At 32.6% G+C, this 61,594-nt stretch overlaps 4 protein-coding genes across 4 annotated transcripts; 2 read left to right on the forward strand and 2 right to left on the reverse strand.

The window, feature by feature from the left end:
* Positions 1–3,172: 3,172 nt before the first annotated feature.
* On the forward strand, positions 3,173–5,928 carry LOC129895229 (palmitoyl-acyl carrier protein thioesterase, chloroplastic-like). Its single transcript, XM_055970912.1, has 6 exons — positions 3,173–3,837; positions 4,380–4,513; positions 4,622–4,735; positions 4,852–5,029; positions 5,136–5,204; positions 5,500–5,928. The coding sequence occupies exons 1-6, from the start codon at positions 3,448–3,450 to the stop codon at positions 5,725–5,727; spliced, it is 1,113 nt and encodes a 370-aa protein (XP_055826887.1). The 5' UTR covers positions 3,173–3,447; the 3' UTR covers positions 5,728–5,928.
* A 7,794-nt stretch (positions 5,929–13,722) lies between these two features.
* On the reverse strand, positions 13,723–15,753 carry LOC129896194 (heavy metal-associated isoprenylated plant protein 7-like). Its single transcript, XM_055972039.1, has 5 exons — positions 15,554–15,753; positions 15,266–15,461; positions 14,981–15,186; positions 14,719–14,806; positions 13,723–14,423 (listed from the first exon to the last, which is right to left on the reverse strand). Exons 1-5 carry the CDS (start codon positions 15,560–15,562, stop codon positions 13,948–13,950), a joined length of 975 nt encoding a protein of 324 aa, XP_055828014.1. The 5' UTR covers positions 15,563–15,753; the 3' UTR covers positions 13,723–13,947.
* Positions 15,754–32,848: 17,095 nt separating this feature from the next.
* On the forward strand, positions 32,849–40,876 carry LOC129893787 (uncharacterized). Its single transcript, XM_055969169.1, has 7 exons — positions 32,849–34,043; positions 34,619–34,927; positions 35,017–35,300; positions 37,158–38,189; positions 39,147–39,315; positions 40,007–40,164; positions 40,281–40,876. The coding sequence occupies exons 1-7, from the start codon at positions 33,251–33,253 to the stop codon at positions 40,521–40,523; spliced, it is 2,988 nt and encodes a 995-aa protein (XP_055825144.1). The 5' UTR covers positions 32,849–33,250; the 3' UTR covers positions 40,524–40,876.
* A 3,387-nt stretch (positions 40,877–44,263) lies between these two features.
* LOC129896068 (protein BOLA4, chloroplastic/mitochondrial) lies at positions 44,264–49,849 on the reverse strand. The gene is made up of 3 exons (XM_055971885.1): positions 49,545–49,849; positions 44,910–44,977; positions 44,264–44,791 (listed from the first exon to the last, which is right to left on the reverse strand). Exons 1-3 carry the CDS (start codon positions 49,803–49,805, stop codon positions 44,638–44,640), a joined length of 483 nt encoding a protein of 160 aa, XP_055827860.1. The 5' UTR covers positions 49,806–49,849; the 3' UTR covers positions 44,264–44,637.
* Between the last annotated feature and the right edge of the window lie 11,745 nt (positions 49,850–61,594).

Genomic DNA, 61,594 nt, shown 5'->3' on the forward strand with positions numbered 1-61,594 from the left:
AAAATCAATATATCACCTAGTGTACCTTACAAGAACATACAGTCAATAACATACGAATAAAACTTGTTCTGTAAAGAACAGAAGAGCATACCCCAATAAGCCTGTAAATCATACATCACCTTGTGTTAAATACCCAATAAAGGAAATGCTGAAAACCAAGAGCTCCTCTCCTGAGATTCGATAGTTCCACTTCCAGTAATGAAAGTTGTACTTCAAAGATTACCCTCTTATTCTAAAAATCTAACAAAGCAATTCTAATCTAGACAATAGTTCGTATAGAATCTTTAAACTGTAAGAATTGCTCAGTTGTATAATAATTGTGTTTCAGTTAGACATTCTTGGTAACATAATTTTACCTCGTAAAAAAAAAAATACTAGGTAACATGGGAACTAACATACCTCCTTGTAACATAAAAACTTGGAATCAATTTTTTTTTCTTGAACCAGTTGCCAGATTATGAAAAACACAATCTTTTGATTGAACAACCATAATCATTTACACTAGAAATAAGGTTAACCAAAAAAAAATCAGCTACATTACAACAATACACAAATCAGTAACAAGCCAACACGAGGAAAAGAGAATCATAAGAAGTTACACTACACCTTGTGTATAATACCAAACAAAGGAAAAGAGAGAAGCTACACACAAATTTAACAGTGAGAAAAAAAAAAGAAGCTGAAAATCAAGAGCTCTTCCTGAGATTTGACAAATCCACTAAAGATTAACCTGGCTAAGGCACTGAGGAGGCCATTTTCCTTTTTTCAGAAGCAGAAGAGTGGTTTTCTTGGCGAAGCTCCTTAATTACAGCAGCCAATGCCTCGGGGTTAAGACCCAAATCGCAAAGGGAAATCAGAACAGAAAGAGAGTGACGATCGAGGCCAGTGTCCAGAATGTTGGACATATGAAATACCAGCTCTAGTGAATCACGTGCTGTACGAGCAGCCTCCGGATCCATTCGAGAAAGACTGTAAAGACAGATTCTTGATACATAAGAAGTTGAAAATTACCCAGATTTTGGAGTATCAAATCAATATGTAAATAGTGCAGTATGAGAAATTAAAATTGAGTCGAAAATGGAATGAGAAACTGAGAATTTACTTGGGATTCTGCTTCGGTTGCTGTTTCAAGATAGCTGCACTGTGAACCGGCAAAGATTTGGGCGGATTTCTGTTTGACAATACGTATTTGGACTTGGGTACTTGGATATCCCATTAGTTTAGGGTAAAAAGGCATAAATTCGTTATTTACCGAAAAATAAGTTACATATTTAAATTATTATGCGATTTATTACGTACTTAAATTATTTAAAAGTGAAACTATTACTCCTTAGTTCTGATGTGGCAAAAAAAAGCAAAATCACTTTCATTTACTCTCATTTGAAATCTTGATTTTTTTTCTTTCAAAACTCATTAAAGTAAAAAAAATTAAAAAAACAAAATCACTCCACCCCCACATCATTTCTTCTTCACACCCACCTCTATTTACTTCCCATTTTGAATCTTGATTTTTTTTCTTTCAAAATCCTTTAAGAAGAAAAAAAATTCTTCTCCCCATTTTGGTGGAGAAGACGATTGGATTTTGGGGGAAGGGGATCGGTTGGGTGGTTAATAATTAATTAAAAGTTAATAAGTATAAAATATAGTTAATAAAAAAAATTAATTAATAAAAAAAAGAAAAGAAAAAAATATAAAAAACTGGATGGGTAATTAATAATTAATTAGGAGTTAATTAGTATAAAATATAATTAATAAAAGAAGAGTTAATTAATATAGTAAAGAAAAGTAAAGAAATATAAAATATTGAATGTTGTTAAGTAATGTAAATAAAATATGGTTATATTTATTATAAATTAATTAGTTTATTGTATCTATTTAAAATTATCCCAATATATTATGCTCTTCGAATATACGACGGGACTTATTATGTCTTCAACGGAATAAACTATGGATACTGCTCTCCCAGTACATAACATGACTTGTTATGTTTTTTACGATATAATTTGTGTGATATAATGATACAAACATATAAATTTATGTCGAAAAAAATTGTTATTTTGGTGTAAGGGGCAAAACTTGTGAAATATTATGAAACAAAAAGATAAATTTATGTCTGACAAAAATTATTTATTATTTCAATGTGAGATATTTCTAGACACTTATTTGTTACTTTCGAAGGACAGAAATTACAACAACAACAACAACAACAACCCAGTGAAATCCCACAACATGGGGTCTGGGGAGGGTAGAATGTACGCAGACCTTACTCCTACCAAGGTAGGACGGCTGTTTCCTGGAGACCCTCGGCTCAGTAAAAGCATAAATGCATAAAAAAATGTTAGATAAGAATAGAAAATTAAAAGCTTTATGAGAAAAACAACAAACAAATAACGAATAGATGACAAATAAATACAAATAAATAAAGACTAATAACAAATAACGATTAAATAAATTTGAAGAGCAAGAATTAATAAATTTGAAGAGCAAGAATTAATACCACCTCAAAATAGAAATATTTGTGTGAATGACACTAAACAAAATAGTACACTCCTCTTACTAAAGTATTAGTAGATTTTATTTAAAATGAGAAACTGAATATTCGATTAAATCAACTATTATCAGGTTCTTTGTATAACTAAATAACTAATTATCCTAAAAAATTATACTTTCTATTATTTTATCTTGTCTATTTTGAATTTTGCCTATTTCTTAAGAAATAATCATCAATATAAATATTTTATCATAATATTTATATCAATTGATGTACAGTCTTACTTCTTGAAAAAAAAAATTAAAAAGAAATTATGAAAAAAATATTTTTCCTTAATATGTTAACAATATATATTTAATATAGTAGATAAGTAAAAATGACGGAAGGGACATAACAATAACACCACATTCAAACAAACTGTTTTAAGTAAAAATCATCTAAATGCACATTTTATTTTATTCTGAAGTCCAATAATCTATCCGAAATTCATAATTTATTTTTAAAAAATTAATAATTTTTTAAAAAATAAAAAAATAATATAATTACCTCTTAACAAAATTTATGTAAATTGTACTTGTTTTAATGCACAACATTTCGGTCAAAAGTCTGGAAATCCAGTTAATTTGTTTGCATAAAATAAGCAAAAGCAAAACAGAAGAACAAGTAGTTTCTCTAATTTTGCGTGTAAGTTTGTGATGGAGAAAAAAATACAAAGTAATTAAACTCTAATCCATTTTTCTTGTCTACTGATTAACAGGTGGTTGAGCTGCAAAATGCCCTTAATTATTCCCATCCCATCCATTAATTCCTCTACATATCTCTCATTAATCACTTTCCACCAAGTTGTTATACCTAGGTTACCTACTCCAACAAATTTAATCTCACCTCCTTAATTACAAAATTAATCAATACATTACCAATCATCTTGTTAATTAGAACGGGAAAAAAACGTAAAAATGGCATTGATGATTGGAGATTTGTACAGTTTACATTACCCGATTAATTTGTCGAACACACAACCGCTGGTGAAGGAATGCCAGATTCTGAAATTTGATTGTAATGGAAAGAAGAAATTGATGGCGATAAACGCCACCGCAAGCGGAAGGGCAATTAATGGGAAGAAGATTAATGGTATTCATGTTGAAGAGTATCCACATTTAGGGCAAAATGGAAATGTAGTAATTGAATCGGGATCGTCATCGTCGGCGGCGGCGGTGAATCATTCATATATGTTAGGGAATTTTGTGGATGAGCGGTTTGTGTATAGACAGTCCTTTGTGATTAGGTCTTATGAAATTGGACCTGATAAGACTGCTACAATGGAAACTATCATGAATCTCCTTCAGGTTGGTCCATTTCATCTTCTTCCTTCCCTTTTTTTTCCGATTATTTTATTAGGTACCTGTTATCTCCCATCCGTACAAAATTCACCGGAAATGGCATAGTTTTTTTTTGTTTCAATTGGAATTTTAACTCTGGTCTTCGATGATTTACAATCACTTGTTGGTTTTTATTATTACTCTTTGTTTCCTTTGATTATGTACAATTTGTTGTTGCTATTGTTCTCTTTTCCTTTATTTTTAGCGTAGCTTCTTCATTACTGTATTTCCTTTCCATGCTTAGTTTTGATATGCTTTAATTTGAGCCGAGGTTTATGGAAAATAACCTCCCTAGCTTGACAGGGTAGAGGTAATGCTGCGTACACAACGCCCTTTCAGACCACAATTGTGGGATTAAATTGGTTATGTTGTCGTTGTTGGTACTTATCGCGGTTTTTACCCATTTTTATTCATTAGTAGACCACACCTAATTTGAATGTTTCATTGAGTTTTACTAGGCCTAAATACTCATGAAGAAATCATATTTAAAATGTGATAGTATATTGCAGGAGACAGCTTTAAATCATGTGGCAAACTCAGGAGTTGGTAGTAATGGATTTGGGGCAACACGAGAGATGAGCCTTAGGAAACTCATATGGGTAGTTACTCGCATACAAATCCAAGTTGAACAATATAGCTCCTGGTATTCCTCTTTCCCTTGGTATTATCATAATTTATGTGATGTGATGCACTTTCCTTTTTTTTAGTCTGTTAAAAAAGAACGACAAACTAACATTATTTACAATTACAGGGGAGATGTGGTAGAGATAGATACATGGGTAGATGCAGCAGGTAAAAATGGAATGAGAAGGGATTGGATCATTCGCGACTCTAACACTCGCAACATCATCACAAAAGCAACAAGGTGTGTGTGTATTTATATATATATATATATACTTGTAAAACCATGAGTATTTTTTGTTCTTTCTTTTTTAAGATGATTACTGGAAAAATATCACTATATATGTGGTAATTTTGCAGCACATGGGTGATAATGAACAGAGAAACAAGAAGGTTATCCAAAATCCCAGAGCAGGTCAAAGCAGAAGTTCGACCTTTCTATATCAACAAATTCGCAATCCCTACTGCACAAATTGATTCGGAAAAGATTGAGAAACTCAATGATGAAACCGCCCAAATTATCACATCCGGCTTAGCTGTAAGACAAATCATGCATATATACTCCCCAAAGAAAAAGATGTTTCATATATACACATATAGCTAGCTTGCATAACTTTAACTAGTCATGTCTGTTCTTGATACAGCCGCGGTGGAGCGACATGGATGCTAATCAACATGTCAACAATGTCAAATATATTGGATGGATTTTGGAGGTAATTGAAAGCCTTTTTGAGTCATTTGTTACTGCTTTAGCACATACACTATTAATTACTTATATAGTGACAGTGCGAAGAATTTCCTCATTACGAGTGTATCTTAACCTGTTTCTAGTTGGTTACGACTTACGTGCTCTATTTCTGTGTTACTGATCTCACTTATTATGAACTGGTTATCCTTCAACTGACCTGACTATCAATATATAGAAGGAAAACTCATATCCTATAACGTTGAGGTTGCTACTCATTCATGTTTGAAGGAAGTGAAACTATTTTTTGTGTGTGTTTACAGAGTGTGCCCATAAATGTTTTAGAAGACTGCAACTTAATGAGCTTGACATTAGAGTATCGACGTGAATGTCAATTGTCAAATGTGCTGCAGTCCATGACAACTCTTAGAGAAATAGCAACATCAGCAAGTGATAAAAATAGTGGAATGGAATGCACACATCTGATTCGCATGGAGGCTGATCGAGCAGAGGTTGTTCGAGCCAGGTCCATATGGCAGCGTAAACGATGAACAAGTTAATTGTTATCTGCTGCTAATTCTTCACTACATTCATATTCTTTGCAGTGTGTATTTATTTTTGTCAACATAATGTATAATTAGTGAGTAGTTAAGTAATTAGAGAGTACTGTACAAGTTCTGTTCTTTAGTATCAGGGGCGAAACACTATTTTTAGTATTGATTTATGTAATTTAAAAAAGACGCATTACTGCATTTGATTCTATAATTTCGAACTGTGTAAGTAATTGTATGATTCTCGAATAGCAGGTAGGAAAGTAACAACAATTGATGTTGTCCCTTTGATTATAACATCAAATACTATGTAGTTGCAAAAGTTTGCATTGAAGTTTGGCAGCAAAACTATCCAGACATTTTTACCTGAAATTTACCTTGAAAACATCAAGCTTCAGAAAATTCACTTTTTTTCTCTTTTTCCATTCAAACTTCATTCTTTTTATCTCTTATTTTTACACCAAAGTAGGAAAGAAAAAAATGAAATAAGAATAAGAGACTCAAATAATGATAATCAAAGAAGTCAAAAAATAATTCATTTATGAAAAAGATTAAATATACCCTAAACTTTGCTACAAAAAAAATTAGTGTATGGGTATATTTTTTTATTTTAGTTTTTTACTTTCTCGAAAAAAATATACCCGTACGCGAAATTTTTTTAAAATTAAAATAAAATAAAAAAGTATTTTTTTACTTCTTTAAGATAAAAAAGTTATATGTGAGCCACTTTTTATAACAATAGATGTATATATGAGTTATTTGTGTAAAAGTAGAATATGTATGAGTCACTCTCAATAGCTTTCATAATGAAAGATACATCAATTCTAAATAACAAAATTTGAGAGATAAACGGGACCTTTTCGCTTTAAAACATTAATAGAAAAACAGTGTCTGAAGTAACTCGTTACATTCTTGTTTGCTAATTTAGGTACCGTATGTTGTTTCAATATGACTAATATGGAAGGAGTTCATGCTTTATTATATTTTAGAATATTGATTCAACTGTGAATAAAGATGACTTTTGGGACATTTTTACATTATAGTAACAAAAAAGAAAAGAATCGAGAAATAGAGAAAATTTAAGGCAATTCATAAAAGGAAGAAGGGTAAATTCAAATAGCAAAAATGAAAATAAATAAATAATAATAATAATAATAAAGTACAATTAAAAAATATGTGGTGTTTGTATTTTGGGACCATACTTATTTGTCTTGCTCTTTAGCAGAGTCAGGTGAAAAAAGAATAAGAATCTATAAAAATCGTAAAAACGTCAAAGTGATTAGAAATGCAATTATGGCACTCACGTGGCCTATTACAGTAAAAATTCTTGGCCCATAACTTGGGGGGCCACGGCCTATATTCAGTGAAATAAGTGGAGTATGAGAGAGTGGAGTGTACGCAGACTGCATCACTATCTCGAGAAGGTAGAAAAATTATTTTAGAAATAAAACGTGAGCAACTTCAGTTAGAAGTTCCGTTCAAGTGGAATGGTTGTTGGTACTCTCTTTCATATCCTCCTCTTGTTGGTGACTGACCTCTTCCTTTCTATTTAAAAGTGGAACAGAACTAGCAGCAGATAGTCATTCAGTTAGCTTGAAAAGGGACTCGTAGTTAGAAATCTCTTCCTCAACAACTATCTTTAGAATGTCCTATCTCTCTCTTCAACGCTTTAAAACGAACTATACCCTCGGTTCAAGTGCCTCAAATCCAAGTAAAGAAAGAACAAAAAACAATGAAGAAAGCATAACAATTAATAAAAAAGGTTAATGTAAAGTCTACAAGAAAGAAACAATAATAACAACAAAATAGTATGATAATAGAAATACGATACATAACAAAATACGTTAATCCTCCACTAACCTTCACTCCTACTAACCTTTTATCTAATACGGGTCTTTCATTCCTTCCTATCTAGGAGTCATGTCCTCGGTAATATGAAGTTACCCTAACACATGTCCTGTGTAATTACCTTCGGCCTACCTTTACCCCTCTATTTACCTCCTACAATCAGCCTCTTACACTTCCTCACTGGGGCGTCAAGGCATCTTTTTTGCACATGTCCAAATCATTTCAGTATTTTTTCTCTCAAGGGGACCCACAGCCTACTCTAATGATGATATGATATACTCTTGCCATAAATTTTGAAGTTAAAACTTGAAAACTTCCATTTATAAGTTGTCATTTTGAAATTATATTTGAACATGTAATTTACTTGAAAAAATATGAGTAAATTTCATGAATATAGTCTCATTAGACTAAATATTTTTCTTTAAAAAAGATTTTCAAAATCTATGATTAAACAGATATTTAAAGATAAATTTTCAAAATCTGATATAAAATTTATTATCAGTCACTAGCTTAAGTTACCTTGTAACTTGCAACAGCTAATATTTAGACATTATCATTAATCTGGAGGATTCAAAAAAACAATATCAAAACACTTAGTGATTTGAAAAAATTATTAATAAATAATATACTTTTTTAAAAATATTTTTTATTTATTAATCAAACACCAAAAAAAATAAAAAATCAAGAATAAATTCTCTATAAAAAAATCTTTGCAGTGGAAAATGTGGTTGCTCGCAACAATGATTGTATTGAAGTAGGTTTGTAAGGCATTTGTAGTTGGCCTTCATTTCACTAATTTGTAGGATTAGTTTGATATCTTTTTTTATATAAAAAAAAAAAGTAAAAAGTAAAAAATCAGACCAAATGATAGATAGCAGTACTATTTACTATTTCCTCCTAATATTATTATGGCACGAGATGGAATTGTTATTTTTACAGATCACAGTTGCATGTGGAAAAAGAAAAGGCAAGCATTAAAATGACGGCTATGAATATCTGTGGTTGTTTGCTTCATGTCCTTGGCACTCCAATTCAATTTGTGGGGAAGATCATCACCGCTGAAGCACCAGCAATTCGACAAGCACCGGAAAAAGTGTTACAAAATGGCTGATCAAAGGTTCATACACTATCACATACAAAGAATGTTGTATAAATGCTATAAAAATAAATGATAGTGTCGTGGGAGATAGCAACTGTTTGCGAGGATAGATGAAAATTGATGGATTCTTTCGAAGCAGTCAACTTTGTACATATCTCTCGCCTCATGGAATTCACTAGCTCATAATACATGTAAATTCTCTATGTTCCTTTTGTATCAGATATCTTCGGATTCTGATTTTTCAAGTTGGATTGTACAGAATGCGCAAGAATCTTACGGATATGTACAACATATTATGAAGTAATATATATAAGACAACTTTTCTCAATTTTTTTTTCCTATTTCCTATGTTTCATATTTATTGATCATTTTTCATTTACTAATTTCACCTCTTAAAAAGATTCTTAATAAATTTAAAAACAAATGTGAATACTTAAAAAAAAAGTTGCAAGGGTAATATAAAAAAAAATTAATGCTTTCTGTTTTAGTAAAATGAACAACTAATATAAGATAATTATTTTTAGCATAATGATCAACTAATATAGGACGGAAGAAATTCAATATTTTACCTTGATTAATGAAGAAAAAGATTCATGTAAAGTTGTAAACTCAATTCTTTCCAGAACTCTCTATTGTTAAACAAATTGTATTTTCCCTTTAAGACAATATAAGAAAAATTCAACAATGAAGATAACATAGGGAAGACAATGTTCATCATGGAAATAGTTCCATTTAATACCTATTTATGAGTTTTGGTGTGCAAATTAATTGTCGCTTCAGCCCCAACAACTATATTTATGGATTTTGTTGCCAATTTTTTTTTATTTCATTTCAATTTTCTTGTTTCCTTGATGTATTCATATAGTACTTCCTTTGTTTCATATTAGTTGAATTACTAAAATAATGCATACATATTAAGAAAATTATTTAAGGACTAAATTTGAATTATATTTTCCTCTATTATCCTTTTGTTTAATTAGCATCATAAAAATAATTAAATGTGAAATCATAAATATAAATAATCTTTTATTGGAGTATAATTTTGTAAATAGTGTATTTTACTCCTAGGAAATTACAAAACTTCATTAATGGAAAGGGTAAACATAGAAAAAAAATTAAATATTTATGTTAAACTTTGAACAATTCAACTATTTTGTACAATGAAAAAAACTCTAAAAATTCAGTTAATATGGAATAAAGAGAGTATTATTTTTGTGGTGTATGTGTGTTAAAATGAGAAAAGGAAAACTACCTATAAATTATAAGATATTGTTAATATAGTTAGCCTAGCTATAAATTTGAATTGAAAAACAGTATTTCTAAATTTAATTGTATTTGAACTTGAATTTTACTTTTAAAAAGTTAAAATTTTATGAATGAAAACAATTACTCCACTTGAAAAAAAACATACTCTTCAAATCAGTATCTCACCAATATTATCAAATACTCCACCTACCCCACAATAGAAAGTGGCAAAATCACACACTACTAAGAAATTATTATTATATCATTGAAATTTCTCATGTTAGGTTGTTATTTCAACATATCTTGATTGAACCATTTAAAAAAAATAGTAATGTTTTCACAAAAAAATCAGGAAGCTTTTCCATATTTCAAAAGGAATTTATTTTTCACCATATTTTTTCCCAGCAAATTGGTTTATTGAAAAAAAATCATACTTTATAACATAATTATTTTATTAATTTATGGTAGGAAAAACCTTTATTTTTATCTTTAGTAGTAAAGGTACAAAGAACTAATTATAAAAAAAAAAACTACAACAAGACCTAGTAGATTAAATAAGATTATTGGATGCCTAGTAGAGGCCTAGAGAGTGGAGGGAGGCCAATATATTTCAATTTGGTAGTCAAATTGTTCACCCATTGTTTACAACATTATTTAATCTCACCTAGATTAAGAGGACACAAGATTAAGGTACTTTGATTTTTGTGGCTTAAATTAATTAGTATTGGTTTTGTACCCTTCAAGTACAATAAACATTGACGTGGAGTCTTGAAACTCTCCATTATTTTTTTTCCCAAGTACCTTAATAATTGTGAATTTGAAAAGACTAAAATTGACCAACTGACATCCAATATTGGTTTATTGTTAGCAAGAATCTATTACATCAATTGTATTTTCCTTGTAGCTACTCTGCCCTTATGAAATTAAAACTCAATTAATTGCAAGTAACTATTTTTAAATATAAAAGATTTAAGATATATTAAAGAAAAATATCACATCAATTTGGGATGAAGAAGGTTACCTCTTGCCAACAAAAGCAAGGAGTTTGCCTTCTAATCGAGCTCATCATGTCGAACCTGCACTAAATTATTTTTACTGTGTGATTTATGAACTATTACATAAAAAAATATAATTTTACTCTATACGCATCCAAAAAATAACAATCATGAATTTTTCTTATTATAAAAAAACAATAAAAAATCGTTCTTTTATTAAATAAAATTGTAAATGCACGAATTCATGGAAACTTTATAGTACTAATTAGCCAAAAGCAAAATAGGGTCCAAATAGCTGATGCAAGCAATGGTTCGATCAAAAAGAGAAAGAGGATAACGAAGTGATGCCAGCATAGTTCCATCGTTATTCACAAAAAGAGGTGACCGGATTAGCTAAGATTTAAGATATATTAAAGAAAAAATAGAGAGTATGAACGATATTCTAGTGAGGTGAGAAAATTAAAAGAGGGATATTTATTTTGAATTTGTAGTGGTTTAGAGTATTTACTCAGACCTATAAGTATATATATAATTTCTTGATATAGTGATATCAGTTGCTCCTTTCGGTTCGTGATTTTTTTCCTTATTCAGAAGGATTTTCACGTAAAAATCTTGATATCATTATTGCTTTTTTTATTCTTGTGCATTAACCGTATTATTGTGTTTTATTTTTATTACTTTTAGTAAAACTAATGTTATTTTTATTGCGAACTTATTCCCAAAAACTTTTATTAAATATGGACATATATTATGCATTAATTCAAATTTATTCGAGCTTCAAATCAAGTATTGGATATAAAAAATAAAAAAAGTGATGTGTAGAATTTAACATTTTCTTCAATGTGACTCAACAACATTACTATTATCCTTTTATCTTCTGTATATTTCACAGAGGCCTATAGTTCTTCACTTCAGATGCATCTTCTTTTTTTTTATATATAAAAGAGAAAAGCCTTAATGCATTTGGTCTCGAGGCGGCCTCAGAATTTTTGTTTTATGAGTTTTAGATTTTTAAAAAACATAACTTATTAAAATTATTTATTTATATTAAGTAAAGTTTTTGATAAAATTTTGATCAAATCTACTGTTTTTTGTCAAAACTTTGACTCTATCCTTGATCGAAGACTCTAATATTAATCATTTTCAAATTTATTTTTTACTTCCTAAGCGCTTAAAAGAGAGTGCATTCAAATTCTTTGTCACATCAACTTTTAGGAGGATTGAGGCTATTAAATTATCATGTTCAGAAGATAATTAGGCTTAAGTCGAGTGTAACATTAACCAAAAAAAAAGAAAAGGAAATGAGTATATATTTATACAATAAAAAAACAATAGATAATGTGACAAAGGAGAAATAGATCAAAATTTCTTTGAACTGGACAAGTTTTATTTAATGCACATCTAAAAATTATCAAGTTCAGAAGATAATTAGGCTAACATAAAATTTAGATGTGCATTAAATAAAACTTGTCCAGTTCAAAGAAATTTTGATCTATTCCTCCTTTGTCACATTATCTATTGCTTTTTTTATTGTATAAATATATACTCATTTCCTTTTCTTTTTTTTTTTTGGTTAATGTTACACTCGACTTAATTACTTAATTTCACCTATGAATTGAATCGAGTTGTACTTTACAACTTCAACAGAGGGCCTATAATACTTTTTATATATTCAAATTTTAGTTTTAAAAAATAAAATTATTTTAATATAATTTAACTTTAATTAATCAAACTGACTTTAAAAAAAAAAAAAAAAAGCAAAAATGTGGCAAGTACTTAGAAACGGAGGGGCTAAAATGTGATGTGCGTCTTGACAAGCAATTAGTGTGTTTGAAACTGAAAAGAAACAAAAAAAAAACCACGTCTTTATCATTTAATGAAATGCTCAGCTCGTGAATGCACATCAAATCTTATTTTTTTTTTCACTAAACTTTTTGTATTAATCAACAAGTTAGAAGTGAACTAGTCCCTTTCCCCTATTTTTATTTATCCAGTATATTAAAAACAGTTATTTTTATCTATTTTATCTTTATTATTAAATATTATTCATTTCTCAACATTTATATGACTTATGATTTTCAAAAAATATGTGAGGAGAAAGTATTTACAAGATCCTAGACTAAATAGTAAATACAGCCTGTTATGTTAAGGGAAATCCATTCTAATTTCTAACACAAGCTATAAACTTTTGGCACATGAGATCTTTACCAACCTTCAACTCACTGTTAGTTTTTAGTTGAGAATTTACTGGATTAAAAGAATTGACACTTCCTGTTATACCCACTACCATATACAACCAACCAACCAATATAATGGATGTGACACTTTAACAGCAGCCTAATCCAACAAACATTTCTCAATCTTTAAACATAAGACAAGGAAAAAAATAAATCATCATTCTTCCTCTTCCCGTTACTTCTAATTTACCATAGATTAAAAGTTTACTTCAACAAACTCACCCTCTTCACTTACCTTAATCTCAAAAACAGTAAAAGGAGAGAATAGTTTGAGTCGATACGAAATTTAAAATTGTATAAAAAATATGGAATTGACTTCACAATAATTTTAAGATGAGACTTTCTCAACTTACTTCATTGACAATAACTAAAATTGTATTAAAAATATGGACTTGACTTCACAATAATTTTAAGATGAAACTTTCCCAACTTACTTGATTGACAACAACTAAACAAGAAGGATGTTTATCATAAGAAACAACTTGCATGTATCATGTACGACATTCAAAATTCTGCTAAATATAATATAATACTACTCTACTAGACTACTACGACTATTTTTGTACTAATATATATAACAAGAAGACTATATTATAATAAAAGAAAACCAGGAAAAAGGTACAAAGTGCTCACAAAATTCTCTAGTTTTTTCGGCTGCAGATTTATACTAAGGCCCCCAGACAGGGCCACATGTAGAGCACAACCATAAACAACAAGTTGGAGAAATGGCCATGGGCATTTCCCATGTGACCATAACTCATTTCTTTCCACATATACCCTTCATGTTCTTCCTAATTTACATCACAGAACATGCATTGGGGTTCTCATCACTAAACATTTGTGGAGGGTAAGGATTATACATCTCATGTGATGCTGCATATCTTTGAGGGTAAAGTTGGTAATTCTGCTGTGGGTAATAGTAGTAAAACTCATTCTTCTTCATTTCTAGTTTTGGGTCTTCTTGAACAGCAACCTCTTTATTACTTGCTGCAGCTTCTTCGGAAGTTGCAGCAACGGTGGCGGAGGCACCGTCTCCACCGCCACCCTCTTTCTTTTTCTCTCCTTCCTCTGCTTTTTTCGCGTCTTTTTCACCTTCCTCAGTTTTCTTCTCTTCTTTGGGTTTCTCCTCTTCTTTCTTTTCTGGTTCTACTTTCACTATAACTGCCCTTTTCCCTGTTCTCTTGCTTACATAATCCACCAGCTGTGTTGCCTCAAAAACCCCTTTTACTGTCACTTGTGAGCTCTTCAAGTCTGGCTCTGCATTCTCCACACCTTCAAAATAAAAAATCAAAATCAAAACTTAGATGGTGTTTTTGACAGATTCTAAATATTCCTCAATTAACAGAGTGTATTTGAATTTGAAGAGAATCTAAAGGAATGATTATATTATTCTAAATTAAAGACTGCAGGGATTGTAAAAGGGAGCAGAGAGAACATAGAATCCTTAAAATACTAATGTGCTAATTATAGAGATTTGAAAAAGGTAAAAAGAAAAAAGAATGATTTTTGTAAGCAAATAGAGTTGAAAAGTGTCAACAAAAGCATAATCAAAATAACAAAATTATACCTTTCATTTTCTGTATACGCCTTTTGATTTCTTGAGCACAAGCTTCACAATGCATGTGAACTTTCAGAACTACAGTAATCACTTGAGGCTGCAGAAAAAAAAAAGAAATATATCATTTATATATTTCATGAAATTACCTCAAAACAAACAAAACCAAGAAAGGAAAAAGACTAAAAGAGAGAAAAAAGTATCATAAAAAGCAACAAAACTCGCGTGAGAATCCAAAAAAAAGAGAGGGGAAAATAAAATTAATCAAATAAACCTCCTCTTTTTTCTCTTCGGGTTTAACGATTTCTTTCTCCTCCGGTTTCTTAGGCTCTTCCGCCGGCGGTTTTGGGATCGGAGACAGAAGCTCAACTTTACGGTGACTCTTTTTTTGCACTCTTTCAAGAACCTTCAATGGATCTGCTTTTTCCCCTTTCACCACCACTTTATGACTCTTACAATCCGTCATAACATCCTCAACTCCTACATAAACAAATAAATAATTCCCAATTTTTCAAACATCCCAAAACAGTCTGTTAAATCTTTAATTCAATATGTTTACCTTGAAATCCTTTAAGGGATTTACGCACTTTACGAGCACATCCTTCACAATGCATGTAGACTCTCAAGATAATCTCCTGAGGCGGTGGTGGAGGAGCCGGTGCTTGCTCTGTTTTCTTTTCCTCACCTTTTGGATCCTCCTCTTTCTTTTCTTCCTCTGTTTTCTTCACTTCTTCTTCAGCAGGTTTCTTCTCTTCCTAAAAAGAATCAAAAATAACAAACCCAAACCCAAAAATCAGAAATCTGAAGCAAAAAGAAGAAAAAGGAGAAGAAAGGGGAGAAAGCAAACCTCGCCCATTGATGTTTACTGGATGAGCTTAGGCACAGAGAGAGAGAGAGAAAGACTCAAACTCACAACTCAGAATTTTGTTTTGTTTCTCTCTTTTTTGTTTATTGGGAGTGTATAGTAGTGAATGTTATTCTCAAGAAAGGTTCATACAGTGATGAGCATACAGATTATCTACGAGGCACTCACTCACCAGTCACTCAGTTTATCCCACATCGATGCACAACTGGCGTGGCTTTTATATATAAAAGGGTTGGCACGTGCGAAGGACACTAACCTTATCGCTTACAGCGTTTCTATTTTCGTCTTCTTTATGTGCTGGTGGTTTACGTGGTCCTTTTTCTCACTACAACATTTACGTCATAGTATTACAGTAGCCCATAATAATAGTGGATTTTTATTTTTATTTTCTAGCTATATACTTGGTATTTTATTTGGAAAATAAAATAAAATTTTATGAGTGAATTTTAAAAAAATCAAAAATTAATTTGAATTAGTTTTTGAAAGTTTAAAAATATTTGAAGATTAGGTATTCAAAATTTTATGATTAAATAAATATTTAAAAATAAATTTTAAAAACGACTTTTCAAAATCTATGGTAAAATGTTAGTCTAAAGTATTGAATTATTATTTTTATATATTTTTTAGAGAAAGGGTTATATTTGACCTTATTATTTAAAATTGGATAACTCTTGACGATTTTTAACCATGTTATAAAAAAATAACATGAATGTTAAAATATTTTTTTTATGATCAACTCAATGTCGTAAGGTACAGACATAAATACATTTTGTTTAACTGTTCTAGCAAACACTAATTTCATAAAGGTCAATTCAAAAGGATTGAGAGATCGCTCACAAGTGTTTAAGAGTTTTGAGAGGAAATAAATTTTCAACTTAAATATAATTAAGTGATATTTGAGTATTCGACTTGATTCTTGCGGAGCAATATACAAAATTATAAGTTTGGGCTATAGTAAAAAAAAAAGTTGAATTGATAAACTTAAAGTATTTTTAAAAAAAGAATTTTAAACAAGTAAAATCCATTTATTTAGGTTGAGCTTGTGTTAATAATAAAGACAAATACGAAATTATTTACTTATATTGGGGAAAAGTAAATATTTTTAAATAATACTATAAAGATAATTTGCATTGTTTTCCTTATTTTAAAATAAAAATATATATGTGATTCATCAAATGGTACTAATTGGCACGGACATTAACACATTTGATACGTTTAAGATGCGGAAAAACGGAGTCAAATTCAATGGATGCGTCCTATTGATGACTTTAATTAAAATCGGAGAATTTTAATCATTTCATTACAATTTACATGAATTTATATAATTTCAAATAGGATTTCAGTGATTTCATTAAAGTAGTTAATATAATTATTCAATAGACTATAGTTGAGTTGAAGTAGGATTAGAGGTGGACCACTACATAGATTTCTTATATGTTTAGAAATCCTACTGTCTCATTCTATATGATAGTATTAGGCATTATCTTGAGTTAAAAATGTCATTTGACTCACATATTGTATTAATAGAATATTAAGTTCTATTTTCCTATTTCAAAATAATGTGACACTTTTTATTTTTCAAAATCTAAATTATATTAATTTCGATAGAAGTTTTAAAATGTATCATTTCATTGTAATGATATGAGAAAACTTGGATTTTGAAAACTTTTGTATGGTTATTAAATATCTAAATTTAATTTTAAAATATTAAATCAGTCTAATTCAATTTAGTTTTAAAATTAATTTAAAATTAAAATTTATGCAGATTTTTATAAATAAAGACTGATTTTAAATACAAAACATGAAATTCTGATTTCAAATCCCATGCCAAATATCTACTACAAATAGTATTTTTAATGTTTACTTCCCTTTTTTTTTTCCTTCCTTTTGAATTTCGTTCAAATTTTATAAACAAGTATTGATTTTAGATCAAAATTTGAAATTATGATTTCAAACCTCATATGAATTGGTATTTTGTTTCTTTCCCCTTTTGTTATCTACGTATCCTTAGTACTTAAATGTGTATCATACAAGTATGTTTTTGTGTGTATAAATATCGGAGTAGATTAAATGACTTGCCCCTATCAACTTTTCCATTTCGGGTAAAATATAAATGCGAATAACCCTGCAGATTTTATGTTATGTTTGTTTGCAATAAATTTTAAAGTGATGAAAAATAAATTACAATCACAAATAAAATATAAAGAAACAAAAATATTTTATTGATAAACAATGTGGTACAATTTTGTTCGTCCCTTGATTCTTCTCTCTGAATTTCTCCGTGATTCGAGGGTCGTTATTGACATATTACTCGAACTAAGATAATTTGGATTTGATCAACATCGTGATTCGAAGGCAGTTAGTGACATATTTCTCGAACTAGTCAGGATGATTTGAACTTGATCTCCATGAAAGGATTTATAAATCTTCTTGAAGTCTTTGATTATCAAGAAGAATTTGACATATTTTGATCTCTTTATAAATATTTTATGAATTTGTGAAATTTTTTAGATGCCTTTTCAAGTGAATATAATATCATTTATACAGGCATGAATTAGGGTTTAGAATATAATAGCTTTCAAGAAATTCTAACTTAAATATGACTATCTTGTTGAGTCCTACAAAATTTTGATGTCAATGTCACTTATATTTGGTGGTCCATATAGATTTTATTACAGTTAGTGACATTAATTTACACATTGGGAGGTACCTGCAAGCAAATTTATTTTGTAAATTTTAGGGGACCACTTAGACTCCATTAATTATTTGGTCCAAAAGTTTGTCAATTTTCTGAAACATTTATACTCTTCTCTTCTGGGATCCATAGGCATACTCAGATTAAAATTAATGCAACTATGTAATGGTTAATAATATATTGGAATCCATAGATCAAGGTATATGAAATTAACTCTATAGAATTACTATGTACAAAAAGTTAAATTGAATAACGTTACTTAGCAAAAGTTCTAGCTTTATATATCTTTTTTATAAAAAAAAAGTAAAATAAAATTAGGACATAATGATGATTAGAAATTTATGTTAACATAACACGTGTTAACAAGAGTATTATTGGAGACAATGCATGAGAATGATATGTTATTCGTTTTAAGCTTTATTCCTAACACAATGCTTAGACAGAATGAATTACGCAACCAAATGTATGTTAACAATTCACGCAACACAAGCATACTTATCTAGCTATTAATATATAAAGGGTCACTGTTAGGATCAAACGTTTATCGATAATCGTATTAAAAGTTATAACTTATAGTAATAGCGTTATTTTATTTCGTAACTAGCTCACCAAGCAAGTGTTATATGTTCAATAATGACTTCAATACTGGCCACACCAATTCTATATGGGCCTTGCTATAGGCAGGATGTTGACATTATCGAACAATCCCTCCCCACCCCCTTACTAAACACTTGCCTTGTGCAACATGTTTCTATTGATAATCGAACTCATGATACCACTTGTTAGTATCAAACAATTATCATTATGTTAAAAGTAATAGTTGATAACTAAAGCGCAAGTTTATTTTTTCACAAAACAAGTATCGCGTTGGATCATGACTCAAACTCAAACCCCCTGACCCCTTCATGATGAGCTTTGCCATAAGAAGAATACTGGCGTTACTAAACAGTAAGTAATTATGTACTTTTACTTTCTCAAAAAAGGATTTTTCCATGTTAGTTATTTCTACAAGCAATATCCTATTTTAGGATGAGGAGAGACTTGAAGAGGGTCAAACCTAAAGGTCATTTTCCATCATTGAACCAACCTAGTTATAAGCAAATGACTAACTAGTGTCTACTATATCGAAACATCAAACGTAAGCTTATGTAATGCTCTGTTCCATAATTTCTATTATATTTAGTCTTCATTAATGTTCTAATTTGCATTTGAGTTTAAGTCATATACATTATTGTTGGTATGAATACTATCCGTTACTCGAAAGATTATTTACATATAATTTTGCTAAATATATTTAATCTATAATCTTAAAAATAAAATAGATAGCATTATATAACATGGACTGGTGTGTCTTTCATATTATATTGGTAACGCCATGGAGCGATATGATGTGTATTTCAAATTAACTTTACTCATGATTATATTGGTATTTTAATTTATATCTAATCTATTTTATCATAGTAAAATAAATTTCTTAATTACTTGTGACCATCCATGAGGAAAAAAAAAGTAAAAAAAAATTACTCCACATATATGGTAATCCTTTCATCTCAATTTATGTGACACATTTCGAATTTTGAAATTCAAACAAATTTTTCTTTAACCGTAATTTTGTCATATATCTTTAAAATATTTTGAATTGTCAATTATATTATTGTGGCTTGTATATAGCACTTTTCATGTCATTTCCAAATATGTAAAATTTATTTCAAAAAATTTAAAGATTTCATATTCAAATATTTCATTAGTTAAAATTAAAATATTTGACTCTCGAAATTTGAATGGTTCCGGATGGAGTATGAAATAGAGAGATAGACGCATCTATGTCTTTGCCTTGCATTGGGAAGACATGAATATGACGGATAAAAGAAAACGTTTGTTGATTGCATGCATTGCTTCCATGCAAAATGTACGCCAATTAGGTATTATCTTCATATAAATCTCACGTCAAAAATTTGACCTTTAGCTATACTTTTTGCCTACAGCATGTATTGCCTTTTGCTGGTAAATTTTTGCACGTATGTTCACCATAAAGAGAGAGGAAAGAGATTTCTATTTTTATATTTTTTTAAAAAATATTTATATAAATAAATAATATATACATGTAGCACACAATAAGCAAAATAAATTGTGTTTCAGAATACATAAATTAACATTTTTAGCTTTGTCTGTAGGATGTTCATGTTCGCAAGGGTCAACTTGATCATCTTCCCTATAGATCTCAAATAAGAGAATTCTAGATGAGCCATTGAGTCTAACTATCGTCATATACGATTCACATTAAATTTGATCAACTGCTCAATCTGAGAGGTTACAGGTACTAGAGATTCTTTGACACTCAATCGAATTACTTTTTCAGATATGTACATCTATATATATATATATATATATATATGTCTTGAGATAGCCATCTCATGTTTTTCATTAAATAGGTAAGTCGCTCCCTGATGGTCGCTCTGCCAGGTTTGATCCGTTCTCTAGACACCTTTGATAATGTGTTATAATAATATCTTAGTTTATTGATATTATAACTGGATATATGAGATCATTTTCATTGGATCTATTAGACATAGAGCTTTGTGTTTTGTCAAATCATTCTTCCTTAATTGACCCATCATAATAAGCCAATAAGAATACAAATTAAATACCCCATACCTGTTTTCCTCTTTCGGTTGAAGCCTCTAGAAATTTAGTGACGTGGTTCTTCTTAGGATGCCAGGTGGCTATGACATGTCATGTCCCATTCAAAAATTTGATCATTGTCCAACGTAACATGACAAATAATTGGTCATTTATTTGTTTAATATAGTATTAACTAAACTCTTTCCGCTATAATTTATTTGTCTGATTTTAACTTGATAAGAGATTTTTAAAAAATAGAGATGATTTTTGAATCTTGTGATCTTAAATTAAAGATATATAGAATGTATCAAAATATTCTTAATTTTATAGTTTTAAACATATCATGTAAATATTAGAATTGAAGAGTTATCAAAAAAGGAAAGAAACATTCTTTTTCAAAAAGACTAATAAAAACAAGTAAGACCGACAAATTGAAACAGAGGAAGCAAAACACCTTTTTTATGACAAGTGAAATCCGCAACTAATATTATTTGGGTATGTATAGGGTAAATTAAATTCCCACTCCTATATAATAGCTCTTAAATAACACACGAAAAGTAACTCATAACTAGACAAGTCCAATGTTACAAGATTGATCCCGAAGGCATAGGGAGCACTTGATTTTTGATTATTTTTTTTTCCAAGAATATTATGAAGACCAAATTTTTAGTAATTTGGAGATTTTTCTTAGGGAATGGGGGCGGGCGTGGCAGGACGGGAGGGGGGAGGGGGTTGGGCTCAACCCACAATTTTTTTAAGTTACCTTTCTCCGCCTCGCATAATAATTTTTTTCATTTTTAATCCGCCCCGCCTCATATAGATACACAATGCATAAATCTGTTCCGCATAAATTTTTATTCTTTTTTTCTTTTTTAATTGAGTTTAATATTAAAAATAAAATTCATAATTTTTTTCATTTTACTCTAATTAACATCTCAACAACTAATTAATTGTTTCTAGTTACCATTTCAACAATTGTGTTTTAATCTCTAATTAACTCTGATTAACATTTGTCTAGTTAAATTTTTTTTTAAAAAAAGTTAAAATTAAAGTCAAAGTTTACTATAAAAAGTTTATATCTTTGATTTTTACTAATTACAAATATTTAATTTTCTTTGGGTTTCAATTTGATACTTAAACCCGCAACCTGCCCCGCATTAATTTTGATAATAATTACTTCAAACCGTCCCGTTCCGCATAACTCTAAACCCATCCTGCTTAACTCTAACCCCGCCCCGTAGTTGCCCTGCTCCGCCCTATTGCCATCCCTAATTTTCTCAAATGGAAAAATACATTTTAGTAGAGGAAAAAATTAATGGTGAACTATATATGAGTTGGGCCACTAATTTGCTAAGAATAATTCTTTCTATTATTAAAGTGATGTTTTATCATTACTTTGAAGAAAAACTACAAAAATTGAAGGTCCTACGACATTAAAATGTTAATCATCACAGATTTGCTTCTGAATTCCAGAGAAGATCAAATGTACTGCTACAGAAAAGAAAAACAAAACAAAAATTATTAGCTAAAAATTGTTGAATTTTTTTTTTAAATAAAAATAATTATATATAAATAAAAATAAAAAACAGGAACAATGGGCCTTTATTTTGGGCCAACTAGGTCCACATTAATGCTTGTTAACCATTCGACTTGTTGGGAATTCTAGATCTTTCCTGTAGGAAAGTTGCGTTAGAAATAACATTCATTTACCACCTTTTGGCTTTATTTTTATGAATAGTTATTATTTTGGAGTTTCAAATTTTACAAGTGAAATTATAGGACATTTGAAACTTCATGAGTGACTAGTGACATAGTCACATACATCAGAGGGCGGTCAATTGAATATCCAAAAACTACACTAAAGTATTTAGATTAAATTTTATTTTATGTCCTTATATATTAAATTTTGGAGATCCTTAGTGAAATTCCACATTTTTTCACACTATTCATGACAATGATTATATTTTAGTTACAAATGTTAAAAAAGTGATTACTTTGTGAATTTTACACGAGGGCTAGGCGTTGCCTTTTGCATGAACATTTTAGCCATATTAGAGCGCTATGAATTCTAGTGGTCAATTATTTGAAAAAATAGAATAAAGAATACGTCAAAGATGAATGTGATAAATGAGTTGAAAACTCAGCAGGCGTTTAGTTAGAATTAAAAAAAAAAGTCCCTATGAACAAATTCCTTCTTCCAAAAAAATATTATAATCCTCATATGCATTTTTCACGTTGGTATTTTTAATAATATAAGTAATATTATAACAAGAATTATCAGTGAATATATCTTAGCTCTGAAAATGGTACATAAAGAAGAAAATAGTGACATAAAAGAGAATAATTGAATAATTGTGGTTATTACATACATCTTAGCAGAGAATAAAAGCGTCACATTTGTCTAACAAATGCCCGACATATTATGGTACATGAACTTATCTTAAATAGCCCATTTGTGCATTGTGGAGCCCAATATCAAAGCCCTTCACATTCATTTGTTTAGGATGGGAATAAGATCTATGTTTTCAAGTATATACTCAATTAGAAAGAGATTTTAATATTGAGTGTAATCAACAATTGGAAACACATACCTAACCTTACTCCGATTTTGGGAGATAGAAAAATTGTTCTTGATAAACCTTCGCTTAACAAAAATAAGTGTGAAGAAGTCATGACAAATATTATAAAGAGCATGTCAAAGTATTTTGTAAAAAAAGAAATGTAACTACAACAAAATAATATAATTATGAAAATGCAATAAAACAATAGACAACGAAGGAGGAGAAATTCCATGAGTAATATTACGAATACTAATATAAAAAAATCAGTGAGACGATGCTCTACTGCCTACTTACCTCCCATTCTAATTCGTATTCCCCACATTAATCTTGATTCTGTCTTTAGTAAGCTGAAACTATGACAGATTATATATAACAAGCAGGGTCGGAGCTAGCATGAGTTAGGGGGTTCATCCTTTGGCGAAAAATTATACTATTTATATATGGTTAAAAAAAAATATTGTAGGTGTTGAACCCCTTTCAACTAGTTCGTGTATTTACTTCTTCAAATCTCGAACTTCCAATATAAAAATCTTAGCCCCGTCGTTGATAAGAAGTATATAAATTGTGTACAAATTAATTATACACAAGTTATATGGTGATTATAAATTACATAAAGGCTAAATTTATAAAAATAAAATAATTTTTTAAATTACATTTTTTGTAGACTTTGATGTGTTGTTGTTTGGTGTTAAAAATTCCCAATTAAAAGGAGGACTTAGAAACATGGAATGAGCCACAGTTGATTTTGTATGATTATGGACCACTAATTATTACTCTCTCCATTCACTTTTACGTGTCACTATTTCAATAATGAATTTTTATTTTCATTTGTTATTTTTTATATATTAATTTTTTTTTTATGTTTTTCATATTTTATCCTTCACATAATTACTTATTTCTCAAATCATTTTTAAGAAGTAATACTAAATATCAATTAATATGAATATTATAATAAAATCCTCATATCAATTATGATTTTTTAAGAGATATGGAAAGTCTGAAATGAACAAATAAAAATAGCTGGAAGGGAATAAAAAGCAAGCTCAATTAATTTTTTCCTTTAATGTTCAGTGTGGCAAGAAGTAGTGGGGTTTGCAGCTATCAGGCCCAATAGGTCTCACTTGACCATTGATTTTTTGTTTTTTTTGAAACTATTAAAGATTCTTTTTCATTAAAAGCTTTAATGGTTTCAATCATCCAGGACCATTAGAACTATTATTAGCTTCATTTATGCCAGGCTTTTAAGACAGAGAATTTATGTTTTCTTGTTTCCAAATAAAGTTTGACTCTGTCAATTAAGGTCATTGGGGTTGGCAAAGGTTTTGTAAGATTAGTTAATTACACCAGCGTTCATACCATAAATACTAATTTACTTTATAATTTCAAATAGTTACATATTATCTCACTAATTAATAATTATATATCATATTTTAAGTCAAATACATATATTTTTTATATCAGATACATTCTGAAATACAGATATAAAGTGAGATAAGAAATATGCGAGCAAGAGATTAAGTGTACCCCATATATATGCAAATCACACTAATGACTAAATATATGTATGTGTATACGAGATACTAGATACATATGCATAAGGAGAGAGATGAGCGAGAGAGAGGAAGAAAGGTGAGTGAGTGAGAGAGACGAATGAGAAAGTTACTGTATCTCAGATACATGCAAATCACGCTTGGATACAATATATATGAAATAAATTACACTTAATTTGACCAGCATATATCCGAAATATATGTATCTAGCAAAGTAAATGTGATACGAAAGATAATTTCAAAAATTAAAATGAACGCACGTAATTAGGTCCTAAACTAATGAATTTTTTGTTTCTTTCTCTTTAAATTATCCATTTGAATGAAGCCCCAATTAAACCCAACTCACCACCCACCAAACTAAAACCCAAATCAAATTCTGGTCATCTTTCTTCAAGCAAAATGAACAGTGTCCAGTAAAGAAACAGTGATGGGCCAATTGTCTATCTTCTTCAGTACCATTTCATGCGAAAAACAACCGAATTTGTTCCAGGCCCAGGAAAAGCATGGAATGGCCCAAATAGTCTTCCCTTAGCAGTTAGAAGGCCCAATTCAAGCATCTTTATGATTTATGAACATAGCAATCAAATTGCATTGGTCGATAATTCGTTAAAGGCTTTGTTGGAAAGATGAAAGGGCAGTAGATGGTCATCCGATCATCTTAATGACAAAAAAAAGGCGTATATTTATATATATATAGTGTATATTTTATGTATAGAGTGTATCATAATATATATTCAGTATATAGCTCACGTATATATAGTCAGTGTATACTTTCTATGACTTTTGGCAAGCTATATTATATAATCACTGTATATTTTCTATGATTTTGGCTATTTTTTATGTAAATAAAACATGACTGTATTTGTTGTAAACTAATTAGTTTATTGTATATATTTGAAATTGTCCCAAGATGAAATTTGTTTTACTATTTCCTTCGTTCACTTTTATATGTCATGTTTCGCTTGATGAAAGTCAGTTTGACTAATCTTTAACATCAAAGTGAATTATTTTAATTTAATAATTTAAATTTTCAAAAAATTATTTAATATTCAAATTGGATTAATCTTCTCCATTTGGAACTTGTGTTGTCCCAACAGACACTTGGAGAGCCTTGGTAAATCTGTTTTGTTAATATGCCCTTTAATGAACTTGTGCCCAAAGAAGATACTTTTAACAAAATGACAAGATGGCTCAAAATATACAAAAATCATTTTTAGTGAACGTGAAAAATAATAATAATAAAAAGCTAAATAATATAGACTTATAATTATTTGGAGTGTGGAAGAGCCACGTATACGACCAAGAAAAAATAGTGAAGCACTCTCAACCACTACATATCATCCAATTGGCAACTCATTTGTGGTGTTGTTTTAATTGGTTTTGACTTTGAGAGTTGAAAAATATATGTCATCAAAAGGGTCTCTTGAAAATGTGAGGTATAACTCTAAATTGATATGCTCAGCTTATATAAAAAGTATACTTTTTATAGAAAAAAAACTTTTTGGGGATAAATAATTTGTATTTTGCTAATCAATTATAAAAATACTTTTTAATAGTTATTTGTATTTGGTCAAACTTTTTAAAAAATATTTTTTTAGGTTCTAAAAAATAGTTTATGTTATTTTTCAAAAGTACTTATTTTCTCTCAAAAGCTTGACCAAACATCTCACTTACTTTAAAAAAAAAACATTTTTGATCTCTCGTAAACTTGCCAAATAGACTTCATCAATAAATTTTGTTATGTGTCTCACATGCCACATCATACTTATGTGATGCATTAAAAAGAAAAAAAAATGCAACATTCACAAAGCTCAGCCTCATAATACACACTAATTTGTCTAAGTACTTAGATTGTCTTTCGCTTTTAGGCAGTGTAGTGAATTAACAAACACACAAAATATAAATGAACTCTTTCCAACCTTTATTAATATCAGTATCAATAAAGGAAATGCTTCACGAATTTGACTAAGTCATTGAACACTGAATTTCAGCCCCATTTTAAAAAGTCTACACAAGGCAGTTGCAACTGTCCATGTACTTGACACATACCTACTAGAATTCTTATCTAAAAATAACTAAATTACAACAATCATATTCTAACAGCTCTATACAAATTTGAATTCATATACACCAGCCCATGTGCCTTGCATATGTCTTTTATATGCCTTAGCCGAATTTGACACTTGCCCATACTTAGAATATTTCTGACTACTTGCATAATTTTATTTTCTGATCTCGACAGGTAGTCATAGTCGACATCAAGGGGACTGGTGGTGGAATGGAGAAGTGCAAGGGAAGGTGGAAGCAAAGAAAATGGCGTACGCGAAGTTGATAGAAAGCAAGGATGAGGTGGAGAAGTGGACGAATAAGGAACTCTATAAGATAGCAAAGAAGAAGGCGAAGTCGGCTGTTTCGACGGCAAAAACGGCAGCTTTTGATCGCCTTTATGCTGAACTAGAAGAAAAAGGTGGGGATAGGAAATTGTTCAAGCTAGCCAGAGCGCGGAAGAGAAGGGAACGCGATGTGGATCAAGTGAAGTGCATTAAGGACGAGCATGGAAGAGTATTGGTAGAGGAGACTCTCATTAAACAGAGGTGGCAGTCATACTTCCATAAACTCTTGAATGACGCAGGGGACAGAGACTTTGTATTGGGAGATTTGGAACATACAGGGAGGCGTCGTAATTTTGGATATTGCAGGAGTATTAAGGTCGAAGAGGTTAAGGGTGTTGTTCGTAGGATGCGCTGGGGAGAGCAACCGGACCTGACGAGATTCCTGGGGAATTTTGGAAGAGCGCCAGCTCGGTAGGTTTGGAGTGGCTGACTAGGTTATTTAATGTCATCTTTAAAACGGCATCGATGTCCGAAGAATAGAGGTCGAGTGTAATGATCCCTTTATACAAAAACAAAGGGGATATCCAGAGTTGCAACAACTATAGAGGTATTAAGTTACTAAGCCACACTATGAAAGTGTGGGAAAGAGTGATGGAGATGAGGGTGAGGAGAGGCATGTCTATTTCAGAGAATCAGTTCAGATTTATGCCAGGACGCTCAACTACAGAAGTCATTCATCTTATGAGGAAATTGGTGGAGCAATATAGGGAGAGGAAGAGGGATTTGCATATGGTATTCATCGACTTAAAAAAGGCCTACGATAAAGTTCCAAGAGAGATACTATGGAAATGTTTGAAGGCTAAAGATGTACCTATGGCATACATTAGGGTGATCAAGGACATGTATGAGGGAGCCAAAACCAGGGTAAGGACAGTAGGAGGGAACTCAGAGCATTTTCTAGTTGGGATGGGGTTGCATCAAGGATCAGCTCTTAGTCCATTTTTATTTGCCTTAGTGATAGATGAATTGATGCGATAAATTCAAGGTGAGGTGCCATGGTGTATGCTTTTCGTGGATGACATAGTCCTGATTAATGAGACTCGTAGTGGAGTTAATGCTAAGCTGGAGGATTGGAGACATACCTTGGAGTCTAAAGGGTTTAAGCTGAGTAGGACCAAGACAGAGTACTTAGAGTGCAAGTTCAGTGAGACACCTCAGGAGGTTGGCGTGGAAGTTAAGCTTGGTGCCTAAGCCATACAAAAGAGAAGTAATTTCAAGTATCTTGGGTCTATCATGCAAGGCAGTGGGGAGATTGACGATGATGTCACACATCGTATTGGGGCAGGGTGGATGAAATGGAGGCTCGCTTTCGGAGTGCTATGCGACAAGAAGGTGCCACCACAACTTAAGGGCAAGTTCTACAAAATGGTGGTTAGACCGGCTATGTTGTATGGGGCAGAGTGTTGGCCAGTTAAGATCTCTCACATTTAAAAGATGAAAGTTGCTGAGATGAGAATATTGAGATGGATGTGTGGTCACACCAGGAGCGATATGATTAGAAATGAGGCTATTCAGGACAAGGTAGGAGTGGCCTCGGTGGAAGATAAGATGCGGAAAATGCAACTGAGATGGTTTGGACATGTGAAGAGGAGAGACACAGATGACCCAGTGAGGAGGTGTGAGAGGTTGGCTATGGATGGTTACAAAAAAGGTAAGGGTAGGCCGAAGAAGTATTGGGGAGAGGTGATTAGATAGGACATGGCTCAGTTACAGCTTACCGAGGACATGACCTTAGATAGGAGGGTGTGGAGGACCCACATTAGGGTAGAAGGATAATACATAGTCTCGTTATTCTTCCCTATTCGTAGGCGCATTAGCATATTACAATTCCTTGTGCTCTCATTTCTGCTATTTCTGTTACTATTTATTACTTTCTGTACTTTTGATTACTCTATTTTATTTGTAACACTGTCGTTATTTATTTTCCTATATCGCTTTGAATTTCTTAACCTTATCTGACCCTCTTTTTATGCCTTTTTTGAGCCGAGGGTCTCTCGAAAACAGCCGCCCTACCTTGGTAAGAGTAAGGTCTGCGTACACTCTACCCTCTTTAGACCCCACGTTGTGGGATTTCACTGGGTTGTTGTTGTTGTTGTTGTTCTTTCCAACTTCGTGCCAGTACTTAAATCAGCCTTGTCTTGCTATCGTCAAATCTCACAACCTTGCCTTGTTAAGCTTACACACCGCATAGCCTTGCCAAGTCAACATACTGCCTTGACTTGCCTTGTCGATGCCATTGTTTTGCCTTGCCATTTTGCCAAAGTCTGCTCAACCATCACTCCAACATTCTTGGTCATGTTCCCCATTAACACTTAGTCGTCCTAGCTACATTGTTTGACCATACTCATGCCAAGTCTAATGTAGAAGTCCTTGTCAAGCTCGTGCCGACATAGCTTAGTTAGACTAGTGGTCTAACAAACCACCCCTACCTCTTAAACTCGATGTCCTCATCGAGACTTTTTTGAGATACTCATCGATTCGGTCATCAAATTGCCACAAGTCCTTCGCCTTCTCTCAAACAGCATATGCCTTAGCTTTGTCCTTCGAGTGAACTAAGAATTTTTTCTTAGTATTTTTCTTGCTTCTGCCCATGACCCCGTGATCAAGTATCTCTTCTATATATGCATCAAACTCCGTTGGTACCAAAAGAAGAACCCTCATTGATGGGTTCCTGTCCAGATCATCTTCATCTGTAAAATAAGGTATCAAGAAACTCACATGAAAAGTGGGATGGATCTTTAACCTTTTTGGTAACTTCAATTTGTAAGCAACCTCACCCACTTGTTGAACAACTTCAAATGGGCCATCGTGTTTAGTAATCAATCCCCTAGGTCATGTCTTACTCACTATCTATTTCTTGATTTGGGGTGCGAGTTTCAGCAAAACTTGGTCACTCTATTGAACTGTTGTGAGTGTCGATGTTGGTTAGCATATTTTTTCATGCATCCCTGAGCCTTACGCTAGCTGTCTTTTGTTTCGGATATCATTTCATGTCTATCTTTTGCAACCCTACAAGCTGCTGGACATTTTCCTTGGCTCTTTATTTTAACAACATCTAGTGGAGTCATAGGCTGCCTGCTTAAAATGATCTCAAAAAGACTCATCTTCTGTCGCTGATGACTTATGAAAGTTGTGACAAAACTGCATCGTGTCAAGTAATTTCACCCAATCTCTCTGACTCGCCAACATAGTGCCTCAAATGTTCCTCCAACAAGTGGTTTATTCTTTTCGTCTGTCCATCAGTTTGTGGGTAATTTGCAGTAGAGAACTTCAAGTTGGTCCCTATTATATTGAACAATGTTGTCTAAAACCTGCATGTGAACCTAATGTCTCTGTCACTCAAAATATTAGCCGTAACACCAAAGAACTTAACTATATTTCTATAGAATAAATCAACAACAACTTCCGACGAACACAAATTAGGTACAATAATAAAGATAGAATACTTTGAGAATCTGTCTATTACCATTATAATAGATGTTTTACCCTCAACCTTAGGAAAACCAGAAATGAAATTCATGCTTACTGACAACCATAGCCGTTCATGAATAGGAAAAGGTTGCAATAATCCTGCCTCCTTCTTACGCTCAATCTTGTCCACTTGACAGATATGACAAGTCTTCACGTATGCTTCTATGTTGTCTTCCATATTTGGCCAGAAATAATTTTGGGACAATAGAGCTAACATCCTCTCAACTCTTAGATGACCAGCCCAAATAGTGTCATGCACCTTTTTCATTAGATCTTTACACAGCAAACCATTATTCAGAACCATGATTCTCCTCTCTTTAAAATGAAGTAGATCCTCCTTGATTTAGTACTGTCTCAAAGTCCCTTTCTTGCACTTGATTCATCCACTTTACATACAGTGAATCATTCAATGCACACAATCTGATCCTATCGATGAAGTCAATTTCAAGTTTGAAAATAGAATACATGGCAGCAAATACCTCTTTTCGAATTAAGGCATTCACAACCTGGTTATGCTTTTCCAGCTTATGCTCCCATGCAATGTCATATTCAGGTAGAAGTTCTTGCCACCTTGCTTGCTTTGAACTTAAATTTTTCTGCGTCTTGAAGAAAGTGTTAGCCACATTATCAGTCCGTACCACAAAACATATACCCAGCAAGTACACTTTCCAAATCTGCCAACAGTGTACGACAACAACCATCTCCTTCTTCTGAGTGGAATACCGCTGATCCACATCATTCAGTTTCCTATTTTCGAACGCCACATGATGATCCTCTTGCACCAATACGCCTCCAACAACTTTGTCTAGGGTTGTACAAAAAATGAACCGATCGATAAACTGAACCAAAAAAAATGTCATTGATTTATTACTATTGGTTAATTGGGTTAACAGATTTTTAATGATTTCATAAAAGAATTATCGAGTTATCGGTTCGATATTGATTTTTAATGTTGGATTATTGGGTAAATCGATAATCCATTAAAACTATAATAATTTACTACATTATCCATACATAAATATTAAATATTTCAAGACCTTATGAGTTACTACTTTTGCTATTTAGCTTTTAATTCACTTGTATATTTCTTTTCATGTTAGTTACTATTGTTTCTATTTTATGAGCATTATGTAAAGTTATATTATTGTTCTGTCGCGCCAAATTATTGGAGAAATCATATATTTGTTTTATGAGTATTTTCTTATTAGTTAAATGGAAAATCGAACCGTTAAGGACCAATAACTGATAAACCGAAAACCGATAAGAAATATCTTATTGGTTTAGTTATTGGTTTAGCATATTTAAAAATTAAAAATCAATAAACTGAACCGATAATACATAAAATCGAATCGAACCGACCGATACACACCCCTAACTTTGTCTGACGCATCAATGTGAACTTCGAACAGTTACTCAAAATCTGACAGCTTATGTATTGGCTCCGACACGATATCTTCCTTCAAGTTCTAAAAAGCTTTTTCACATCTCACCGATCATGTCTATTTGACCTCTTTCTTTAGCGAATCAGTCAATGGCGCTGCCCTTTTTGAATAATCCATCTGTAATAGTTAGCCAACCCCAAAAATGATCTGAAATCCTTCATGCTGCACAGTGCTTGCCAGTCAACAATAGCGTGCACATTATATATGGAAGAAAAAATGCATACCAAATATTCTATATTTTTTAGTTTTCCACCTAATGTTTTATACTTGTGTTAGGGCTGAGCAAATCTGAGTTGACTCCAAGATTATATACAATAATAATAATAAGTTAATAACGACGATAATATACTCCATGTAATTTCACAAAAGAAAAGCCTACACAATATTAGTATTATGTTATAAGTATTGAATCTTATGCCAAGTTAGTACCACCCAAACAATATATAGCATATACACAAATTGGCTCTTGTAAAACACCAACCAAACAGCAGCTCCAAGGTTGTTTATTTTTCGACAAGACTGGAGGATGGTTTTAAAGAAGAAAGTTCCAAAGAAGAATCGCCGTCTCTTCACATTGCCACAGCGTTTTTCATAGGCTAAAGAGTGAGGACAGCAAATGAACACGTTGGACCAACACACAACTCACAAAGAATCCCAAATACCCAATAGGAAGACGTGTTCAGACTCTGATCTTCCCAATTTTTGGGACCCAAACTCCCTTTTTGATAACGATTTCCATTCCTTTCAAAATTGCCCTAAAAATCTCTATGCTTGAATTCTTCAATCTCACTTTCTTATTTATATATTATTAACTGCCTCCATCCCTGACCTCATATCACCTGTCAAAAGTTTATTTATTCTTTCACTATCCCCAAAAAATCTTGATTTCTCTCTGCTTCATTCAATGGCACCCTGATACTGTTTCCCAGCCCTTTTGTATTCAGGATGCAAGTGAAACTGTTAAAGATGGAAGCTTCTTGCAATTTCTGTGGCAGCATCTCCACTTTAGCTCCTAGCTGCCTCAGTCTCCGTTTCCGTCAGAAAAGATCCAATCTTTCTTCTTTTATTGGCTCTGTTACACTGTCCAACAGCAAGAATCGGAGCTTTCTTGATTCCATTTCTCTCACGTCTTCCATTCGAGCAACTGCAAGTAGTAGTGGTGGCACACAGGCTGTCACTACCCGGAGAAGAAAACCCAAGAATGGTGGAACTAATGGTGCTTCCAGCAAGAATGTGAAAAGTAGTGAGATCCCTGCAGTTTCAACAAAACGGTCATCGGGGAAAGTGACAGAGAAAGTTCAAGTGAAGAGAAAAAATCAGCAGCAAGAGTGTTCACAGGATAGTGGGCCGGTGGATGTGCGAGCACTGCATCAGAATGGTGACCCTTTGGGGCGTAAAGATTTGGGGAAGTGTGTAGTGAGGTGGTTATCTCAAGGAATGAGAGCTATGGCTTCAGATTTTGCTACAGCAGAGATGCAGGGAGAGTTTGCTGAGCTTAAACAGAGAATGGAACCAGGATTGACTTTTGTTATTCAAGCTCAGCCTCATCTTAATGCTGTCCCAATGCCTCTTGGTCTTGAAGCTATTTGCTTGAAGGCTTGCACTCATTATCCTACCCTCTTCGACAACTTCCAGCGTGAGCTCAGAGACGTTCTTCAGGACCTTCAGCGCAAGTCATCCTTCCAAGATTGGCGTGAGACTGAGTCATGGAAGCTGCTCAAGGATCTCGCCAGTTCAGGTGACACCCCTGGAAATTACTCCACTGGATTCCATTTTATATGACATGTTTGTTTGAAAGGCTTATGTATATAGTAGTAAAAGGAAAAAGATTAATCATTGGATAATAATCTGATATGAAAAACCTACTCTTTTTGTTTCACTTTACACGTTTTATGCAATGATATATGTATCGACATCGAGTTTATGAAGCAAAAGAAAGACTTTTGAGACGTAAATATATATATAACAGCCCTATAAATTGTGTTTGAATCATGTCTTGTTATGTCAATCCTGTAAGAGCATTTCATTAAGGGTTAAATGACAGTGATAAAATCACATAGCTTCCAAATATAGAAAAGTGTCAATCTTCTTGAAATAGACCAAAAGGAAAAGAGGTTCCTGTAAAATGGATTGGAGAGAGTATTGGATTCTTGAAAATTGTTTGAGCAATATTACTAATAGAATGGTGTCCAATATTTTAGGACATCAAGGTAGATAAGGTTTTATATAGATTGAGAAAGGAATTTTTCTAACTCTGCCGATGGGATTCTTGAATTGGTCAGTTTGGTTTTCCCTGACACTGCTTACTTGCAGCTCAGCATAAAGCCATTGCAAGGAAGGCTTCTCAACCAAAATCTGTTCCTGGTGTAATGGGAATGGACCTCGAGAAAGCAAAAGCCATTCAGAGTAGGATTGATGATTTCGTCAATCGGATGTCAGATTTGCTTCATATTGAAAGGGATGCTGAATTGGAGTTCACTCAGGAGGAGTTGAATGCTGTCCCTGTACCGGATGTTAATTCTGAGGCTCAGAAGCCATTAGAATTCTTGGTCAGCCATGCACAGCCGGAGCAGGAACTCTGTGATACTATCTGCAATCTGACAGCAGTTAGCACATCTATAGGTGATATAACTTTCTTTAACCACATGGATGTTTGCCAGTATTTATTGCCTCCATTGAATTGGAACATGTTTTTGCATTACAACACACAGGATTAGGTGGAATGCATTTAGTGTTGTTCAAATTGGAGGGAAATCACAGATTGCCTCCAACTAACCTCTCACCTGGAGACATGGTTTGTGTCAGAATATGTGATAGTAGAGGCGCTGGCGCAACTTCTTGCATGCAAGGATTTGTGCATAACCTAGGGGAGGACGAACGTAGCATCAGTTTGGCTCTTGAATCACTTCAGGGAGATACTACCTTTTCCAAGCTCTTTGGGAAAAATGTTCGCATTGATCGTATTCAAGGATTGGCTGATGCACTCACATACGAGGTATATTTCTTTCTTCAATTCTGCCAGGTAAAATTTCTTGTTGAAGTCATAGTTAAAAAGATTATTGGAAAGCTGAAAGTAAATGATTAGGTCAGAAGGACCAAGTTTTAGTATATGGTTTAACCTAATTAATTTAGAGGAAGCAAAATTGTAGGGGTCTACCAAGTCCATCCCAAGTTCCCTGTGTTCTTCTTTATTGATCTTAGGAGGGAAATGCTCACTCCAGCAATGATTCTCTACGTTTTGGAGAAAAATATGTGAAATGTTGTTGCGTTATGATTTTGGATAGAAAGACTTCAGGTTTAGCTTTCTGTCCCATAGCCGTTTAAATTAAGTTGTTTTCTGGATGTGTTGTTAATTTTGGAATTTTTCTTGATAAGAATCTTTTCCTCCCTTAGATTATTCTTGCACGTCACTCGACCTGTGATAAATGAGAATGCATGTTTATAGCTTGATGCCTTGATCCTCTTCTCATAGTGCACATAGAGACTCTGGTACTTATATTGTCTAAGTTTTGTTTTTTGGGAGAAGCTCATACTTCATTTCCAAGGTTCAGGCCTAACTTTGAAAAACCTAAGGAGCTCATACTTTTTTTTAAAGTATTATGTTTTTTTCATTTTGAACAAACTCAATGCATGCAAGCAGTTGTTAGAAACTCAGTACTTCATTTCCTAGGTTCAGGTATAACTTTGAAAAGTCTATGTATCACTTCTGCCACTATGACTGGTGGTGATTGGTACTCTAGAATCAACATTGTATGTTGTGCTTTTTTGTTTTCATGTTGTTCAAATATGCCTTCAGCATTTCCTTGTTCTTTCCTCTTTTTTCGTCACATGTTCTCCTAATACTTTTTTGACAGCGTGATATTTCTCTCTTTTTTTTTCACTTCCTTCACTTGTTCTCGTACTTCCTCTTGATTATATCCAAGTATCTTCCGTTCATGCTATTCTTTCTGGTAGAAAATTAGAAAGCTTTATCTAAAGAATTCGTCTCCTTCCACTTGGCTTTGGCATGCTGTTGTATCGCCCAATCTAACCATCCATTTTATCCATGGGTTAGCTCGGAAATTAATAAAAGAGGCTGGTTTTGCTCCCATAGCAGCATTAACGGCATTACTCTTAATAAAAGGGTTTCATAGACACCTATGGGCTGTGAAATACCAGTTAGCATAGATTATTGCTTCCTTTTTTTTTTTAGAGAATTACATTTTGTCTAAGGTTCTATACTTTTTGTATATTCATTGTGTACATGATTTTCCTTTTATAAAGAGTAATGTTTTACAGGCCCTTGGGATCTTAAAAAGTAATTCATGCCTGCCTTTGCATATGACCATTATTTATTGTTAGTTGTATACTGCCATTGGTAAATCAGCAGTTCTTCATTATCTTCTGGTTACTCTATATCTTCCTTTATCAACATAGGATTTCCTGTGATCTGTTATCTTAGGAGGAAAAATGACACGTTTACTTCTTGAGTTAACAAGGATAATTTGTGGAGTAAGAACTGTAGTTGACACAACTATAAAATTCAGTTCAAACAAAAATAAAGTTATTAAGATTTTCATGTTTGGCTCTTTATCTATTGAGATGTTAGCGGCAATAGTTTTTTGATAGGTGTTGTAGCATGTTTTGCGATAAGTACAGTCCTCTATTAATATTGTTCATATTGGGAAAGATTAATTTTATATAAAAATGTTTAAGAACACTTGCTGCTTTACAAAGTTGGTGATAGATTGGAACATTTTATTCTATTGAATTAAAAGGTCACATAATTTTTTGTGAATTCCTGTGTTCTCATTAGGTTTGAGGAGAACGTAGTCTATCTTAAAATGTGGTATTCACCCTTTTCTCTTGGCAGCGCAATTGTGAAGCCTTAATGATGCTTCAGAAGAAAGGGTTTCGGAAGAAAAATCCTTCAGTAGCAGTGGTAGCTTCACTTTTTGGAGACAAAGAAGACCTTAAGTGGCTTGAGGGGAATGACATGGCAGATTGGGCTGAAGTGGAACTTCCTGATTCTACACACAGAAAATCTTTTGATGCTTCCCAAAGAAAAGCGATTGCCTTAGGTTTAAACAAGAATCGACCTATAATGATAATTCAAGGGCCTCCTGGCACAGGGAAGACTGGTTTGCTGAAGGAATTGATTTCTCTTGCTGTAAAACAAGGTGAAAGGGTGCTTGTAACTGCACCGACAAATGCAGCTGTGGACAACATGGTTGAAAAGTTGTCTGATATTGGAATCCACATTGTTCGGGTTGGAAATCCTGCACGAATATCCTCTGATGTAGCTTCAAAATCTTTGGCTGAAATTGTGAATAACAGGCTGTCTGATTTCCGAGCAGAAATTGAGAGGAAGAAGTCAGATCTTAGAAGGGACCTGAGGTATTGTCTTAAGGATGACTCTTTAGCTGCTGGTATACGTCAACTTCTGAAACAGCTTGGGAAGTCCATCAAGAAGAAAGAGAAGGAAACTGTGAAAGAAATATTATCAACTGCTCATGTTGTGCTTGCAACAAACATTGGGGCAGCTGATCCACTAATTAGGCGGCTGAATGCATTTGATTTGGTTATTATAGATGAAGCTGGCCAAGCAATTGAACCATCGTCTTGGATACCAATATTGCTTGGAAAGCGTTGTATTCTTGCAGGAGATCAATTCCAGCTTGCTCCTGTGATCCTCTCTAGGAAAGCCTTAGAAGGTGGTCTTGGACTTTCACTACTGGAGAGAGCAGCAACTTTGCATGATGGGATGCTGTCGACAAAGTTAACAACACAGTACAGAATGAACGATGCCATAGCTAGCTGGGCTTCAAAAGAGATGTATGATGGATCTTTAACATCATCTCCAACCGTTGCTTCTCATCTTCTGGTGGATTCTCCTTTTGTCAAGGTATGATACGCTTTACCATTGCATGCCATTTTCTTTAGGCATATAACTTATGATTTGAATTCTGATACCTTGTTCTACTTTTTGTTCTTTCCTGGATTCTCCTTTTGTCAAGGTATGATACGCTTTACCATTGCATGCCATTTTCTTTAGGCATATAACTTATGATTTGAATTCTGATACCTTGTTCTACTTTTTGTTCTTTCCACAAGTCCAAAGGAGAACGTAGGCTCCTTTCTTTGTCATTTCCATAACGTAAAGCTTAATGGGCTTTTCATGACTTTCTTTATGCACGTCAAATATTAAATAGGAAAGCAGAGGTTAACTTATAGTGCAGAATATCTGTGCAATTGGCAATGTTCAAATAGGATGACTTCTACATTAGAAATTTTACTTTTAGGAACTATGTGAACTTTACGAGCTTTTATGTGGACCTTTTCTTTATTGTAACTTTTATATGAACATTAGACGATACCATTTTATTGATGTGTAAGGGTTCTTGAGACTTGATTTTTGACCCCTCTGATATCATGGAACTGTATGAACACGTAATCTAAAAGTTCAAACCTTTAAATTGTATTTCAGTCTAAACTCCTAACTCCCATAGTGTCTCTCTGGATATTCTTTAAATACCGACTACAAATTTGACCGGGTTGTTATTGTTATTGTTGTTGTTGTACCGACTACAAATTTGAATGTCTCTCCTCAACATCTTGTTTATTGATTTTGTACACAACACATACTATGCTTAGAAATAAAGTTGCTGTTGAACCCTTTCTTGTAAAGTTACCATCTTCGACATGTGCTAGATGCTGCATTTAATTGTTCTTGGCACTGCCTCACAACATCAGTCTGGGTTATTTGCTTGTTCGAAACGTCAGCATATTGTTGACCAACTAGTATATGGTTACAGAAAGCATTCCTTTTGATGATTTTAATTCTTCTAATTTCTGCATTCAGCCCACATGGATTACACAGTGTCCGCTGTTATTGCTTGATACGAGAATGCCTTATGGAAGCTTATCAGTTGGTTGTGAAGAGCATCTGGACCCTGCTGGCACTGGCTCCTTTTTCAATGAAGGGGAGGCAGAAATCGTTGTTCAACATGTATTCAGTTTAATTTATGCTGGTACGCGCTCTTTACTTTTCGTTTTCACTTCATATGATAATTGATAGATCCTTTGTTTTTTCTTAAAGTAGTCATAATTAAAACTTCCATGTTGAGTGTTTTTGTGGCTCAAGCTACTACTGGACAAAATATGCATTCATTGAATTCAATTATTAAATATCTTGCATGTATCCTGTCCCACCAGAATGCCTAGCTTAGGTAGAGAGATAGCAGGACTCCTGGTGATGGACTGATGACAACTGTATTCTCTGATTTTAACTTATAACAAGTATATGCTGAAAGTAAAAGCTCATGAAATCTCAATTGGAACTCTCTAATCCAATGCCAATGACCGATTTTATATTGCCGGAAGAACTGATTGACAAAAAGCTACTCAACCAGGACACTTTTATATCTATCACACCAAATCCCACATTCTTCGAGAAAGCTGAAGACCTTCGACCTTGCTTAGATGGTTACTCCTTTTTAAGTTCATAGAAGATTGTTCCTTTCATGTCGGCATGTTCATGATTCTGCATCCAAGTTGCGTGGATGAGCTTATGAACACATCCTTTACCTGTGAGATGGAAGAAAAGCTTTTTATCTACAATTTGGGAATTTGCATGTACTTTCTACCTCTGTTGCTTCACGTAACATAAATCAGGATAGATTAGTTAAAGAAGTATCAGTTATCTTAAATTATCTCCTGCAGGTGTTCCTCCTGCAGCCATTGCTGTGCAGTCTCCTTATGTCGCGCAAGTGCAGCTACTTAGAGACAGGATTGATGAGATTCCAATGGCTACTGGTGTTGATGTTGCAACTATTGATAGCTTTCAAGGCCGTGAAGCAGATGCTGTGATTATATCCATGGTAAGCTGTCACTCGACTGGTGTTACATTTTGACATGCTTCTGATTGTTATATGCTAAGTTATTTGAGTGGGGATGTAAAGTGCATGCTTATATAACTTTGCTTGATGATGTCCAGGTTCGATCAAACAATTTGGGGGCCGTTGGCTTCCTGGGAGACAACAGGCGAATGAATGTTGCAATAACAAGGGCGCGTAAGCATGTAGCAGTCGTCTGTGACAGTTCAACTATATGCCACAACACATATTTGGCCAGGCTGCTTCGTCATATTAGATATGTTGGCAAAGTAAAGCATGTTGAACCTGGCAGCTTCTGGGAATTTGGCCTTGGTATGGATCCAATGTTGCCTACTGCCAGTTAACTTTGAAATAGTTCAACAAGACCAAATTTTTAATGCTTCTGTCCAACTGGTAACTGGCTGGGCGGACTCTCAGATACCTTGATGCCCTGGTTCGGTCTGCAAATTATATATTCAATTTTTTTACCACGAAGACAACGCACAGGGTAATTTTTATTTGTATATATAATTCAAAGAAAAAACTTTATGAAAAGTGTAAATATATATTCATACAGCTACATTGTCTATAAGATTCTTGATTGTTTAACTCCAAATAATGATTTTCCTTGTATTTGAATCAGCATGAAGATTCTGTTTAAACAAGGATCAAATTCATTCACTGCAGGAGTTTTTCATCTATATATGTACTTTGGGTAGTTTTTGTGGCTGAAAACAGAGTTGTGGGGTAGGAGTAAGGGTAGTAATAGCGCGGGCTAGCCACCCTATAATTGAAAAATATTCATCGTTTTGGAATAAGTAGCTATGTTTTCATTACATGGTTGAAAAGTGAGTATTTGTTCATATTTTCCCTAGTTAAAAAAAAAGGCGGAATGACTTCGGAGATTTTGTACTTGGCTCCGTTTGTCAGTTGAGCCCTCTTGCTTAACAGTTTGCCAATTGAACTCTTAAACCCATTAGAACACAATATTTCAAACCCCTCTGGCCATTGATTGACTTATGTGGTGCTAGAGTTGGGTAAATGCGTGAAAGCACGCGTTTAAAAGCAAGTACATACATAATTTTACATTAAAATTATTTTTAAAAATAATAATTAATTTTTTTAAAAAAAAACAACAAAAAACAAACCATCTTCTTCAACCACCTCCACCCTCCTGCCCAACTTTCTTCTTCTTCAACCCAGCCTCCTCTGCACCCCAATCCCTAAAATTCTTCTCCTCTAGCCCTTTTCTTTTTCGAATTCACCCATCACACCCATTCTACTCATCTTTTTCTTCTTCCTCAACTCTTTTGCTACAAATAAGCATCCCATCCCATAGCCCCTTCGTTGGCCACCCCCTTACCTCTCTAATTTTTAGTTTTCTAGATTTTAAAAATATTGGTACCATTGTTTGTGTTAGTTACTTTCAAAGAAGAGGTGTATGTATGAATTAACATGTAGGGTGATGATGGGTATTGAAAAATTTTAAACTCCATGGATGAATTTGAAAAAGCTTAAAGAACAATAAATGATTTCTGTAAATTTGTGAAATTAATTTTAAAATGTGATTGATGCTCATTGGGTTTGTGTTGGTAAACTTGTAATTGAATTTTCAAGTCAAATGGGAAGAACTATTTGGCATGGATTTGGTGTTCAATTTGTGAATAATATGAAGAAGATGGCTATTTGATTTTTTTTTCAGAAATTGCAAAAGAAGCCTATTTGATTTTTAATTTTTTTAAAATATAATTTCTTATGTGTAATTAAAAAATGACGTGGAATGCCACATATAGTCGAGTGTATTACACGCACAATAATCGGATGAGAAAAGGGTTTGAAATGTTGTTTTCTAATGGATTTAAGGGTTCAGTTGGCAAACTGCGAAGTAGAAGGGTTCAACTGATAAACGGAGCCAAGTACAAACGTCTCCGAGGTCATTCCGCCTAAAAAAACGAAGGCCAAAAACATGTGAGATTAAGCACCACTTGAAAATAATGCTAAGTAAACTTCAATTTTGAACGACAAGTAACACATCAAAATCTCTATTGTCTCATATTCAATACTTCATACAGCCCAAGTTTTCAAAATAAATGGCTATCGGTTGCACGAAATCTTGTGAACGTTACTTCTCTGCATACAATGTAAGAAACAAATGTAGTGGGATGAAAAAGTGATGTTAAACAAACATCTCTGTAACAATTATCATCTATAATAATATTTTTTATATAACGATCAAGTTTTCTTTAGAACGAATTTTTCATATTATGCTATATTATATATTCTGTATAACACCATTTTGCTATAACAACAAAAAGTATTTGGTTGAACAACGTTGTTGTTGAAAAGTCTAACTGTATCTCATTATAATTAGTCGTGTCGTATTGCATTAGCGTCTCTAATTAGACGTCATTTGATATGACATATTAGAGAAAATAATATTGGTATTAGTTTTTAGTACTATTTAAGCTCCTGATAGTATATTCAACCTATGTATAACCAATATGTGTATTAGTTATACATCTTATGCAGTACTATTCTTATACATAACAAACCAACCATGGCATTAGCAATATTAGAGTTATTACTAGATGGGTAAGCGTGTTTAAAGAGATAATTGCCTTAAAATCCCTCAAAGTATACAAAACTAAAGCACGTAGAGGGAATTTTTTTCAAACAGATTTGTTTTTAGAAATCATGCAATGCATATTATTTTTATACATCAAACCAAATAGTGAATAAGAAATAATCTCAACATAATTAATTTCAATATAACTCGTACACCTTATTCCTATACACTCGACCAAACGACCCCTTAAAGGTTCAATGTGAGGTAACGTGTTTGATACCATTCAATTGGGTACACCAATTGATGACGTTTATTGTGAGTTGATACATTTTATAGGTTTTAAAACGCATTTTCCCTTGTTATTTTGCTTTTCAAACAAGCCAATTTGATAGCATCCACGTTGGCATACTTCCACTAAAATTGACGGATTTCAATGAAAAATCGAGAATATATTTATGACGAATGAAGTGTCCAAATTCAAGCCCAAAAGAAAGAAGATTGGGTCACATGAAACCTCAAAATGAGCCAAAAAAGATGAACGCTCAAAGTCAAAGTTTTCTAGTTTAAAAGTTCAAGATAAAGTGCTAAGAACCCTAATTGATCTTAATATTCAAAATTAGCGAATTAAACTAATTGTGATATTAATAGAGTCAATTCAAGAAATTAGATTAAAAGTGATCTAGACCCCTATTTCAAAGAAACTAGAGACAACAATTAGTATAAGACTAATTATCTTCTTTAGTTTACGAATAAAAACCAAAGATATCAAATTAAGAGTTAATCTTATCGTTGTACACAAAGATGTAAAGAAGAGAAAACTCTTAAATAATATTCAATCATGTCTGTCTAAAATAATTAAACTTACCCCTATAAATAGGAAAAACCTATCCCAAATAGAATGGATTCAAATCCTACTTTTATGAAAATAATAACTAGGATACTTTAAACTAGGAAACTTTTAAACTAGGAAATTTTAAAATTAGGAAACTTTCAAATAAGAAACTTTTAAACTATGAAACTTTGATTTTGAACGTCCATCTTTTTGGGCTCACTTTGGGGCTTCATGTGGCCCAATCTTCTTCCTTTTGGGCTTAAATTTAGGCACTTCATTCGCTATAAATATATTCTTAATTTTTCATTGAAGTCCGTCAATTTTCGTGAAAGTATGCCAACGTGGATGCTATCACAACTTCTTGTACCCACTCATTCTGCATTTTTGTTAGTTTTACCGTCACTTTGTTTGACAAATGTAAGCATCAAGAAAATTGTGTTTCATGCGCATGTGATAATATGTTGCAACCTGCCAAGCTACAAATGCTAATATAATCCACTACGCAGTTTGTTCCTTGTTCTAAGGAAGACAAATTTAGAAGCTACTTATGTTAGAAGCAGTAGTATATGTGATGACTCTATGGTATGTCATGACTAACTTTAATACCATATAGTATGGCTCCATTTTGCCCAAAAATTAAAGTAAATTTAAAAAGTTGGCTACCACAAATAGCTGATAATTCTTCCACCTCCAAATTTCTGAAAATATACTGAGCAAATGGTGAAACCAATTTCCTGAAGCACTTATTTCTCATCAGAATTTCACCCTATCCATGGCGTTAAGCCCTTAAACTGTTCTTCCTTAGGACAGGTACATTCAACTCTTGTTCTTCGACCAGTAGCAGGGAAGTAATAGATTTTAAAAATGAACAAACTGCTTTTACAAAATGGCAGGTATTCAATGCCCTGTCTCTAACTAATAATGTAGAGCAATAGTGCAATACTACTTCAAAGTTGACATCATTCAATGTTCTCTTTTTTCATAGTAACTGTATATGATATCAATTGAAAAGTTTTGCGACTTGAAAATAAAGTAGTTGACTCGGGTGGTGTTTCGATACTCTTAGGTTGTTGTGCCTCTATCACTTCCCAGCAGCTGCTTCGGTAGGTGTTTTGGTAGTCATCTGGTCAACTGCATGCACAGTGTTCTGAAGTTCTTCCCATATGGCTTTGTAGACCATCCTCTGCCTATTCACAGCAGATTGTCCCTCAAAAGCTGAAGCGATTACATCAATGCTGCAAAGAGAGAAATAAGATGACTATAGAACTAGCAACAAATACGGTCACCATTTGACTTAGTAAACCAGCTTCGTGTTCCCATCCAATGAACCATCTACTAGAGAAGAAACCTCACCTGACATGCCGACCATCACCATAAGCATCTTTCACTACGACTATGTCTGCATTCAACTGTTCCTTGATCTGTTGACATATATTTAAATCTCAACCTGACAATTATATTGATAGAAGTGACACCTATCACAAAGGACATGAATGCGATATTCCAGGCAGATATTACAGGAGTATGGAATCTGCACAGCCAACGTAGCATAGGCTAAGCAAGTACTGCATCCCTAATTAATGTAATTTTAGGCCACAGCCTTGTTTATGTAACCATGACAAAAATGACCAAAACGTAAAAAGGATCAAATATCAAAAGTTTAATGCCACATGTGAACGGAATGAAATCTCAAAAGAAGAAACTACTTCAATTGGTATGCCCTTCAAGCCGCGCATACATAACATAGGGATCACACTCAAAAGAGGTGGACAATTAGATACAACAGCCAGTGTTGCAGCGAAATTGATTGCAAAAGAGAGGACAGGGAAGAGAAGTTGTTTGACAGGACTGTAATTGTGGACATGATGTGCTTAAGTTTTTGCTGCCATAGTTTAGTTAAAGTAGGAGCTAATATATGTCATGAAGAAGTAGCATTCTACACTTTGTTGTATATGATTAATTATAAATATGACTATGAGGAAAAAGAAAAGAACCAATTATGAGCCAGTTTGAGTTAGTTGGTTATAGATGCCCTGGCGTTTAGCTCAATTGACAAAGGTTTAGGGACTTGTTAGGTCACAAGTTTGAGACGTGCACCAAGCAACCTCAGTCCAGCATTTAAGTGGAGAAAAATAAAGGGGCAGGCCCATCATTCTCGAGTTCCAAGGTTGCGGTAGGGCCAACGGGCTGACTCCACACAGATTTGTCGGTCATAAAAAAGAATAGAGGGTACGTATTCAGTGGTTATAAGCACATTTAAGTGTTGAAACTGATTTTACAAATGTAAAGTTATGTGTTTGAATAGAAGTGTTGAAACTAATAATAAATAACTAATGTATTTGATTAAAAAAAAGATGACTAATTGTTCTTTTGACAAAGTGACTTAAGTAAACTTAAATGTTTTGCAAGGAAAACGAGTAACGACACATATAGAATGAAGAGGAGGTTAAGGATTTTGTTTTGGAAATGGTATTTGAAGAATTAAAAAAAATATCAAGGATAAAATTATGTAAATCTTGGTCAAACTAAAAGTACTAATAAGTTGATTACAATAGTTGGAGGTGACCTATTTATGTCTTTTGGATGATTTTGTCTTATAAGCACTTAGCTATATGTACTTTGGCATTTACCAAACACATAAATAACTCAAAAGGTACTTATAAGCCAAATTGACCAACTTATGTGTTTGATAGCCCATTTGGATTAGCTAATTGTAAATAGCAGATAAGTTTCAAGTTGCATTATTAAGTGTTGAAATTGTTTTATAAATAAACAGTTACATGTTTGGATAGAAGTGTTGAAATTGTTAATAAGCAATTGATGTGTTTGGTAAAAAAGTGTTGATAAGTTGTTCTGTTGTTAGAATGACTAAGATATCCTTAAAATATTTGCAAAAAAATATAATTTAAAAGTATCCGTGTAAAAAAAAAAGAGGAACGATGGATACGAAGTGGAGAGGAAGTAAGAAGTTTTGTTTTGAAAAAAGAGATGTTGAGAATTAGAATAGGTATGATCTACCGTTGAAACAAAGGGGGACACACCACCAAAAAATAAGATGGAGTATGATCCTAGGTTGTATATGGTGGACTATCTAAAGGGAAAGGAATCTAAGATGCTTTGAGGAGAGAACAACCCAATCCGGAAAAAGCTTAATTGTATTTTACTTTTTCACTTTTGGTGTAAACGGGAGTACATAGAGAATACTGAGACTCTAATGCAGTTGTTAGAGTCTTTATAGATCTTTTTGCTTAGATTAGCTTGCTCTCATTACGTGTAATTATGGCTTAACAACTCTTTTTGGCTAATACAATATGTTACCTTATCAAAAAATAATTAGAAAAAGTATTAAGGATAAAATCGTAAATACTTGGTCAAACCAAAATTTCTTATAAGCTGAAAAGTCATAAGTTGGGATGACTAACTTATGACTTTTGGCTGATTTTGGTTTATAAGCACTTGGATTATAAACACTTGGGTGTTTACCAAACGCATAGATAAGCTAAAAAGTGTTTATAAACCAATTTGACTAGCTTATAAGCTTAGTCAAACACCCTCTAAATAGATAAGCTAAAAAGTGTTTATAAACCAATTTGACCAGCTTATAAGCTTAGTCAAACACCCACTAAGCTTATAAGCTGGTCAAACTAGTTTATAAGCACATTTTTGGCTTATCTAAGCATTTGGTAAACGCCGCCTAAAGTCATAAATTGGTCGCCCCTAACTTATGGTTTTATAGCTTATAAGCACTCTTGGTTTGACCGAACCTTTTACAACTTATCTCTAATATCTTTTGTAATCTCCGAAATACTCTTCCTACCATAATATTTAATTCTCCCCATTCTATTTCCGCCATTCTTCCTTCTATATGTAAAAATTACTATTAAATTTTTATTATTTTGTAAATAGCTTGAAGGGCATTTCAGTCATTTTAACATAAAAAGTGATTATCAAGACCTCACCAAACATGTTAACGGTTTATTATCAGTTTCAACACTTCTATCCAAACCAGTAGCTGTTTATTTAAATATTCAACTTCAGCACGTAAAAGTGTTTTTCAACCCTTGATGCTTATCAATTACTTATAATCAGCCAATCCAACAGTTTCATAAGCTTATCCAAACATCTCAGAGTAATTTCAGAACATTGTAAACTAGGTTCAAGGATCCTCTAAAAAGAATGTCACAAGTTTAGTCCAAAACTCAAACTATGCTTCTTTTATTTAATTTGATCAAGTCTTTCTATAGACATAGTTCTATTAACTTCATTATGAAACCAAGAAGAATATTGTGAGATTTCCCTAATACTTGATTATTTCTTTTGCAGTACCTTTCTATTCCCATCCACCGAAACTACGTCAAGAAATATGCACCGCTTTATCTCTTGTGATTACATAGTCCTAATAGTTGTCAGCATCTATATATTTATTTGTCATTCAGCCGCTTACAACAGACACTTAAAACTCATCACAACTCTGGTGCTTATAAAATTGAATCTTTGTCTTAACTTTATGGATCAAGGTGTTGCGTCGCTGCCGTCGCACCAATGTGCTACTTGGTTATTTGATAAAATATGCATCATTTGTGATCCTAGGTAGGTCGGTTCATCTTATTGTTTGCAACCGAGAATTCTTGAGGGCTAGGGGTGCATAGTTTGGAACTCAGTGGATAATCAGCTTGATCCTCCCCCCTTCTCCACTTAAGTACCAAGCGTTTGTGTTCAAATCCATGACATGTGCCAGGGGGTGGTGGGTGCTTTCATTGCATGGTTCATTGAATATCTAGAGGTTGCTTCATTCATTGTTTCTCTTGTTCTTTTTTTCTTCTCAAATCCTAACATCTTCAATTCTATAAATAAGAAAACATCTTCAACACTACATAATTAACCATTGTAATAAATATCATGAATATTAGGTTCTTTTTAATGGGAATATTTTTTAATGTCAGAGTCAATCCTTATCAAGTTCCTTCTTTTAAGTGATTTCACAAGACAGCATATACTCAAGGATGTTCTCTTTCTAATCTGTGCCCCTTCAAACGACCTGAACACTGCATCAAAGGCCCCTTGAGTTCTACACCTCAAGTTCTTCCTTTTTTGTCCAAATTCCTTCCTCCTAATTCTTTGAAAGATCTTAAGCTGCTCTTTCTTTGATACTCAACATACTATTCAGTTCAATCTGCTTATCTTTCATAACTGGTCTATCTAGTAGTGAGACTCATTAAAACGCGATCATCAGATGTTTTAAAGTTCAGAAAGAAAAAAGTAACAGTGTAAGGAGCAAAAAAGGAATGTTGCCATTCAGCACTAGAGAAGTCTATGAAAGCTGGAGTTCATGGAAAGCTGATAAAGCCATCAAAGAAATCTGGGTCGTGGTACCTGCTTGTATTTTCTGGTGTATTTGGACAAAAGAAATGGAAAATGCTTTAATGAAATCTCAACTCCAAGCAATATCCTGAAGGCTAGATACTTAATGAATATATTCAGTGATGCAAGTTGCCCCCTGTAATTAGCATTGACCATTTTTTGGATTTCGTTAGCTCTTTAGTACCTTGCAATTCCGCTAAGGTAACATATCTTTTGCACCGAGGGTGTATCGGAAACAACCTCTCTACCTCACAAAGGTATGTTGCATACATCTTATCCTCCCCAGACCCCACTTGTGGGATTACATTGTTGTTGTTGGCTCCTTAGTATACTTTAGAAATGAGCTGAACAGAAGAACATTTTGTATCTATTGCACCTTCCTAATGCTTTTTACGAAATCTACTTCATCGAAAAAAAGAAAAAACATTTCTTGAGGTCAGATTTAGCAATTACTCCGGAACAAAATCTTATAATAACCCCTAAAGTTTTAATCTTTATATAGAATTTAGCAATGCCCTAGCAGTAGAAAGCACAAAGCAGATAAATACAAGACCAATAAAACACTCAAATCCAAGGCTTTATGGTGCGCAAAAACTCAATACTTGAAAAAGGGTCAATGAATTTAACCTTTTTCTCCATAGACTGCATAAGAGGGGAATCAATTGATCCACTTCCAGTATCGCTAGTTGCTCGAATACTGAAAGTCCGATGACCGGCGAAGGCCTCAACTTTCGACCCTATGTGGAGAAGGAGCTTCATCGGCCTGTAAGAACGGGCTGATATAGAACAGCATTTCACCATTGCAGGTACACGTGGCTGAACGGAGCAGCTCAGTCGCCGGATACACAGCGCCGCCACGTTTGGCCTCACAAACAAAGCCTTCGTCATCTCTAATGCTTCTTTCCCGTATGGTCACAAGCGAATGTCAGATATACAATTCCCCAAATAAAATGTAAAAAATATTTTATGTTATTTTCGGTTGTTATTTTTATTTCCCATATATAATTTCAAAATTATTTATGTTTCGATATTGTTTTGAGATAAATGTTAAAAATATATCTATACTACAACAACAACAACAACATACCTACTGAAATCTCACAAGTGTAGTCTGGAGGGTAGGATATACGCAGACCTTACCACTACCTCATTGAAATAGAGAGGTTGTTTCCGAAAAACCCTCGGCTTGAAAGTCACAGTCCCAAGTAAAAAAGAAAAACAATATATATATCATAATGGCACAAAAAATGAAAAGCGTTGCAAATTATACAAGACAAGAACAATAATTATAGCAAAGTAATGTGATAAAGTGATAATAAAGGTAATAACAACACAACTATAAAGGCACGCCTAGACCTACGATCACCCTAAATCGGCACACGGCCAGACACCATTCTATCCCTACTAGCCTTCTACCCAAATTCGCAACCTCCACTCCTTTCTATCTAAGGTCATGTCCTCCGTGATATGGAGTAGCGTCATATCTTGTTTAATCATCTTTCTCCAATACTTTTTCAGTCTACCCCTACCCTTCCATATAACCCAAAATCCAACCGCTCGCACCTCTTAACTAAGCGTCGATACCCCTCCTCTGCACATGCCCAAACCATCTCAGTTTTGTTTCTCTCATCTTGTCTGACACAGATGTCACTCGCACCTTCTCTTGAATAATCTCATTCCTGATTTTATCATTCCTAGTGTGTCCACACACCCATCTCAGCATCCTTATTTCCGCTACATGCATCTTCTAAACATGAGAGTTCTTTACTAAACAACAAGCACTCTACTCCATATAACAACGCTGGTCTAACTATCATTCCATAGAACTTACTTGTAAGTTTATGTGATACTTTATTATCACACAGGACTCTAGAGACAAGCCTCTATTTCATCCACGCTGCTCCAATGCGGTGCGTGATATCATCATCGATATTCCCATTACTCTGGACGATGGATCTAATATATTTAAAGTTTTCTATCTTGAGGATAGGTTGAGAGTGGCAAGCCTCGCTTCCATGCCCTCTTCCTCCATCGCAACATTAAATTTGCACTCCAAGTATTCTATTTTGGTCCTGCTCAATCTAAATCCTTTGGATTCCAGTGTTTGTCTCCAAACTTCCAACCTATCGTTAACTCTGTTTCGAGTCTCATCAATCAAAACTATATTGTCCGCACAAAAACACATCTAAATTATTCTATTTTTTTTTTAGTTTCATACATGAACTATTGGAAGTGTGAGTTTTCATACCTAAACTATCGCTCATTGGTTTTATTGTAAGTATGAAACTCACACTCCTAATAGTTTAGGTATGAAACTCAAAAAAGGATAGTTTAAGTGTGTTTTTGACATTTATCTCTATTATTGTTATATCATACTACTATTTAGAGCATGATTGACATTGTTGTTGAGAGGCCAAAATCACTTATTTTGAGAAAAGTGTATTTTTCTTTTAAAAAAAAGTCGAGGTGTTTACCAACAGTAGTAAAACTGCTTTTAAATGGAAGAAGAAACAGTTTTTCTACTGTTGAGAAGAAGTTAAAAATTTCCGCTTCTTAAAAAAAAGCAGAAACAAAAAATTATTTTTTTCAAGACTCAAATATCCCTACCATTTATACATATTTATCAATATATCCCTTATATTTATTTATTTTTGTGGTAAATTTTTCGTATGTATTGATTTAATTTGTGGAATAGTTTTAAAATTTATTTTGCTTGATATTTTTAATTATATTTAAAGCATCATGTTAATATTATCTCAATATTTAATTTATTTTTTATTTATTTATGTATAATATTGATCGAAAATTTGAATATGTACATTTGTATTTAATAAAAAATTAAAAATTTTATAATATTATATTTTTAAAAAAAAATTCTATAAAGTAATTTTAATATTAAAAATGCATAGATACTTGTCCTTTTTAGTAATTTGACTCTCAAAAGTACTTTTTAAAAAAGATTAGTCAAACACAATATGCTTATCAAAATCACTTTTCAAGTGAATTTTGCAAACATAAATTTTTTGTTCAAAAATACTTTTCTGAAAAGCTATTTTTTTCTTAAAAGTGCTTCTAAAAATAAGCTATTTTTAACAACAATATCAAATAAGGTCTAAGTACAACTAATGAACCTCTATATGGATAGCAGCTCCAGTGAAGGTTGTTGTCCCTGTATTCAAAATAGTAAAACAAAAATACTTTTAAGATGAAAAGAAAAGACAATATCCAAGTCAACAGAATTTATTGTATTCTTAAAAAATTTAATCCTCTCAATGTACCCGATGTTATGGATAGGGCCGGCTGAAGGGGAAGCCACTAAAGCAGTCGCTTTAGCCCCCCAAATTTGAAGACCCCAAAATATTATTTTATATGCTCTAAAAATATGAATAAAAGACATTAGATTTTATATTGCTTTCTTAAAATGTGATAAATATTACTAAAATACTAATTCAAATTTTATGTTCTTTTCATCTCCATTTATGTGTTTTTTTTTAATTTTTAGACGATATCAAAAAGAATAATATCTTGTGAGAAAATAATTTTAATTTAAACCTCTTGTTTTAATCTTAATGAGATAATTTATTGCTACAAAATTTGTATAATTTATTTCACATACAAGTTTTAAATTTATTTATTTATTTTTTAAAATTTTGTATCAAATCAAATACCTTTACATGAATTAGAGAACAATAAACATTATGCCATATAAAAAATGAAATCTCTTCCTCTTCTTTTTTTATTTGGGGAAGGAAGAACGGGAAGGGAATTACAAAGTGGAAATCGAACTCTCACAATAAGGTGAAAGTTTAGATAGTCAACCAATTGAACTATTAAGATTTTTCGATGAAGTCTCTTCTATAGTTGATTACACCATTTTTTAACTTCAAAATACAGAAATAACAACATACCTAGTGAAATCCTACATAATGGGGTCCGTAGAGGATAGAGTGTATACATACTTTAGTAACCATCAATATATGTTTCTTATACAAATATTTATTCAATTTGAGATAATAGAGTGGATAATCAAGACAGGTACAAAATGACCGTATACCCATTTTTATATCAAAAAAATAGAGTAATACATAGTTTTATTAGATAAAGTAAGGTCTCTTATAAAATTTTGGCTTTAGGCCACCGATTTCTTTGAGCCGTCCTTGGTTATGGATTATTTCCTCCAAGATAAAACGGATAAACTATTAAAGAAGTAGTTGTACCTCAAACTTCAATAACTTTAGCGAACTCCAAAGTCAACAACGAAATCACAGAAAGGCTCAACTTTGTTTGTAAGAAAATATATGCAAAAGAGTGAGAAATTAAAAGGCATAATACATAAATATCCTCTTTAACTTGGCCTCATTTTACATTTGTGCCTTCCAACTTTAGCTGTGCAAAAGTAGACACTTAAACTTGTACAAAATTGAACAAGTAGACACACATGTCCTACGTGGCACAATACACATAGGACGCTACTAGGACACAAAATTGCCATGTAGGATGCCATGTAAGACGAATGTGTCTATTTGTTCGAGTTTTGGATAGTTAAAGTGTCTAGTTGTGCACTAATAAAGTTAGAGGTCATAGTTACCAGCTGAAGCCAAGTTAAGGGTCATATTTATGTATTATGCCAAATTAAAATAATGAAACAATATTTTAGAAATATTACAACTCTTTGAAAAAAGGCACAACTTTTCAAAACGATCACAACCATTTAGAAAAGACACAATCTTTCATAAAGATCACAATCCTTTAAAAAAATTACGACACTTCATTTTCTATTCACACATTTAAAATCCGATAAAGGTCCAATTTTTTTTTTTGTAACTAGATAAGAATAGAGTGTCATCAACTAAATTAATATCACTAGCGACATGTACTAAACTAGCAATGTTGGGAAATCTTAGTATTATCGCTATAGTGCTACTAATAGAGATGCTAATATTGTACCTACTAGTTTTGTTGTAATGTTCTAAGTTATATATAAAATATCTATGTTTCTACCAAATAAAAAGGGATACCTGAAGTATATTTTTTTAAGATTTCTAAAAATGATTACTTTTGATCTCCAATAAATTTTTCACAAACTCTTTATGTTAGATTCAACAGGAAGTTAATAAAAAATTAACTAATAGCTTCAAAAATATTCTGTCAAATTCAAAAAAAAAAAATGTCACACCAAAAATTGTATGAGCCACCAAAAGAAGACTTAAAAAAAATGTAACGAAAATGCACCTCAAAAAGGTACATTATAATTCAAAAACTGCATCTCCAAATATGAGTTCATGTTAAATCCTAATACTTGTCTTTCATATTTTATGCTAAATCGAACAACTAGAACTTGTTAGATATATGATAGAGATCAAAAGTGCTTCTTTTTTAAAAATTTAAAGAATCAAACTGCTCAAGAATATAGTCAAGGGGCCAATTTGAACTTGCCTCCAATTATAAAGAACTACTACTTTTTTTCCGCTTGTTTTTCATCTTTTTAAGTGCTTAAATATCTCTATTATATTCTCTTATTAAAACGAATGAATAAGTGTTGAGCTTTAAAATATTTCTTTTTTATTGAAATTGTCATATTTCGTTTTTATAGAGCAATTATTTTTTAAAAAAAATTATATCTGCGTACATCTACTTTTCGATAAAACAAATAAATTTAAATAAAAGTAAAACTTGTTTCACAAATATTTATTTGTATCGAGGAAATACGTCAAAAGAATCTTTTGGCATCATTTCTTGTTTCTTTCTTCAATGTCATCATTTGTAGAATAGAGTTGCAAGCTTTTTATTTCGTATTATCAGTCTTTATACATTATATTGTCAAGTAAAAAATAAAAAGATATTGTTATTATAAAATAAATTAACTTAGTAAATTAATAAGAATAGGAAGGAGAGATAGTAATAGAGAGAAAGAGCGATCTTTGGCAGAAGAAAGAAATAAAAGAGTTATGTTTTTTGTTTTGTTTTGTTTGCTTAATGCGTCTATATTCTCTAATCTGCAAGGCTATTTATAGTCAAGAAAATCAGAAGATAAGGAAGAGAGACAACGCAATATGTCATTTAGTGTGTCCCTCTAAAGAAAGTGGAACATCCACTATTTTTTCTTTTATAACACTATCCCTTGGATATCCACGTGTAATATGTCTCATTAAAAAATTTATTAGGAAAAATTCAGTAGAAAAAAGCCTAATGAAGGAAAAATAGTACACACATCTGGTAATACGCCTTGAGTGATGCCTCATTAAAACCTTATCAGAAAAACCCAGTGGGACAAAAACCCCTGATGAAAACTAATTTGATATTTTGAAGACGACGCATTCCAATCTTATATTTTAGCTTCTCAAAAGTTGATGTTGGTAATGCCTTTGTAAATAAATCTGTAAGATTATCACTCGAACGAACTTGTTCTACATCAACATCACTATTCTTCTAGAGATCATGTGTGAAGAATAATTTTGGTGAAATATGTTTCGTTCTGTCTCATTTTATGAAGCCACCTTTCAATTGAGCTATGCACGCGGCATTGTCTTCGAATATTATTATGGGTATTTTGACATCATTTTTCAAGCCGTATATTTCTTTGATGAATTGTATCATCGATCTCAAGCACATACATTCTCTACTTGCTTTATTAATTACTATTATTTCAGTATGATTTGAAGAAGTAGCAACAATAAACTGCTTTATAGATCGCCATGATATAGCAGTTCCTCCGTATGTAAATAGATAATCTGTTTGAGATCGAGCTTTATGTGAGTCTGATAAATAACCTGCATCTGCATAACCAATAAGGTCTGCACAACCTTTGTTAGTATAAAACAAATTTATATCAATGGTACCCTTTAGGTATCGCAAAACATGTTTGATACCGTTCCAATGTCTTCGCGTTGGGGATGAACTATACCTTGCCAGAAAATTAACAGAAAATGTTATATCAAGTCTGGTTGCGTTAGCAAGATACATAAGTGCACCAATAGCACTAAGATATAGTACTTTAGGACCAAGAAGTTCTTTTTCTCTTCTAGAGGTCGAAATGGATCTTTGTCCACTTTAAGTGATAGAACAATCATTGGAGTATTTAATAGATGTGCTTTGTCCATGTAAAATCTTTTAAAGATTTTCTTAATGTAGGCAGATTGATGGACAAAAACCCCGTCTGCTAAATGTTCAATTTGCAAACTCAGACAAAGTTTTGTCTTTCCAAGATCTTTCATCTCAAATTCTTTCTTTAGATATTCAATCGCCTTTTGGACCTCTTCAGGGGTTTCAATGAGATTTATATCATCGACATAAAAGGCGAGTATAACAAACTCTGATTTCATTTTCTTAATAAAAACACATAGACAAATGACATCATTTATATAACCTTCATTTATCAAGTACTCACTAAGGCGATTATATCACATACGCCCTGATTATTTCAGACCATATAATAATTTTTGTAATTTGATTAAGTACATCTCCCGAGACTTAGTACATGCTTCAAGCAATTTTAATCCTTCTGTGATTTTCATGTAAATTTCATTATCAAGTGAACCATAAAGGTAAATTGTAACTACATCCATTAGATGTATTTCAAGATTTTTATGTACAGCTAAACTAATGAGATATTGAAAAGTTATTACATCCATAACAGGTGAATGTGTTTCTTTATAGTTGACCCCGGGTCTTTGAGAGAATCCTTGTGCAACAAGGCGTGCCTTGTATCTTATAATTTCATTTCTCTCATTTCGTTTTCGCACAAAAATCCATTTATAGCCAACTGGGTTTACACCTTCAGGGGTTTGGACTACAGGTCCAAAAATCTCGCGTTTAGCAAGTGAGTCTAATTCTGATTGAATTGCCTTTTGTCATTTTGACCAATCACATCTACGTCGACATTCTTGGACGGATTTAGGCTCAAGAATTTCACTATATTGCATGAGGTTAAGTGCAACGTTATATGAAAAAACATTATTCATCGTAATTTTCGATTGATCTAAATTTATCTCATCACCGGTAGACCTTATTGAAAGTTCTTCATTCACTTGAGTTTTGAGTTCGCTGATTTCTTCAAGAACTTATCTCTCACGCTTCTCTTTCTATGATTTTTATCCTTTGAATCCAATGATCTACCATGTTTCAGACATGTTTGGTCAGAAGCTATGATACTAGTAGATGTTCTTTTGGGACATCAATCCGTATAGGCACATTCACTCAGCGATATGTGACTTAATTATCCATTTCATATCAATAAATGCATCTGGCATTTGATTTGCTATTTTCTGTAAGTGAATGATCTTCTGGACCTCCTGCTCACATGTGCGGGTACGTAGATCAAAATAAGATAGTGATGAAACTTTCAACGCAATTCTCTTTCGGGTTCCACTATCAATTACCCAAATATCCTCGTGATTGATTATTGATTCAAATAAATTTTGAGGCATATCCATATTTTTCTTCAAAAAAAATAAGGTAAATGGTTATAATTTAAACATGGGTCATTATACAAATTTTATTTATTTACATAAATTAGAAAAATGCAAACATATTATTTAGTACAAACAAATGAAAAGAAAATTATTTAAATATTATCTGGCCTATCAATATTCATATTTCCTTCTGAAAAAGTTGAAGAAATCAACTACATCCAGATGCATAAGCTCAATATTATCTTCAGAGATAAAGTTTATCTCTGGATTATTTTTTTCTCTCTTCAAGGATGCCTGATATAGCTGAACCAGACGTTTTGATGACCGAAAGGTGTGTGACTAGTGCACCATACCTCCACTTCTATGACATAATTTTCTGAATTGTTCTTTGGTACAACTTCTTGCTTCTCACTCTTCTTTTTATATTGCCGATCATTTCTCGATGCCAGACGAGTATCATGATTATAATTTCTTCTTCGACCGCGAACCCAACTGGGGCCATGACCTCTTTCTCGTTGGTTATAGTTTGCATGATTCACTTCAAGGAGTGGTAAAGAACCAAACGAGCCGACTATTATGATTTTTCATTAACAGTTCGTTATGGCGTTCAGCAATAAGAAGGTGAGAAAGTAATTCACAATATTTCTTAAAATTCTTTTCCCGATATTGCTACCGCAGGAGCATATTCGCGGGTAAAAATGTGAAGTATGTTTTTTCAAGTTTGTCTTACTTAGTGACTTCTTTTTCGCATAAATTTAACTGCGCTATAATTCTAAACAAAACAGAATTATATTAAGTTATATTATCCATTAATCTCAAATTGAGACAATCATGTCGTGTCTATGGAAGGATGACCAACTTCAGGTGGTCATATCTTTCTTTTAGATTTTTTCACAGTTTAAGGTGCTCTTTTAATGTGAGGTACTCTAATTTTAACCCCTCATCAATATGGTGGCAGAGAAAAATTATGGCTTTGGAACGGTCTTAACTAGATGCCTTATTGTCATCTTTGGTAGTGTCTGCCAGATCCATCGCTTCTAGGTATATGTCGGTATTTAGTGCCCATGATGAGTAGTTTTTTTCAGATATATCAAGAGCGACAAATTCAAGTTTGGATATATTCGACATTTAAAAAAAATAAAATTCTTACCTTTTTGTTACCTTTTTAAAATAGCTCAAAGTGATGGAGACTTGTGTTGATAACGTGCTATAAAACAAATTAACTTAGCAAATTAATAAGAATGAGAGATAGTAATAGAAAGAAAGAGAGATATGTGACGGAAGAAAGAAGTAGAAGAGTTATATTTTTTTTTTGTTTCTTCAGTGTGTCTACATTCTTTAATCTGTAAAACTATTTATGGCCAAGAAAATAGAGAATAAAAAAGAAACAAGGCAATATGCCATTTAGTATGTCCCTCTAATGAAAGTGGAACATCCACTATTTTTTCTTTGGTAACAATTGCCACTATTATAGTATTTATGTAAACACCACGGAGGTATTACAATTTTTCTGGAATGTAATGGTTTGATGTTTTTTTATTAGCTTTTTCATGTCCATGATGTTAACTTTTAAAAACAATAAATTTATGTTATTTAATACATATAAATATTTGTAATATTTATATTAACATATTGTTGTAGCAGAAAATTAAAATATTGAAATACATGCCTATCCTTGTTTTTTTTGGGTACCTTACATATCTGAGCAAAATGAACTTCTAAATCGACAGTTAGATTTTTTTAAAATCTGAAGGCAAAACAATTATGTAAGTTCTATTTAAACATGATTTTACTTGTATTCACTAGTTATAGCATTGGATCTTGAGATGAAGAAGTGTTATGGGGTGTTATTTGGGAATTTTTTTTATTTATATATTAAAGTAAAAGGTAAATTTTATACAACAGTTATAAGATAGATTATGTTATATGATAGTGAATGTTGAGCTGCTGAAGCTCAACATATCCACAAGATGATGTTGTGGTGATCATGTAGATGCCCAAATGAATGTGCAGTCATATTAAATTAGACACTACCACATTCGCCAAAAGGTGCAAGTAGTACACATTGAGAATAAAATACAAGAAGATCGCTTGAGATGGTTTAGACATGTTCTGCGTCAATCAATAAATGTAACCGTGTGCAGGTGTGAAACTATGGTAGGTAAAAATGATAAAAATGGACGAGGTAGACCTGAAATCACACAGAAGAAAATGGTCTTAATATTAGTAATTTCTATTTTATAGACTCACATATTACTATATTATACGTAGATATGTTATCATTAAAGTAATCATTATATTATTTAATAAAGTATTAAAGTTTTTCTGCCTTGAAAGTAAATATTTATTAATATGAGTTTAATTTAGATAACTTAAAAAATCCATGGACCTTTTCTTAAGTCTGGTGAAAATTTATTGAAAATGTACATTTTCAACGTGAAAAGACACCATACAATCTTTAAATAGACATGGTCTCTAAATCTGAAAAACAACGCTTCCTTCTCTTATAAAAGAGCAACTAAAAAAAGCACTCTCCAAAATTTAAAAAATCTTGTCTTCTTTAATCAAGTCATTGCAATGGAACAATGTTAATTTCCTTTTTCATTCTTATGTATTCAAGTCTCTAGCCTTTACTAAAGAAGAAAATATAATTAGCCTTTACTAAAAAAAAAGAAAAAAAAAGTGAAGAAGAATGGTGATAAATGAACAGAAATGAATGACAAATTCTACACTATGAAAGGAAAAAAGAAAAGAAAACATGATCGAGAAACAATGAAAGAAGAAGGGACATCCTATTGATTTAAAGAAATTAATTGATTTTTTTAAAAAATAAATAAATAATGAGTAAGATGATATAACTGTTTCATATATCATATGAATAAAATTTTATGGGCAAATTAAAATTGTTCACTTTTGACGGTTGTATTCAAATATGTGGTTTAGTCAACTTTGAGGTGTGTTTATAGTTCTTGATAGTTCAAGTATGAAACTTGCGAAAATATAATACTTTAAATATTTTTTTGATCATTAACCCTATAGCATAACAAGTAAAATTATGTTGAATTGTGCATTAAATATTTACATTATCAACATAAATAAATTAAATTCAACCCTTTCGGATGATTAGCCACATTGAGACTGAGACACGGTCCGAACTCCCACAAATGGCAACAGTGAAAAATCTTAGACAATGGAGCAAAGTTTCATCCGACAATAGAAGAAAGGCAATGCCGTTTGTAGAACTCTTTCGTCGAATGCACAACATGACAGGACTGGAGAAAGAAGCTATAGGTAATTTGGTGTCAGTAGCTGCGCTAAGAGGGGATGAGGGCAAGTTCTTCATAATGGTTGGGCTTAAAGGGCACATAGACGGTGAATCAGATTGAAAGTGAAAGACGCAAAAAAACTGGTGGAATGCTCTCACAACTAATTCACTTGAGTGAAACAAAGTAGAATAAAATTTCGTTTGTAGGGTGAAATCTGAAGATCTATCAATAAAAGCCAAAGCCAAAAGTAAAGGCAACTCTCTCGTCCCTATCGATACTGAGATGCAAGAGCATAGGAAGCTTACAAGATCAGATAACCTGATAGTTCATGCCGTAAATGATGAGTGTTCTCCCTTGACCTATGCGAACCAGGGGTCTAGTAAAAACAAAGTAGGTTGAGGTTGCGAAGCCACTTAGACGAATTAGAAAACTATAAAAAAAAAGGTTGAGGTTACAAAGTAAGGTCAATTAGTTAAGAAAAGCTCGAATTATGAAACCGCTTAATTGTTAATTAATTTTAAAATAAAAATAGTGATGAGGCGTTGGTATAAAGTTGTGTCAACAGTGAATATGGTCTGGGCTAAGGAATGAATTTTATCTTTTTTATTTTCTTCACAAACTAATTTCTCACACAATCCACCTATGAACAATCAATTCGTTGAACGAGGGTATGATATATAACGTTAGTCATGATCTATGTGCCCAAACATATTTTGCCCACAATAAGGCACAATTAACCTCTTAACTAAGTAAGGTTGAGAGTCCTATAGACTCCTCAACTACCTCTGGTATACCCGAAATGCATAACTATATGTCAACGATCATTACCTTCACTTTTCATCGTTAGGGACTTCACTAAAACTTGGCCTTCATAAGACCAATGCTTGTAAATAGGAAGCTCCCTAAATGAATGAAGGGATCGATTATTATATATAACATCGAACACATCTCGTATGAACTACACACTTGCAAATTACAAGGTATACATATTTCATTTTAT

The sequence above is a fragment of the Solanum dulcamara genome, chromosome 7 (genome assembly GCF_947179165.1).
Source record: "Solanum dulcamara chromosome 7, daSolDulc1.2, whole genome shotgun sequence".
NCBI lineage: Eukaryota > Viridiplantae > Streptophyta > Magnoliopsida > Solanales > Solanaceae > Solanum > Solanum dulcamara.

Excerpts from the sequence above, each read along its gene's own strand:
- LOC129896068 (XM_055971885.1), bottom strand. The coding sequence starts at position 49,805 with ATGACGAAGGCTTTGTTTGTGAGGCCAAACGTGGCGGCGCTGTGTATC. Across the intron at positions 44,978-49,544 it reads TGCAGTCTATGGAGAAAAAG|ATCAAGGAACAGTTGAATGC; the intron begins GTTAAATTCATT and ends ATATGTCAACAG. Across the intron at positions 44,792-44,909 it reads GGTGATGGTCGGCATGTCAG|CATTGATGTAATCGCTTCAG; the intron begins GTGAGGTTTCTT and ends CTCTCTTTGCAG.
- LOC129893787 (XM_055969169.1), top strand. The coding sequence starts at position 33,251 with ATGCAAGTGAAACTGTTAAAGATGGAAGCTTCTTGCAATTTCTGTGGC. Across the intron at positions 35,301-37,157 it reads CTGATGCACTCACATACGAG|CGCAATTGTGAAGCCTTAAT; the intron begins GTATATTTCTTT and ends TTCTCTTGGCAG. Across the intron at positions 40,165-40,280 it reads ATGCTGTGATTATATCCATG|GTTCGATCAAACAATTTGGG; the intron begins GTAAGCTGTCAC and ends GATGATGTCCAG.
- LOC129896194 (XM_055972039.1), bottom strand. Across the intron at positions 15,187-15,265 it reads ATCCCTTAAAGGATTTCAAG|GAGTTGAGGATGTTATGACG; the intron begins GTAAACATATTG and ends TTGTTTATGTAG. Across the intron at positions 14,424-14,718 it reads GCGTATACAGAAAATGAAAG|GTGTGGAGAATGCAGAGCCA; the intron begins GTATAATTTTGT and ends TTTATTTTGAAG.
- LOC129895229 (XM_055970912.1), top strand. The coding sequence starts at position 3,448 with ATGGCATTGATGATTGGAGATTTGTACAGTTTACATTACCCGATTAAT. Across the intron at positions 4,736-4,851 it reads ATCATCACAAAAGCAACAAG|CACATGGGTGATAATGAACA; the intron begins GTGTGTGTGTAT and ends GTAATTTTGCAG. Across the intron at positions 5,205-5,499 it reads ATATTGGATGGATTTTGGAG|AGTGTGCCCATAAATGTTTT; the intron begins GTAATTGAAAGC and ends GTGTGTTTACAG.